We start from the raw sequence: 72,089 nt of genomic DNA on the forward strand, positions 1-72,089 counted from the left end.
TTCAAGTGGTCGTGAACAAGGATTGATTCATAAATATTATTTAATTTCGACAGAGTTATTTATTATGGTCCAATTTGACAATTTGACGAAGTAATGTGATACCTCCATAATGAATGGTAAAACATTGTAGTTTTAAATTGGTTTTAAAAAATGAAAATTGTAAAAAAAAGAAGAAGAAAATGATAGAAAAGGCAATTTACCGAAAAGAAAAAGTACAGAGCAACAAAAAATTCTGAAACGGCATCTAGCATCGCCAAAAAGGCGGCCGCTGTACGCGGCCTCTCTCTCTCTCTATAAAGGAATGCTGAAGCCGCGGGGGAGAGGTTGCTTTCTGGGATGTCACACTAAGAAACCAGAGAGAGTCCTCGTAGCTAGAAAGCAACCCCAGCTGCGCTCTAGAGAGAGAGAGAGAGAGAGAGAGAGAGAGAGAAAGAGAGAGGGAGGGAATTGTTCATCTCTGTGAATTGTGCTAATGCGGTTGCCGTTGAGGTGGATGGATTCGATTACTCATTGTTTGTTGTTTAGTTTTTATATAAATAGAAGATTGTTTATCTTTTTTGTGGCTCACGATTTAATCGTTGGAGTTTTTGATTGTTCGTGTGTATTTGATCTGGATAGCTTGTTGTGAGGATGATCTTGTGAATAGTTTCGTTTTGTGGCTACGACGTGTTTTCGTTTTTTCTTTTTTAATATTTTTTCGATCGATAGAGAATCCTGCAGATCCATGAGATATGCAATTTAATATTTTGATTTTCATTAAAGGCTTACGAGTTTGGTGTTTTTGATCAATGCAGGTACATTCTTGCTTGAATTTGATTTGAATTGGGCCCAATGCCAGGTACTTCATTTTAAAAATTTGATCTTGAATTTTTTGAATTTTGGTATAGAAATGTTGCATTTGTCTCTTATTTTGGTCTTGAATTTTGTATTTCTTAGGAGACATGCTTCTACTTCAGGAAGATGAAATGGCGAGACGATCTGATCTTGAGACATCTGAAGATGACCGACGAAGGACTCGGATAAGATCTCTCAAGAAGAAGGCGATCCACGCTTCGACAAAGTTTTCACATACTCTGAGGAAACGGGGTAACCGGGTGTGTGACATCCAATACCCAGCTATTTCAATCGAGGACGTTCGGGATGCGGAGGAAGAGAAGGCAGTGAATGCATTTCGTCAGATCTTGATCGAGAAAGATCTGCTTCCTGCTCGGCATGATGATTATCATACCTTGCTGAGGTTAGTGAACCTATGAATGATGGGTATCCTATAAAAATATGCATGTTTATTTTGGCCATTGAGACTGTATGATTATAATTATGGCTTTTAACTCATGCTCAACGTCTTGGTCTTGATTTTTTCCAGTTCAGTGAATAAACAATTAGAAAAGGTAGCGACATTTTGTGTCAAAGTAATGATGTAGAGTCTGAAGATGAATTGGTTCGTGATGCAATTGAAAATTCATTCCTGAAAATATATAGTGGCACCTAGTGCCTAAAATTTAGACTTTAATCTTTCAGGTTAGCATTATCAAATGCACTTACTAGATGGGCCACTGAATTTGTTCTGCTTTCATATCTTCAAAAAGTTTTTTTTTTTTAAACACTTGAGCTTGAATTAAAGGTGAGCTTATAGCTAGGAAAGAGGCAGAAAATATCAGATATAGAATAACGCTGTGTATGCTCAATGGAAGAATTGCTAATGAGTTTTATTTTAAAAATTGGGAGAACTATAAGTAAAATTCTGTATGCTTCTCTTGCTTTGGTTGTAAAACTGAACTGGTTTGCACTAGAAAAAATGGAAGCATTCTGAACCCTGAACCATGCTCTGAAAGCAATGCAACCAGTGTGATGGTGCTGACCGACCTTCATTCAAAATTATTTTTTGAGCTCTTTCTTTGAAAAGCACAAATGCATTCTGTTGGTGGCCTTCTAATTTGTAACACAATGTTATTGTAACCAATGTGATGGTGTTGAGCTTCCTTCTTTGAAAAGCACAAATGCATTCTGTTGGTGGCCATCAAATTTGTAACACAGTGCTTCCATTTGAAAAAATAGAAGCACTCTGAACTCTGAACCGTGCTCTGAAAGCAATGCAACCAGTGTGATGGTGTTGACCTTCCTTCTTTCAAAATTATTTTTGGGGCTCTTTCTTTCGAAAGCACAAATGCATTTTGTTGGTGGCCATCAAATTTGTAACACAATGCTATTGTAATATACATATATAGAAGATGTTATATTTGCATATCTCAAACTTAGTGTATTTTGAAATTTGAAAGGATAGGGCAAAGTCTTTTCTTGAAGCAGTTAAGACATCACCAAAGTATTCAGTTTTGCTAGTATAAGAACGGCATTGAGTGACTCAAAAGTGATGAATTATATCAGTTACTGTGACCATAGGATGCTAACAGTATAGCCTCTCTGCTTGGTGCACATGGGAAAGGTTGCTTTTAGAGACACTTTCTATATTGGTCCTGCAACCCCGTTACACAATATGATCAGTCGAGTTCTCTTTCATGCCATCCTTCCCCATGTCAAAATTGTGTTTGATGATTGCCTAAGCCAAATTCATTTTACAGTGAACTCTGATTCTGTTCTTTCTTCAGTCAGGGCTCTGATGAATGTATTGTACCCACGAGAGACTCTTTTTTGATTTCAAAATGATGAACATTCAACTATAAAAATCACTGCTATATTAGCTGTGCTAGTGTAGTATTGTTCTAACGTGAGTTATAGTTGATTGGAAAAACAAGTGGAAAGAAAAAATATAAAGAACTGAGGACAGAAGTCATTTGTTTTTTTGGCCAACTCTACAAGAAGCACACATCAGAAGGTTACAGCTGCTCTCAGTCTCTTTGGAGTTTTCAGTTTTCACTGACTGGGATGATAAAATTCTTTCTTTTGGTAATGATCCTTAAGCTGTCATCAGCACGCTAGTTGGTGCTGCCTCCATTATCATTTTTGGAAAGCTAGAAATGCAGTTTTGTTTGAGAATTATTTTTCCGTTCGTGACACTCTGTTCCATTGCATTTTATTTGATGATAGGGGGAGATGTTATGATATTAGGAGATTTAGGAACTTTAAGCTGGAAGCCTTTGTCAGGTTTCTTTCTTTGAGCTGTTATATTTTTTCTTAATTTCTTCCAAAATAAATAAATAAATAAATAAATAAAGCACATCATTTTAAGTAATATACCTCTTTGCATAAAAGTGGGGTAAGGTTGTGTACACCTTGACCACCCTCCCCTTACCCTCACACAGCAGGGAGCGTTATGGCCCGAGGATGCCTTTTTTTTTTTTTTTTTTTTTAAATCTTCATATGACACCATGACTTAGAGTCAGAGTCGCAAGATCAAGGTAGGTCATGATGGATCTTGTGCTTGTACTAAATAAAATCCTGTTGCGGTGATATGCATTCAATTTTACGTTCACAGGCATCATGGCATATAATTATTACCTGCTCAATTGAGGGACTGTAACAGAGATTTATCTCTTTTTCATAATAAAGTTTATTGCTGCTGCTTCTGCATGCTTTATTCAAGGCCTGTGCGCTCAAATGCCCCATGAATCATTAGGATGTTGCAGAAGAATGCTGGTTTGCATCTATTGAAGCTGGATTGTTTGTTTATCTGTTTTGTACTTGTCATGTGCCAGTGACATCTATTGGGTACATGTTTTATACATTTAAACAATGCATCTTCATTCCGCTTCTTGTTTTTCATTTTTTTTGGCTAAAAAATAGATTTATAGTTCTAATTAGTATGGACTGAATGTGTCACAAAAAATTAAAAGGCATCGTGCATATACTACAGGAAAATTGGTTCTTATTATTACCTCCTTAAAAATCTCTCTCTCTCTCTCTCTCTCTCTCTCTCTCTCTCTCTCTCTCTCTGTGTTTTTCATAAAATTTGGATTAATTACTGTGTATTTTCTTCTAAAAGGTTTTTATGGGTTTTCTTGCTACAGATTTTTAAAGGCAAGGAAGTTTGACCTTGATAAAACAGTTCACATGTGGGCAGAAATGCTTAACTGGAGGAAAGAGAATGCAGTCAATTCCATTTTAAAGGTGAAAAAATGAATTATATTGTTTTTTGTTTCTTTTAAAGGACAAAATTTTCTGTATAATAAATTAGTCAGAATTGGATGTTGTGATCCTAGGAGCATGAGGCTAAAATTCTAGAAAGATATCACAAACCCTTGGTTTCTAATAGATTTTAGCCCGCATTGGGTTGTAATATTTGCTAGCAATGTGGATCTGACATCAAGTTATGATTTATGGAGAGAAGGAAAATAGCAAAGATCTTTACACTGTAGCCTGGATTGAATAAATGAAAAATGAATTTTTTATACTTTATTCACAAAGAGAAGACGCATTCCTCGAGAATTCTGAGCTATTTGCATCACTCTCACAGCCATTACAAGTTCTTCTTGAGACTCCTTTGAGCTAGGCTAATCTTATATATGCAGTTGTTAGAAAAATAATATAGCCTTGAAAGGAAGGGAAGGCTATAGTCCGTTGCAAATGAAAGAAAACTTGTTTGGTTCAAGAATGCGGCATTCTTTTGGTTGCTTTATTTTGAATTTTGAGGGTTATAGCCGCTAGTATGGTTATTTGTACCTGTAATATCCAGAGCAGGAACCTTTGAGTTTCTAAAGTATTCCAACAATAATTTGTTGCAGTAGATAGTGTCCATCTTATTGCAGTGACCTACCATTCTTCTACATCTATTAGCCAACACCTTACCCCTTCTTTGCAAATTATCAGCGATCAAATCTTTTCCCGACATGTTCCATATGCAGAAAGCACAGCTCCCTGGGTGTTCATTGGCTTTTGTTTTTTTCCCTCTTCCTTTGGTTGCTCCATTTCAGCCATTGTGTTTTTGCTATGTTTGGAATTATTTGGGTGATGTTTGAATGATTTGGAATGTTCTTGGTGATGTTTGAAGAAATTAGAGTTTCTAGATCTTGTTTAAAAAAACCTTTGAGGTTTTGTTGTGATGTGGTTAACTTGATAGTCATTGCTGGTTTGAACTTGGAGTCCATTGAAAATTAAGAGAAGCATATTAATCAATCGAAAAGATGTTGCAGTCATACAAATTTTCAAATCAGAGGAGCATGCCTAATTCTAATTCCCTTCGCAACCTAAAATCAATACCCAACCATAACCCTAAAAAATTTGAATGAACTTAATGAAACCTTAGAAGAATAACCTAAAAGCCCATGCTGCTGTCCACACTAAAAACCAGCCTAACTCTTAGGACCTAAATAAACCTAAGAAAACCCTAGAAACACCACACACAGCAGCCCATGCTACTGCCTAAACAAAGACTCAGCTGAAACTCCTAAAATAAAACCTGAACAAGCCTAATAAAACCTTAGAAGCACCACACAGCAGCCCATGCTGCTGTCCAAAAAAAAAAAAAAATCCAAGCTATAACTCTCAAAATAAACCTAAGCAAGCCTAATGAAACCCTAGAAAACCTACACACAGCAGCCCATGCTGCTGCCTAAATAAAAGCCAGCTATAACCCTTCAAATAAAACACTTAAATGGACATTAGAAAAACCACACAGCAGCCTGTGCTGTTATCTAAATAAAAACTCAGCTATACTCTAAAAAAAAACCCCAAGAAAATCTAATGAAACCCTAGAAAACCAACACACGGCAGCCCATGCTGCTGCCTAAATTAAACCAGCTAAAGTTCCTAAAATAAAACCTAACGAAACCCAAGGAATCCCTCCCCCGCCTCCCCCACACAGCAGCCCATGCTGCTGCCTAAGAGACTGGTTCCTTTCTGACTCTAGGGCCTCTTCCATGGCATTCTTAATTTCATGAGACATGGTGGCAAGAGGAAAAAAAGAAAGAGCTATACCTGTACATGAATCACAAACAAACAACAAAGAAAAACGGAGAAGAGGGTTGGTTGCATTCATGACAAGGTATAGCTCTAGTGTCCTACACACTGGAGCTCTACAACGTTGGCTCTATACTATAGTATGGGTACAAGGTTCTAGTGCACAACTTTGGCTCTTATTTATGACTCTATAGGTTTTTAGACCGTCCTTGCTAACACCGTGAATGGCTAGCAAGACCCCCCATCCTTGATTCATGAAAGCCTTTGGGCGGATGATGTTTAGTTTGAGTGAGGGATTTCGTCAGACCCATGTGTAGGGCGATGCCTCACAAAGGGTATGCTACTACCCCTCCCTAATTCTAATAAGTTTGAATCTATACCCTTGTGCAGTGTTGATGCATTGTGTGTGCTGGAGGATCATGCAACAACATCATAAAGATCAAAGGAATATACAAGTATTCACAATGCAACATTCAAGGAACAAAAATTAATTTAAAAAAAAAAACAAAAATAAAGAGGAAAAAACACACACAGGATGCAGCTCAACTCTCTAAGTGTCTCCAGTGGAGTCTCCAAGCTGTCGACACCGGATTCTGGTCCGAGGATGGTTTGGGATGTGTTGACGGATGGGAAATTAGTATGCCATGGCGATCCAAAAACAAGATAGTAAAAACGCGGTGGAGTAGACTTAATAAAATACAAAGAAGAAAAATTTGGAGTCGCCACCTCTATTATTAATTTTTTTTATAGGGAAAACAAAGGAAAAAACCCTAAAAAGGTTTGTAGTTCAGAGGAAATGGGTTCGGGAGTATATTTGTGTGTAGGGAAGGTGGTAGACCAATCATTCTAAGGGGGATTAGCCATCCAGCAACCTACAACACCCATTCGAAGAATGGTTACCGCTATATGTGTGTGTTTCCTAATTAGGAAATAAAAAGAAATAGGAAGAAGGAAGAAAAGCCCCCTTTTGATCATCTTGTGAAGAATCACTGTCCAAAAGTCCAAATAAGCAGTGCTAAAAGCCTTGACATACGCTTGTTCGAAAAGGGGAAGTTGGCCTTAGAATATCCTAAGTTGTGAAAAGAAACAAAGATGATGAAAAAAGGTTTTGATTGATCGCCTTGGATTCAAAGATGACTTGTTCCTTTGGAATTATGATTTAGAAAACCTCAACATCAAAGTTTTAATTTCAATCATGGATTGGATAATGTGAATGAGGTTTCTAGTTTGAATTTTGAAGAAGTGATTGAAATTGAAGAAATTAATGTTGATGAAGTAGAGGATTCCTTGATTGACACCAAGCTTTAATAAAGAGCTGAAATAATCCATCATTATTGGAGAGTTGAAAATTTTAGATTGACTATCAAGGTTTAATTTCGAGATAGGGTTGACTCTTAATGGAAGATTTTGAAGATCCTTGATTGATTATCAGGGTTTTAATGCAAAAATGGTTCAACCCTTGATTGGACATTTAAAAAAACCCTTGATTGGGAATCAGGGCCTTAAATGCGGAGATTTAGTCAACCCTTGATTGGAGATTTGAAAATCCTGAATTGGAAATCAGGGTTTTAAAATGCTGGGATTTAATCAACCTTTAATTGAGATGTGAAAATCCTTGATTGGAGATCAGGGTTTTAATGCAGAGATTTAGTCAACTCTTTAATTGGAAGTTTGGGAATCTTGGATATTTCAATTATTTTGATTGGATTGAGTATCCTTAATTAACAATCATCATTTGTGAAAAAGATTTGAAATTTTGAAAAAGTAAGTTTTTGAAAGACTGCTAAATTTATCACTGACCATTAAAGGTAAGGATCTGAAATTTTGAAAAGGGAAAGTTCCCATTTTGATAAAAGGAAAGTTTTTGAAAAAACTACTATATTCATCATTGGCCATTCAAAAGGAAAGGATTTGAGAATATTCGAAAAAAAAAGTCTTTTTTTTTTTTGACAAAAGAGAAGTTTTAGAGAAGCTGTTAAATCTGGGAGAGTTTAAAAGGACATTTTTCTTCAAGAAGAGAATAATTCTAAATTCATTCCTAGCTTTAATCCGGTGGCGTAAATGTCGACTCCGTTCGCTCATACGGGTTTAATGGAGAGCACTTGCCGCATGCCTAGTGTTGAGAAAGGGGAGAGTACCATACGATGAGACTCCCCTTACCATCCCATTGTCAGCCAGGTTAAAGTTTTGCAACAAACTTAGAGAAAGAGAGGACATGCTAACCAAAAGGGGAATAGGACAGCACATATGCTTTAAAGAGAATCTAATAATAAGCAAGCTCAAATAAGCTAAAGCACATTGGAGGTGATTTATGATGCAAGAACAAGTGTAAACTCATGTTAGAAGCAAACTTTCAATGCCTACAATTAACTATCATTAATAAAACCAATTTCATTCATGCCATGAGACCCTTTTAAAGAACATATTTCTCCAAGTAAGAGAGTAAAGGAAATCTATTTTACCCATGTAAGCCACTAAATTGAACACAAAGGCTGCCACAAATGTGCATTTATGCATCTTTATTCCCTTCAAGAGACAAATCAAAAAAATGATTTGAGCATACAACCATGTAAAGGTTCATGTTGATCAAGATGGAGAACAAATCGCCTACATGCATCCATTCAAAATTAAGAGATGCTTACTAATCAATTGAGCAACCAATACGCCATCATATTTTATTTCATTCAAGAGCCAAGGTAAAGTATGACTCGAGCATACAAACATGTAAAGGTTCATAGTGATTGAGCAAAGACTAAATTACTATCATGTGTCCATTCAAAATTAAGAGAGGCATATTAATTAATCGAAAAGATGTTGCAATCATACAAATTTTCAAGTGAGGAGCATGCCTAATTCTAATTCCCTTTGCAACCTAAAATCAAAACCCAACCATAACCCTAAAAAACTTGAATGAACTTGATGAAACCTTAGAAAAATAACCTAACAGCCCATGCTGCTGTCCACACTAAAACCCAGCCTAACTCTTAAGATAAGACGTAAATAAACCTAAGAAAACCCTAGAAACACCACACACAGAGCAACCCATGCTACTGCCTAAACAAAGACTCAGCTGAAACTCCTAAAATAGAACCTTAACAAGCCTAATGAAACCCTTAGAAGCACCACACAGCAGCCCATGCTGCTGTCCAAAAAAAAAAAAAAAACACTCAAGCTATAACTCTCAAAATAAAACCTAAGCAAGCCTAATGAAACCCTAGAAAACCAACACACAGCAGCCCATGCTGCTGCCTAAATAAAAACAGGTTATAACCCTTAAAATAAAACACTTAAATGGAACTTAGAGAAACCTCACAGCAGCCTGTGCTGTTATCTAGATAAAAACTCAGCTATACTCTCAAAATAAAAATGTAAGCAAATCTAATAAAACCCTAGAAAACGAACACACAGCAGCTGCCTAAATAAAAACCAGCTAAAGTTCCTAAAATAAAACCTAACGAAACCTAAGTAACCCCCCCACACAGCAGCCCATGCTGCTGCCTAAATAAAAACCAGCTATAACCCTTAAAATAAAACACTGAAATGGACCTTAGAAAAACTACACGGCAGACTATGCTGTTATCTAAATAAAAACTTAGCTATACTCTCAAAATAAAAAGCTAAGCAAATCTAATAAGACCCTAGAAGCACCACATGGCCACCCACCATGGCAGCTCTGAAGCAACCATGCAACCCTTCCAAAAATGAACTGGTTTGTCCGATAATAAATATCCAAGATGCAGGGTTAGATAAAAAAGAAGAAGGGGGAAAAAAAAAAAACCCTCTTTCCCCATTTTGCAGCCACCAAGGCAGCCTCCCAACTCAGTCCTCACGGCCTCCTTGCCTGGCTTCCTATTGCTCCTTTTGCTGCTGCTGTTCGCAGCACCCTGCAGCCCCAAAAAACGGCCCTTACGTCCTTCCTTGCAGCCGGCAGTCCTCCCAGAACTGCCCTGCTACTGTCTTATTTTCACACAAGATTTTAATTAGTTCGGCCACCTAAGGCAGCCTCTAGAGACTGCTCCTGCTGCTGTGCCACCTGCTGCTGCGCCACCTGCTGCTGCTGTTTGCAGCTCTTAGCAGCTTCCAAACCACCATGAAAGCCGACCCTAGCAATCCCTAACATGGAAAAACCCTAAAAGAGAAACAAAAAATTAACATGATACAACAACACAACAAAACCAAGCCTTAGTCCCACTAGGTGGGGTCGGTTATATGAATCCTTTTCCGCCAATTTATGCGATCATGGACCATTTCTTTTGATAGATTCAAGGATATTAAATCCTTACTCACTATTTCCTCCCAAGTTATTTTAGGTTTACCCCTACCCCTTTTATTGCCCCCCACAGTAACTAAGTCACTCTTCCTCACAGGTGCACTATGTGGCCTACGTTGCAAGTTTCCATACCATCTGAGTCGTCCCTCCCTTATCTTATCTTCTATAGGAATTACACCTAACTTACCACGAATATGTTCATTCCTTAATTTATCTTTCAATGTTATACCACTCATCCATCTAAGCATTCTCATCTCAGCAACTTTTACTTTTTGGATATTATGTTTCTTCGTTGCCCAACATTTCGATCCATATAGCATAGCTGGTCTTATAGCTGTCTTATAAAACTTTCCTTTCAATTTTAAGGGTTTCTATGATCACAGAGCACACTTGAAGCACTTCTCCATTTTACTCAACCTGCTTTAACTCCATGTATTACATCATCTTCAATTTCTCCTTCGGCTTGCATAATAGATCCAAGGTATTGAAATCTACAAGTGCTATTTATTTCTTCATCATCAAGTTTAACTCTGTCTCTAATATTCCTCCTATCATTACTAAAATTACAATTCATATATTCTGTCTTATTTCTACTTATCCTAAAGCCTCTAGATTCCAAAGCTTCTCTTCATAATTCTAACTTAGCCTCTACTCCGTCCCTAGTTTCATCAATTAATACAATATCATCTACAAACAACATACACCATGGAACCTCCTTTTGAATATACTCTTAGTCAATTAGTCCATCACTAAAGCAAAAAGATAAGGACTCAAAGTAGATCCTTTTAAATATACTCTTAGTCAATTGGTCCATCACTAAAGCAAAAAGATAAGGACTCAAACAAGATCCTTGATGTACACCTATGGTGATTGGAAATTTTCTAGTTTCTCCATCTATAGTCCTTACACTAGTCATTACTCCATCGTACATATCCTTAATGACATCGGTTTACGTACTGCATACACCTTTTTTTTTTTCTAAAACCCACCATAGAACTTCCCTAGGTATTCTATCATATGCTTTCTAAAGGTCAATAAAAATCATATGCAATCCCTCTTCTTTTCCCTAAACTTTTCCATTAATCTTCTTAAAAGATAAATAGCTTTTGTGGTAGATTTCCCAGGCATAAAACCAAATTGATTTTCCGAGACCTTCGTTTCTAGCCTTAATCTTTGTTTAACCACCCTTTCCCATAGTTTCATTGTATGACTCATAAGTTTAATTCCATGATAATTATTATAATTTTTAGTATCTCTTTTATTTTTGTATATAGGTATTAAAGTGCTTTTCCTTCATTCATTTGGCATTTTCTTAGTTTTTACAACTGTATCAAATAAATTAATTAATCATATAATTCCATTATCACCTAAGCATTTCCAAACTTCAATTGGGATGTTATCTGGTCCCATAGCTTTCCCATTTTTCATCTTTTTTTAGTGCAAACTTAACTTCGTTAACTCTAATTTTGTGAATAAATCTCATATTTTTAGTCTTTTCGTCATTTGACAATTCCAAGTTTAAGCCTTCTATTTGGTTTTCATTAAACAACTTACTAAAGTATCGTCGCCATCTTTCTTTGATGTCTTCGTCCTTAACCAAGACAATATCATCCTCACTTTTTATCCAAGTGCAGGGCTGTCTCCTCCTTTCTCTTTGATGCTCCTATGGCCAATCCAAGCTCTTCTCTCTTTTCCTTGGGTGGCCGCGCTCTCCTAGGCTGCTCTCTCTTTCTTTCTTCTCAGGCTGCTGTACCTCTCTCTCTCTCTCTCTCTTTCGCTTTTTTTTTTTTTCTTCCCAATCGACACTCTCTCCTCTTTTTTAGCTAGGCAGCCATACCTTTGTCTCTCTCTACAACCCTATTCTAAACCCTACCCCCTTTTCTTTCTCTTCTATTGGGCTCCCTCTTTCCTTTGCTCTCCTCCCTCCTATTTATAAGAAAGGGGGAGGAGCTAGGGTTTTCTTGAAACAATTTAATGGATAAGAGTGTCCTTGGAGGCAAGCTTGAGCTCTAAGTTATGCTTTAAGGCTTCATGGATTTGAGTTTTTGGGCCCCTTATGGCCCAATTGGGCTCCCTTAGACTACAAGGAGCCCTTTTTTAAGCTTCAAAGAGGCCCCTTTAGACCCCAAGAAGACCCCTTGTGCCCCAATTAAACCCAATAAAATGCAAGCGGCCCTTGAAAGGCTTTCAACTGAAATAGAACCTCTTAGGCTCTCATTAAACTCAATGATTCTAAGTAATAAAACCCATGGGTCAAAATGGGCATCGACACCAACCTCTCTCTCTCTCTCTCTCTCTCTCTCTCTCTCTCCCTCTGTGTGTGTGTGTGTGTCTGTGTGCATTATTTGAATGGTTTTATGTTTATACTTCTCTTATTATTCTTTTATTGCAAGCTTCCATTATTTGTTAAAATGAAAAAAAATCTAATGTTGATTATCTTTATCATTTGTAAAAGCTTTTGCTTAATTGGAACAAAAGCCTTTCTTCATTATTGCTGGTAGTTCTTTGCCTACATTTTTTTGAGCATTCTAACTGATGTTATAATATGATTATATATCTGTAGGGCTTCACATTTGATGAATATGAATATGTCCAGCATTACTATCCTCATGGTTACCATGGTACAGACAAAGAGGGACGACCAGTTTATATTGAAAGACTAGGCAAAGTTGAACCAAGCAAGCTTATGAGTGTCACCACGGTGGACCGGTTTTTAAAGTATCATGTGCAGGGGTTTGAAAAGGCCTTTGCTGAGAAGTTTCCAGCCTGTTCTATTGCAGCCCAGAGGCATATTGATTCTACAACAACAATATTGGATGTGCAGGGGGTTGTAAGTTCTGATTCTGTGACCAATCCGTTGCAGTCTGCATAACCATTACCTTGCTTCTCATTGTTTTTTTCCTTTTCCAGAATTGGATTAGTTTCGGCAAGATTGCCCATGATATAGTTATGCGTATGCAAAAAATCGATGGTGACAATTATCCTGAGGTGCATTGATCATAATTAATTAAGAATAATTTCTGAATTTCTGTGGTATATATCCATTGATATTTTCTAATTTTTGCACTCCTTCCAGACATTACATCAGATGTTCATTGTTAATGCTGGTCACGGATTCAAACTACTATGGAACACAGCAAAAGGTTTCCTTGACCCAAAGACTACAGCAAAGATACATGTAAGAGATCTTGGTATTTTGGTTCTTTGATCTTGGAGTCGTGCATCTTTATTAAAGAAAAGTTTTTTGAGTCATGCAAGTATAGTCATAACAATTCATCATTTTCAACAGGTGTTGGGCAACAAATTCCGGAATAAATTGTTGGAAGTCATAGACTCAAAGTTGGGGTTTCTTCTTTACTATCACTGCGATATGATTAGAGGAATATTGTTACTCAGAACTTATTTTAGCATCTTTCTCTTTTGTACAGCCAATTGCCAGATTTTCTGGGTGGCACTTGCTCCTGTCCAGTTGAAGGTGGGTGCCTTAGATCTGATAAGGGACCCTGGAATGATCCAGGGATAATGAAGGTGTGATTCTTGCCAATTGGTTCCCGTGAATGATAACCCTTAATGAAATGCATTTAATTATATCACTGCATGGTCTGTATGCAGTTGGTGCATACTGGAAAACCTATGTGTTTGAGGAAAATTACAAGTTCCGCTGACACTGACAATTTAAAAGTGAAGTTACTTGCCTCTAAGGTGAATTTTTATATAAATTAAGTTCAAGTTTGTGGATATTGTAATTATTCATCTTCTTATAGGCTTGCATCTTGTTTTTGCAATAAAACTTTACTTTTTTGTACAGATTGTGAGCCGCGAAATATTGCCTGCTGAGTCAGAATCAGATGTAGGACCAAGTAATTCTGGCTTCATGCCATTAATGCCACTTTATAAAGAAGTAAGCATCTTGTGATTCTGTAGTTTCTTCATGTTTTTTGAAAATCTTGCTTCCCCTTATGTTATTGTTAATGCTTGATATAAATTGTTGGTTCACAACCTAACAGCTGAAGCTTTTTTAGGTGAAGTGGTGCTTAACAGTTACATTTGGTATGAATATGTCATCAATTAATATTTATTCCTCTAGATTTGAACACTTTGTGGCTGAAAATATGACCAATAAATACCTTTGATATTATACTTACATATATAATGGTTATTTGGACTTTTTTTTTCTCTCTCTTTTTGAGAAAAAAAAAATAAAAATTAGGGGAGCTTAGGCGCAACATTAGAGTTGTTGCCTTGTGAAGGTCATGGGTTCGTGTAGCCTCTTGAAAAAAATGCAAGGTAAGACTGCGTATTATAGACCCATCGTGGTCCACCCCTTCCCTGGACCCTCGTTTACGTGGGAGCTTTGTGCACTGGGCTGCTCTTTTTTATTTTTTGAGAAGAAAGGGTTAATATTTTAACTTGATTTTGAAAGCAATGATATATTATGGAAAGATACAAAGTCGGCGCTTATCAATGTGTCAGTCTGCTTTATGAAATCTGTTCTTTGATGTTTCAGCATCAATACTGACTCAAGGGCATTGTTGGTTTTGACCATCTATAATAAAGTTGATTTGAAATTGCTTAATATTTTTGGCAAGATTTTTTCTTTATTAATCTCTTTGTCCTTTTTCTTCTTTTTTTGAGTTTCTTGCATCTTGTTTATGATGCCTTTTCTACCCATGTTCCATTTAACCACAGCGGAGTGTTTTGTAGAGAGAGAGAGAGAAAGTAAACCATGACTTAGGGATTTTGGGAAAGAGAGAAGCTATAGACAATTAATTTTAGTTTTCACTTACACCTATCAAGTTTTCTTTCTAACATGGTTCTCTAGTCTCCACCAGCAAATTAAATTTTTTCCCTCCACCTTTATTGAGTTCCAAACACAGAATTCTTCCAAAATTTACATTCGAAATCAATTTTGCTCCCTCTTGGTCTGCATAGGCAAGAAGTTGCCTCCGATATTGTAGATAGGAGGGAATCCACTGGATTCCCTGTGTGCATAGAGGCAGGGAATTCTTTATTATCACGTTTTAAGATGCTTGAGAACTCTGTAGACATGGAGGTTCTGGAACTTGATATGATGCGGGGTTGTTGTGGATCAGAAGAGATTCAATAAGTGAGTTTAAAAAAAATCAGATAATTCAAGATGTAAGGTGTAAATTTTATATTTTGCTTACTTGAAATCTTCCATGGCCTAGTGTACTCTGATCAACTCGTAATTTAGGCCTTTTTTTCTAAAAATAAGTTTTTTTTTATGTCAGTAAATTGCCAATTTTATTTTTGTTCTTTTAAAAACAGTTCCCAATTTTATCTTAATGAGGTATTCTATCCATGAATCTTTCGTAGTGTATCTGGGCTTAGGTTATGAGGCTGCCTTTGTTGGGGTTGTGTGTATTTGTTGACAACTCAAAACATTTGTTATTTTATTTTATTATTATATGAATTTTACTTTATTGTATATGTAGATGGACTTATCTTTTACTCTTTCATTTCAATGAACATTTGGGAAAAACTTGCATAAGTTATGCTCTTGGAAATTTTTGTGATTCTACTATAACCCAATGTATGAGGTCTGGTGGAATCTAGCTTGAGGGCTGAGATTTCTTCTTTCTACCCTAATTATCTGCTCCTCCTTTCAAAGCTCAAACATCTTAAAAAAAAATCCAGTTTTACGGTTCACTCCATGCCATTGTTTCAAGGCTATGATTGTTCACAGCGCCAAGATCCATTTATTTTCCTGGTTGATTTGAACCTTCATCCATTAACAAACCCTACAACCCCTTTTCAACCTTGCAAAACTCTAAAACCACCACCTTTTGTATGGCCCTGGCTTGTCACATAGTATCTGATGCTGGAACACAAGCATTGTTCACTTTACTAGCACGTGACTGTTTAATGATATTATGCAGCTAGGATTAGACAGGTTTATGCTATATAAGAAAAAGATTAAACGGGTTTATCAGCAATTGAAGGCTAGGATTAAAGAGCTGTCGTAACAACAACAACAACAAAAAACAACAAACAACAAACCAAGCCTTAAGTCCCACTAGGTGGGGTTGGCTACATGACTCCTTTTCCGTCAATTTATGTGATCATGGACAATTTCTTTTGACAAATTCAGGGCTATTAAATCCTTACTAACTCATTCTAAGTTATTTTAGGTATACCCTTACCCCTTCTAGGCTTCTACTGTTCCTCACAGTAACTAACTCACTCTTCCTCTTTGGCATGCTATGTGGCCTACGTTGCAAGTGCTTAAACCATCTGAGTCATCCTTCCCTGATTCCTTGTTCAAGCTTTAATCTTGCTCTAGTTTATCCTCTGTTCTTTTCTTTGCTAATTTGTCCTTGCTGTTCTCCATCAATTGGTGTAGAGTAATGTGGTTCTTAAATAGTGATAGGATTTTAGTTTGGATCAATGGTTGGATTTGGATTTGGCCTACGTTGCAAGTGTGTAAACCATCTGAGTCATCCTTCCCTTATTCCTTGTTCAAGCTTTAATCTTGCTCTAGTTTATCCTCTGTTTTTTTCTTTGCTAATTTGTCCTTGCTGTTCTACATCAATTGGTGTAGAGTAACATGATTCTTAAATAGTGGTAGGATTTTAGCTTGGATCAATGGTTGGATTTGGTATTGTTGTAGAGGCTTTAGAAGAGTGGATGAGGAATCAAGCTCAGCAAACAGAAGTGGCTGAGATGCAATGAATGCTTGGAGATTTGTTGTGTGCTGATCAAGATCTACAGCGACAAGAAACTGTGGATGCTTGTTTGGAGATTCCAGAAGGTGATCACTACAATCTTCTTGAGACACTGGAAGTTGTGCTTGTGGAGGAAACTGATGATGCTGACGAAAATCCATTTCTGATGCTGGAGCCGTGAATCATGTGGTGAAGGTAGTTGTGAAAGAGGTTGGTTTATGCCCTTGATTTAAATGGTGCTGGAATTAAGGTAGAAATTACTTATTTTCTGGAATAAAGATAGAAATTGCAAAGAGGTTAGTACATGCCCTTGATTTAAAATGGTGTTGGAGTAAAGATAGAAATTGGTTATTTTTGTAGAAAAGATTCATGCTGAAGATTATTTGGATTGGGAAGCAAGCTTGGAGAATTATTTTGAATGGAAGTAATGACCAAAATTAGGAAGTTTCTGTTTGTCAGGCTTGAATTATTTTGGCTGCACCAGGCTAGCAAGAATCAGCTCTTGGGAACACATGAATGGAAGAAAATGAGGAAGCAATTTTTATTTTGCAGTGGAGTTGTAAGAGAGATTCCATTCACTGAAGCAATGCAGTATGTGAGTAGAGGAGTATTCTTCAATGCAGTATGTGAGTAGAGGAGTATACTTCTGAGTTTAGTAACCCATCTGTAAAGGTTGATTTGAATGAAACTAATGAACAGATGGCTTCTTCCATTATCTTGCTTTGTCTGGATCCATCTATTAGAGATGGGCTGGGAGTTGTTCATCTGTTTAACCTTTATGCTTGACTATATGGCTTAATAATGACTGAAAAGTGAGCATCGCACCATGGCAGATGGAGACCAATCTACTACAGGTATGAGGGCAATTCACAGGGTAATATGGCTGCTATTCGAGGTTCTTTGAATGATCAAACAGCCTAGCAGAGTGGCTGCAAGGCTTCCATTTTCAGCAAATAAAGTTGGGGTGATGCAGGACCAATCTCCAACACAAAATAATTATAATTCGACTCCAAATAGAATGATTACATGGTTGGCCTTTTATAGGCTTTATAATGCTTGGAGAACAAGAAAATAGTTTTAGGAAGCTAAATAAACTAAAACATACTTTCCTAACTAGAAACATCCTAAAATCTGTAAGACATGATCCAAATAAAAATACCCTTAATAAAGAAAAGGAAATAAAGTTAATTGCCCATGCCAATTGCATCATGGGGAGGTGCAACCCAATCTGATTTGAGTGGTAAAGGAAAATATGTAGTGCAATAGGGTGCACAAAACAGTTCCATTTCTGGTGCTTCTAATGTGGGCTGCAACTAACAGATTTGGTGTTTCACTTGTGCTGAAAGGGGACACAACTCCTATCAAGGTCTTAATTTGGGATTTCGACTGGAATTTCGAAGCTTAAAAGACATTGAAATTTTGATGTTGATGTCAATTTCAATATCATTTTTTCCCCTTAAATATAGAGATATGCAGTGAAGCGTGAAACCCTTTCATGAAATTAGAAACTATTAATGCAAGGTATAGAACTAAGATTAAAAAAAAAAAGAAAAAAAAAAAAGGGTAGCCTGGTGCACAAAGCTCCCGCGTATGCAGGGTCTGGGGAAGGGGCGGACCACAATGGGTCTATAGTATGCAGCTTTACCTTGCATTTTTTGCAAGAGGCTGTTTCCACACCTCCAACCCGTGACCTCTAGGTCACACGGCGATAACCTTACCGTTGCGCCTAAGGTATAGAAGTAAGATACAACAACAAAACCAAGCCTTCCCACTAGGTGGGGTTGGTTATATGAATCATTTTCTACCAATTTATGCGATTGTGGACCATTTTTTTTGATAGATTTAGGGATATTAAATCCTTACTATCTCCTCCCAAGTTATTTTAGGTCTACCCTTATCTCTTCTACTACCCCCCCACAGTAACTCACTCTTCCTCACTGGTGCACTATGTGGCCTACATTGCAAGTGTCCATACCATCTGAGTCGTCATTCCCTTATCTTATTTTCTATAGGTGCTACACCTAACTTACCGCGAATATGTTCATTCCTTAATTTATCTTTCAATGAAATACCACTCATCCATCTAAGCATTTTCATCTCAGCAACTTTTACTTTTTGGATATTATGTTTCTTCGTCGCCCAACATTCCGATCCATATAGCATAGCTGGTCTTATAGCTGTCCTATAAAACTTTCCTTTCAATTTTAAGGGTATTCTATGATCACAGAGCACACTTGAAGCACTTCTCCATTTTACCTAACCTGCTTTAACTCCATGCATTACGTCATCCTCAATTTCTCCTTCAGCTTGCATAATAGATCCAAGGTATCAAAATCTACAAGTGCTATTTATTTTTCATCATCAAGTTTAACTTTGTCTCCAATATTCCTCCTATCATTACTAAAATTACATTTCATATATTCTGTCTTATTTCTACTTATCCTAAAGCCTCTAGATTCCAAAGCTTCTCTCCATAATTCTAACTCAGCCTCTACTTCGTCCCTAGTTTCATCAATTAATATAATATCATTTACAAACAACATGCACCATGGAACCTCCTTTTGAATACTCTTAGTCAATTGGTCCATCATTAAAGCAAAAAGATAAGGGCTCAAAGCAGATCCTTGATGTACACCTATGGTGATTGGAAAATCTCTAACTTCTCCATCTATAGTCTTTACACTAGTCATTACTCCATCATACATATCATTAATGACATCAGTATACCTACTACATGCATGTTTTTTTTTTTTTTTTCTAAAACCCACCATAGAATTTCTCTAGGTATCATATCATATGCTTTCTCAAGGTCAATAAATATCATATGCAAATCCCTTTTCTTTTCTCTAAATTTTTCCATTAATCTTCTTAAAAGATATATAGCTTCTGTGGTAGATCTCCTAGGCATAAAACCAAATTGATTTTCTGAGACCTTCGTTTTTAACGTTAATCTTTGTTCAACTACCATTTCTTATAGTTTCATCGTATGACTCATAAATTTAATTCCACGATAGTTATTACAATTTTGAATATCTCCTTTATTTTTGTATATAGGTATTAAAGTGTTTTTCCTCTATTCATTTGACATTTTCTTAGTTTTTATAATTGTATTAAATAAATTAGTTAACCATATAATTCCGTTATCACCTAAGCATTTCCAAACTTCAATTGGGATGTTATATGGTCTCGTAGCTTTCCCATTTTTCATCTTTTTTAGTGTAAACTTAACTTCATTAACTCTAATTTTGCGAATAAATCTCATATTTTTAGTATTTTTCTCATTTGACAATTCTAAGTTTAAGCCTTCTATTTGGTTTTCAATAAACAACATACTAAAATAACTTCACCATCTTTCTTTAATGTCTTTGTCCTTAACCAAGACATATCATCCTCACTTTTTATACATTTTACATTTTGCTAAGTCCTTACTCTTCCTTTCTCTAGCTTTAGCAAGTTTAAATATGTCTCTTCCCCCTTCTTCTGTATCTAATCTATCATATAAACTATTAAATGATCTGTATTTAGCTTCACTAATGGCCTTTTTTGTATCTTTTCTTGCCTCCTTATACTTTTCAAAGTTATCACTATTTCTACATTTTTGTCACGTTTTATACCAAATTCTTTTTGTCTTTATGACTTTTTGTACATCTTTATCCCACTACTAACTTTCTTTGCTATTCGAGAATCTTCTCCTTGATTCACCTAAAATCTTTCTTACTATCTTTTTTAGTAGAGGCAGCTAATCTACTCCAAAGTGTGTTTGTATCTATCCCATCCACTATATTCCAATCCCCATTTTTGATCATTTTGTATTTAAATTTTATTATATTTTCTCCTTTTAGGTTCAACCACCTAGTTCTCTTACAATGATTTATTTATCTTTTTTCTTCCATTTTTTAATACATATATCTAACACTAAGACTCTATATTGTGTGATTAGGCTTTCACCTGGAATAACTTTACAATCCTTGCATGATAAACGATCTACCCTTCTAGTTAAAAAAAAAAACTATTTGACTTATATTTTGTCCACTTTTAAAAGTTATTAAGTGTTCTTTTCTCTTCTTAAAGCAAGTATGCATTATACTAAAATCATATGACATAGCGAAGTCTAAAATCATCTCCCTAGGCTCATTTTTGTCTCCATATCTATATCCTCTATGTATCATCTCATAATTTTTGTTATCCCTTCCAATGTGTCTATTCAAATCTCCTCCTATAAATATTTTCTCAATCCCTGGCATGTTTTGTATAATACTATCCATATCTTCCCAAAATTGTCTCTTAAGATTTTCTCCTAAGCCGACTTGAGGAGCATAAGCACTAATGATATTTATTACCTCTTGTCCTAATACCATCTTGATTTTTATAATTCTATCCCCTACTCTATTTACATCAACAACGCTATCTTTTAAGTTTTTGTCTATAATAATTCCTACTCCATTCTTATGTTTTTCTTTTCCAGTGTACCAAAGTTTAAATCCTGATTTATCAATTTTTCTAGCTTTCTCCCCCACCCATATAGTTTCTTGAAGGCAAATTATATTAATTCTTTTTCTGATCATTGTATCGACAATTTCCATGCTTTTACTCGTAAATGTCCCTATATTCCAAGTTGCTAATCTAATCCTAGTTTCCTGAATTAATGTCTTTACCTGCTCACGTCCATAATGATGTAGGAACTCTCGCATCTTTGACACTATACTCGGGCACCGACGCTTCAGGGCAACAACCTAGCCCACCCTCACCCACTTTTCGCTACACCCAAGTGGTACAAGAGCAATGCGTCGCTTGTAGGGAACGCCCTAGCAAATATTCGGTAAGGATTCATATCGTAATGATCTGAAAAATTTACGCTGGCTGTTAGCTATCTAACGCAACCCTCCTCCTTTATCCGGGCTTGGGACTGGCTGTGTGTGAAAAAATTAGGACATTAAGTGCATCACAGACGGAGTTAGGTATAGAACTAAGATATATAATATGTGAATAAAATACATCAAGGATAGTTATGTGGTGTGTATGGTGCATAAATGTTATTTATTAAATTAACATAAATGAAATTCATAGATCAGTTAATTATTATTTATTATAAAAATACATATATTTTAGAGACAAATGGTCAAATAAAACGTTGTTGCTAATATCTGAGTTTAATTTTTCATATAATTCTAAAGTCTAAAAGCTATTCATATCCTTCTTGAAATAATCATTAGTTTCAATAAGAAACAAAGATTAAGAGACAAATTTCAATTCAATATCGAATCTCAAATTTGACTTCACTTCATTCTATAGTTCAAATTTCGACAAATTTCACTGATATTTCCAGATATCTATAAATTTATGATGATTCGTGGACATTTTGGTGGAAATTGTCAATTTTGTTGAAATTTAAGATCACAACTCCTGTTCTAAGAGAAAGCTTAACCTAGCTAAGTTTGAGGAAAGATAGAGATAAAATTGTTAGGACCTGTTTATGATGCTTGCAACAATGAGATGCGGGAGTTGATATTTATCTAGTTCAAGGGTAGTCATTGGTGGTCTGAAGTGCAATGGTGGCAACAATCAAGGACAGAGAGGAAGATTGGAGGTGGCATAGCATTCTGCTGATGCATGTTCTTTGTGGCAATAAGGTGTGTGATCTTGTTATAGACAGTGGAAGCATGGAAAAACTGTTATTTCAAAAGATGCAGTGGAGAAATTAAAGTTACCTACTGAGAGGCATCCTCATCCATACAAACTTAGGTGACTTGAAAAAGGAATGAGATACTAGTCGCTTCCTGATGCTTGGTAACTCAAATTTACCATGGTCTCCTGCATGTACTATGTCATATTGTAGATAGTGTTTTAAGTTTGATATTTACTGCTATGACTTGCTGTTCAACGGTGCTGGTTCTATTTAATATCTAAAGATCTTTCCATCCACAGGCCTTCCAAATTCTTTTTGGTCTTTCAAATCACAACCTTCCCTAGGTTCCAACTTCCAACACATAGATTGTAGAGCAATATTCAACTTGATATTGTCATTGTGACATGCTTGTGAGCACAACGTGAGAGAGTAAATATTCATCTTTGTCTGCTCTGCACAGAAAAAAGCACCTCCATTGATGAGTTTTCCTGTCTTAGCATACAGTTGATCATTCATCTACCTCATATTCTAGTGCTCATTTGATAAAATGGATTCCAGTTCTCAGCTTGCACATTTTTAGCCTATACTGCAATTAGTGGGAAGTTTTAAATGCTTTGATGTGCAGGATTCTTCTCATCAATCGATTGGCAGATAGACACTTATTGACCCAGCAGATGTTATCCTTTGTCCAGAGCCTTCTAGAAATTTCTTGAAGAGTACTGCTTCATTTACCTCAGATTTCTGCATAGGGATGGGCGACTTAAGATTTCTTTTTACATAAACCTTTATCTTGCTCCCATTCAAACTGAAGTCAATTGAGTATGTGCATCTGTTCTTTAGTATAATCGCTCCATAGATATAAGTATATAGCCATGCTCTGTCATTTATACTTTTCTATTTTTCCTATTTTTAGACCAGGAATGGAATGGACAGTTAGTGGAAAGATGGCTCTTGGCCTCTTTTATGTACAAAAGAAACTAAAAACAAGTACATTTCAATTACCCATGCTCTAAATAAGGATAGATTGTCAACAACATTTACAAAATTGGATAGATTAAGACAAAAATAACCTTTTTTTCCCAAAAATAAAAAGGTTTTTGATCAGTATATCCTTGAAGGCTTGGAAGGATGATCAAAAGCTCTATAATTTTTTTCTTGGAAGAGAAGCCAAAAAACTGTATGAAAGACGAAATTTCAAAACTTGGCATTTTGGGACTTTAGACATTCTCCTGAGGACTCCTAAGGCAGTGAAGAAGATGGTTTGCCATTCCCTCACCCTCCTTGCATAAAAACAATGGTTCGCCAACTGAAGTCAAATAAGTATGTGCATCTGTTTTTAATATTGTAGCTTCCCAAATATAAGTATATAGCCGTGCCCTGTCATTTAGGCTTCTTTTCTATTTTCCTATTTTGGACCAGGAATGGAAGGACAGACCATTCGTGAAAAGATGCCTCTTTGCCTCTTTTATGTACAAAGGAAACTAAAAACAAGTATATGCCAATTACCCATGCCCTTAATAAGGATAGTCCATCAACAACATTTACAAAATTGAATAGATTGACAAAAATATCCCTTTTCCCCAAAATAAAGGGTTTTTGATCAGTATATCCTTGAAGGCTTGGAAGGATGATCAAAAGCTCTATGATTTCTTTCTTAGTAGAGAAGCCGAAAAACTGTATGAGGGATGGAATATTAGGACTATAGGTAATCTCCTGAGGACTCTAGCCAACAGGCAGTGAAGAAGATTGTTGGCAATTTCCTCATCCTCCTTGCATAAAGGCAATGGTTCACCAAATCTCCACTTTATTTGTAAATTCAATTGTTATTTGTCAAAATGCACTCCTATCATGTGGCTTCCCACATAGAAAAATTGCCATGGGATTACATCTTTTCCAAGTCAGAAAAGTGTACTATTCTCCTGATCTTCAAATCATAGTTCAAACGCCAATGTTGGGTGATGCTCTTAAGAATTGGTATATAAAAAAGAGGTAGTCTAGTGCACAAGTTTTCCACTCGGGGTACAGGGAGGGTGTTGTAACCCTCTGCAAGAATTGCTATTGTAATGGTTTGAAAAGCTTAATGATGAAAGCTTCGGCTTTGGTTGTTTTAGAAGTGTTTGTGTACTGTAGCTTTACAAGATTTAATGAACCTTGGTTGCTTATACACCAATGTTGCTGGGAAAAATATTCATTGCTTGTGATGCTTTATTCATTGTAGATGGTGCATTTTTTTTGCATTTATTAGCATGCTCATTTTCCTTTTAGTTTTGAATATGTGGAGCATGTTCATGTTCCTTGAAAAATGAACATTCATAGACTGATATCTCATAATTTGAAGTGGACATTTATTCTTTACCTTGCTTTGTGCTTGAATTATCTCAGGAAAGGATAAGCAATCCTGCTTCTATCCAGGGTGTGACAGAATTAGTTGATGTTGTTACTCAAGTTGAAGATGGAAATCTAACAGGTAGGCGATAATCAGTTGGAGGCTTGGAGCATTGCCTTTGAATATATGTTTTTTTTTTTGGGTTGATAAATGTGAATGTGTTCATTGTATTGGATCTCAAATTATACTTTTCATGACTAAAGTGTTGCAGTGGTCACATAGGCTCATGGCATATTCTCTGCTACTTCACATTTATAAGAGACTGAAAATTTAGAAGAAATTCAAATTTTGATGAACCTTTTAATAAAATTTTAGTTAACCTTTTCAAAAATCAAAAACTGACTTTGTTTTACAAGTTAATTTTTATTTTTACTTACAAGTTAATTTTTATTTTTACTTGCATGTTGCAAAAAACTGCTGATGTGGCATAGTTGTTTTTGAATCTGCAACATGAGTTATTGTGAATGAATCTTCTTAGGGCATGTTTGGTCTTTGGTGCATTGGATTGGATTATATAGGAGTAGGGGGTTTAATTGGATTGGACAAGACTAAATTAATTTTCATGATGTTTTTGGAACAACTCTTGGATTATTTGTGTAAAGATCATAATCTTCCAATACCTAAATTTCTTTTACCTTTTAAAATTTCTTAGCCTCATCAGTCCACAATCATTATCCTCTTTTATGTTGGAATAAAGTCCTCCTCAACAGTACTAATAAACTACAAATTTTTCCAAAAAAAGAAAAAATTACACAAAACAAAAATGAGCTGAGCTCATTTGTCATCTTCTCCTTCGAAAGATCATCTACCAATTAATAGGGTAGACTGCCCAATGTGATTGAAGCCTGACTTCTCATTTTTATCATTTTTAACATTAAGTTGGGTTAATGGTCAGAGCACAGTTGATGTCTGTCACCTAGTCAACAAACGTACCAACATTCTCGTTGTTTCTGCCCCCCATTGTCTCGCTCAGGCAGTTTCTGTTCCTCAATTTGTATGAGAAACTTCTTCATATTGAAAGTTCTTGTATTAGGACTTGATTAATTACAAGGTTGCATGCTGGCATCAACTTGGATTTTGCTGTTATATACGCATCTTAGCTTGCTTCTAGGAATGTCAGGAAAGAATTGCCTGTTTTTTCTAGGCAGCACTGTGGATGCATCATTCAAATTTAGTATACAAAATTTGTGTTCCTCATTCCTTGCAATAAGAAGTCATGTTACGTTTAGTTTTCAGAATGGGAGAACTATTGTATAGGGAAATAATAGTTAAATAAAAGAAAAAAGGTATTCTATTTAAGGCAAATGATCATGCAAAAATTGGTGTTATTCTAAAAAACATGGAATAACAAAGATTTGTCATTCCCAAATCTCACCATGGGAATATCTATACCTCTGCCATCCCATGTTATTTGGACAAGATCAATTTCTGTAAGGTCATTTACTTAGAACGGCACTACGTTCTTTCCTCAGGCAGTTATATCCTATACAATATATACAATTTTTATTCCATTGTCATCCTATTTCTTTCCATGAACCTAATGAAACCTTAGGGCCTATTTAGTTGTGGAAAGCAATTCAGTTTCCAAAGAATTAAAAAAAAGCGAACTTTTTATTTTGCAATATTTGTATGAAAATCTGGAAAAATAAAAATTTTAATTGTTTTTATTTATTCCAAATTTCTAGTAAGTACAAGAATGCCACCTTGTGTTCCAATTTTCCAAATTGGTATAGAAAAGTTGGAGGATCTTTATTGTTTTCTAGATTTCTTATTTCTTATATAATTTTTGGAAAATTGAAGAGCAGTGTGTTTTTTTTGGTAATTATTTGAAAATCTAGAAATGAAAAATTAAGACTGTTTTCCACAATTCAACAAACCATTTAGTTTCTACCTTTTTAATACAAATCTTGGACAACTGAAAATAAACTGACTCTTTTATAATTCTTTGGAAAACTAAAATAGAAAATGAAAACAATTTTCTACAACTTGTCTTCATTGCCAAGGTTCCCAAAATTACAAATATTTTTTTTGTCTACTGCTAAAGCTTCACTATATTCTTGAAATGACTTTGAAGATGCGTATCTATATTTGAAATTTTAATGTTCCTGCTTGATGTCTGTAACAGATGATATTACTAATGTTAGACAAAGAAGGCCGGCAGAGTTCATTTTAAATTTTACAACTTCAGTGGTGAACTCTGTTCTCAAATTATTGTTGTGCATATGTCTTCTACTTCCTGGGTTGGGGAGATTTTTTGTGGTGAAACGTGCAGTCAGGAGGAGGGAAAATCAGTGCCCCTCTGAATCGGCTGATTCAAATTCTCTGGCACATGTTTCACAGACCATTGGAAAGGACTTACTTCACCCATGCTGGCAGAGGCTGCAAAACTTAGAAGCAATGGTAGCAGACCTATCAAGAAAGCCTACGAGTATTCCTCCAGAGAAAGAGGACATTCTTCTGGACTCATTGAGCCGTATTAAATCAATAGAATTTGACTTACGGAAGACAAAGAAAGTATGATATTCTTCTTATTTGCCCATTTCTTGATATTTTGCAATTTACAATTCGAACTGACCTATCATTTTCTATAGGATCTTCTTGCAACTGCATCCAAACAAGTGGAGCTTGCAGAGTCACTGGAAACTTTAAAGGAGAACAGCGAAAATGTAAGTTCCTACTGCCTTTAGAAAACAGAAACATTGTAAACATAGGGCAATGATCTTCTCCATTTTTTTTTTTCGGTTTGCAAAGGCCCATCAAGGATGCAAACAGTATGGATCTTGCCATGTCATTAATTTTTTCTATGATGTTTATGCACTGATATTGTTGCTCGACTTGCATTGGGATCCTTTAAGTGTATGTGTTTCAGGCAAATGTCGAGGACAGTCCTGCATGTCTTGAATGATGTTAGTTTGGACCTACTTATACACTTTTTGGGAAAAAAGTACTTATCTAAAAGTAGTCTGAGTTACTTATTATAAGTAATTTTTCAGATAAGAACTATTCTTCAAAAATAATTTTTTAGAAAATACTTATTTTCCTAAAATATAGAAGATGGTTTGGAAAAGTACTTTTGAAATAAGTGCTTATTTAAAGTGTAAAACAAACACTACTAATTGACACAACTATTTAATTTAAGTGCTTTTAAAAATAAGTACAATGTTCTAAATGGGCTTCTCCTGTTCTTAGGTGCAAGCATAATAATAAAATTTTGAACAGCAAGTTCTTATGCAGACCAATTACTCTACCCAAATTATAAGTAATTTTTCATGTAAGAACTATTTATAAATTTTTTTTTCAGAAAATAATTATTTTCCTTAAAAAAAAAGTTGTTTGGAAAAGTACTTTTGAAATGAGTACTTATTTAAAGTATAAAATAAACACTACTAATTGACACAAGTACTTATACAAGTACTTTTAAGAATAAGTTCTTATTCTTTAAGACATTCCAAATGGGCTTCTCCTGTTCTTAGATGCAAGCATTATAATAAAATTTTGAACAAGTTCTTGTGCAGACCAATTAGTACACCCAAGCCTGCAGTGCATTTCATCAAGTACCATCAGCCTATGCAAAGCCCTTGGTGACCGTAGACAGGAAAGAGTTTATATTAAAATAATACAAAACAATGCTGTATCTGCAAAGCCTTGGTGACCGTTGACAAGGAAAAAGCAGGGTTAGTAGGGCTTGATTTGAGTTACCTTGATGGCCTGTTTGGTTTAAGAATTCTGTTTGAGTAAAAGAAAGGAAAGGAAAATAAAAAGAAAATAAATTTTTTATTGTATTTTCTCTCCGATAAACGAAAATTTATTCTAATATAATTAAAAATTAAGAAAAATCAAATATGAGTCATCTGTGAAGTCAATTTTATTTATTGATTTGATATATATATATGTTATTTTTCTTTTACTTTTTACAATAACCGAACATGAAAAAATGGATTCTTTAATATTTTCCTTTCCTTTTCCTTATTTTTTCCAAGTTTCAAATGGGGCCTAAAGCTTCCCGAGGGTTATTATTGGCCAATATTGCAACTTGAAGCGTGTAAAGAAAAGATCTGATTATATATAGATAAGCTGGGTTTTGTAATTTGATTGTCCTATTTAATAAATTGGAGGTGTGAGGGGTGAACCTTGACACAACGGCAAAGGGTGTTTAGATCTAAACCTAAGGTCAGAGGTTCAAATATTGGAAAGTCTGCATGGAGGCAAGACTGTGTACATGTACACCATGCCGTCTCTGATGGTGTGGGAACCTTGTGCACTAGGTCTTACATTTTTACATTGTATAATTTGGAAGTATCTTACTATTATTGTTTCCCTTTTGTTGAACCTCCTATTGAATGATTGAAGTCATAGTTGAAAGTTTTGAAAGTATCCTTCTTGTGACATTCCGAGTTTCGGAGCTAATATTGTTTTCTAGTGGGTGATGGATGTGTGTCTAATTCACTACACAACACTAACGTGGATGCTGATACTGACCTATTGCTAATAACAGGGCATGAACTCTTGCTGGTTGAGAAGTTGCAGATCTTCACAGACAGGGAGATGAGCACAGTTTGTTATGTTTGAGATGCGAGTTTCCTGAAGTGGTCGTTTGACAGTGCGTGCCTCATACCTACCTACCTACCTTTCGGCAACGAACCGCAATCGCAATCACTACCACATCACTTCCTGGATATTTTTTCCCAATTAAGAAGACTCCGGTTGTCACACTTAAAGGTAAATTCTCCCAATTGAAAAATAGTAGATGCTACTCTTTCCCCTCTTACCCACACATCTCTACCTTAACAGTTGAGAGTGCTGCTGCGGCAACAGGAAGTGGGAGCCTTTATTTCATAAAGATTTGTGGCAGCGAGTGCTGTTTGTGCTATCCTAAAATTTCCTTCATGTTTTTGTGCATAGTGTTGATAGTTCAGTTCAAATAGCATTCAGCCAAAAGTCCATTTACAGAAGCAGATGCAGTGGCTTGGATTGGATCAATCCGATATCTGACATTTTTTAGTTTATAATTTTCATATTTTGATTTATTTTTTGGTTCAATATTGAGTTTAATACAAATTTTTTTTTTTTGGTTTAAAAAAAATATATATATATATATTTTATATATTAAGGTCCTCTATTAAATGAGATTCTTTTAATCTTGCTCTCTTCCTTTGACAAAGCGAGTCAAATAGCTAGTTAATGAGTGAGATATGATTGGGTGCATGGGTAGCAAAAAGATGCACGTGGAAAATTTATAATTAATTTTTAAATATGTATTTCCTTGATAATAATTGAACATATTTAGGTGGAACACAGGATTAGTGCGCTCGTCGGTATGCCTTACCTGTTTTTTTATTATTATTATTCAAAAATCTTCATTTGGCATTGCAATTCCTTATGAAAATATTAATATGCTCTTTTCTTTTATTAATCTTAATTCATTATGTGACTTAAAATTAATATGATAAGAACAATAATTAATGGAGGGCATTATAACTATTTTGCATTGCATCTATTATTAATAATAATGATTCGATGTTAAGTGATCTTCATCTTAATTATATATATATGTATCTTCATTTGTGCTTTATTACGATACATGATAAATTCATTTACATCATCCAATTTTATGTTTGCCACTAGACGCAAGCTTATTGCTTTGAAACTTTCACTATAATCAAAATTGGATCTTTTTTATCCTGGTGTGATTTTTTGTTTCTGATTTTAGTTTTAATTTTTATATTTTTTCCAAATTAGTTTTGTTTTTATTTTTTTATTTTAGTTTTACAAAAAAATGTAAGAAATTTTAATTTATTCTAAAGGGGTACTATCCTAGTCAAGACTTTTATGGGGATCCAATTTCAATGTGCCACAAGTATGCGTAAAGGTGGCAAAATGGGTTAATAGGCCGAGTTTAAGATGGTCATGCACGGATTGATATCGATGTTAAATTGGGTTTGGGTTGATTCAATTTTTTGGTAGTGAATGACCCTCTTGCCTTGATGATCCCAGCTACTACGAGATGAAGAACATTGTTACGTGACCTAAACCTTGTATATCATCATTTAACCATGCATGAAAGAAATACATTCACAAACGACTTATATCTAAGAAATCCAATTTCCTTGACTATGTGATCTAAAAAATTATTTCTATTTGCTGTGAATATTTTGAATAAAGATCACATTCCATCGAAAAAAGTCTGTCTAGTGTCAAATTTTCAACCCTTTAAATTTAGATATTATATAATTTCAAGGAATAATATAAGAGCATGGTTGTACATCCAATAAACATTGAAAAAAACACCCATTCAAAAGTTAAATCAACCTTTCACAGGGCAAAAATACAAGAACAGAAATTTCTAACTATAAAAAAACATAGGAATTATGGCATTTTAGCTTCAAAATTAAATTAAAGTCTATACATTGGTACATATGGTAAGATTGCATACCGAAGAAGCATTTTCTAGAAAAAATTGCTGGGAATCGAGGAGCAACAATCATACCCTACGCAAGAAATCAACACCAAGATTTAAAGTGTTTCGGCCCAAACTGAATTACATCCATGGACCGCACTAATTTTTATTAAAATTGGGAGAAAATACAAGGAGGAGGAGGAGGAGGCAACTGCACTCCACTCAACTCGACTCTCTCTCTCACACCTCTCACTCTCTCACCTTTTTCAACTCAATTACACACATATATTACACACACACACACACGCGCGCGCACACATCTCCATATATAATGGATGGGGATGGATAGAAATGGAAGGTGGTAATGAGATTTAATGAAGGTGAGCTGGGATTGGAGGAAGTGGTTGGCATCGACACTACAACTCAACAATGCTAGCACTTTATAGCTTAACAATATTGACATCGTCTCTACAGCTCAACAATGGTAGCACTGTCTCCATTACAGCTCAACAATCTCCCACTTGGAGACGGAGACACTATCTCAACCAGTATATAGGTAAATGATGTGCTCAAATATATTTTCAAGCATAAAGACCAACTGAAATTGAGCACAACTTTAACTTTTCTATAGTTACCACCTTTGTCAACTTGTCTGATGGATTCCTATTACCTTGGATTTTTTCAAGTGTTAGCACTCCGTCCTCTAATAAAGATCTGACGAAGTGATAACAAAGTTCAATATGTTTGGTTCTGAAATGAAATGCAAAGTTCTTTGCCAGATGTATCGCACTCTAACTGTTGCTGTGCAAAACATTCCTCACCTGCTTTATTTCGAGCTCTGTCAACAAACCTTGAAGCCAAATCATCTCTTATCTGACTTCTGTCACTATTATGTACTCAGCTTCTATAGTGGATAAGGCAACGATATTTTGTATTCGTGACATCCAACTAACAACTATGAAAGTGCGGTATTCTCTGATACCACTTGTCGGTTAGGGAGTATATAGAGTCAGAGGGCGGTGAATGGACTCTTGCATATTATCGACTTTCTCTACAAAATAAAATTCTTGGCAAGATTCAAGTAATTATATCATAATATGTCGAATGTAAATCAAGCACAAGACATAAAATAAAGAGTATAAGGTAGAGAAACTTAACACCAAGGTTTTTATGTGGTTTGGCACCAAGCTTACGTCCACGCCTTGAGACCAACTCAAGGATTCCACTATAAACTCCTTCATCGGCGGAGAAGCCTTACACTTGGGAACAAATCCCTACTGTGCCCACGAACTACAAGGATCACTAAGATGCCTTGCAAGTCGGTTCACCAAGAACCTTCACCAAGTGGTTGACAAAGAACCTTTACAGCAAGAAAATGATTTACAAAATGATGCTCCTCAAATGAGTTGATTGAAAATACAAAACAAACCTCACACTTAATCTCTTAAGGAATAATTCACACAAGATAAGTGAGTAAGAGAGAAATGAGCACTTGAAATGATAAACTATATGCAAAGTGCTTAGGGTTGGTGTTCAAAAGATATTTTTCAATTAAATGATCAAAAACTATACTAAACAAGTCTAAGAACTTGTACTTATAGCCAAAATACCGAGCTAGTTGTTATGTAGCCGTTGGGAGTGAATCCCAAAAGAAACTAATCGTTTTCTAGTCGTTGGTGTTCAGGTCCCGCGAATCGTCGACGAGTGCCATCGATTTGTCGACAAATGACGTTGAGTTGTTGACGAGTCACCTGGGCTGAAAACTCATTTTGGTTATTGGAAAAATTCGTTGATGAGTCAAACCCATTTGTCAACGAGTCCCTGCCATTCGTCGACGGTTGACCTGGGTAGAAACTTAATTTAGGCTACTGGATTAATTAGTTGACGAATACACCACATTAGTCAACGATTTCCATGTTTTTTCATACCAAAAAGCCTTTTTATAACTTAGAACATTCTTGGACAAAAGTATATTAAAGATACTAAGTCTAATGATGTTTTATACTTGTCCAAATGAGTTTTCTCTTGAATATAAGATATCTTGTTTATGAGAACATATTGAAAGCTTATTTTGATATCTTACATGCTAATATGTCATTTATAAAAATATACTTGACTTTCTTTGAGGCTTTAGGACATAAAATATGTTTTGTCAAAACCAAGACCAAGTATATAAAAGCGTATAATACTAGGATATTAAAAACTTGTCCTTTATGAAAACATATTTTGAGTTTAGGATTCTTTTGACAAACGCTTTGATTTAATTTTGAAAATTATGAAAGTTGAGTTTGTGACTTAGGTGAAATCCTATATACTCATGTGTCATAGTATGCATGTGCAATTGCTCAACTTTTACTCAGAAATCATGCAAAAAAACTACCTGCAAGAGTTACAATGACTACTACCTCAAACACACCCCCATTACAAATAATTTTATATTAAGTCTTCCTTTGGTTGTACCTGGGTCCTTTCCGAGTGAGTGTCCATCTGATCTTTCCTACTTGACATCTACTCGGTCCGATCTTTGCCTTTTGACCAATACTTCATGTATTTATCCCTTGAACCTGTACAAAACATGATCTGCAAAGATGGAATGCACTAGGAGCAACAAATAGGTTAATATCATCAAAACACACTAAATATGATAGTGTAACCACCCAAGCTAACAATCTCCCCCTTTTTGATGATGTCTATGACAATTATGATGTGATCCCAAGAGGGGGTGAATTAAGTTTTAAAACTTTTGACTAAATTAAATTTACCCTTCACCACAAATCATATCCCGTTCAAAATATAAGCGTGTATTTAAAATGATTTAAGTAATGAGTACAGACATACACACGTATCTCATTTAAATTAAATGTGTGTATGTAAAATAATTATAACATTGAATGAACAAGCATACACTTATAGAATTTAAAGTGCGGAAATTAAATGAGATAGAGAGAGACACACATACAAAAGATTTGTTATTGAGGTTTGTCCAATCCTGCCTATGTCCCCACCTTGGGCAAACCCCCAAGGATTCATCCAACTTGCTCAATTAAACAGGCGGAGCAGAAGCCGCTTACACTTTTCCTTATGGGGCGGAGTCTCCCCAGCTCAATTACCAGGTTAAGAAAAACTGGTTCCTTCTTACGGGGCGGAGTCTCTCTAACTCAATTACTAGGCTGAGTCAAACTAGTTCCTCCTTACAGGGAGGAGTCTCCTCAGCTCAATTACCAGATTAGCCAAACAGGTTCCTCCTTATAGGGCAGAGTCTCCTCAGCACAATTACTAGGCTAACTCAAACTTGTGCCTCCTTACGGGGTGGAGTCTCCCTGGCTCACCTAACCGGGCTTGAGCCAAACCGATACTCAAATATGAGATTTTTCTTACAAATCGAATGCTTCTCAAAATAAACAAAGACAGACAAACTGAAGATCTAAATGCGCTCTCATATGATTTAAACATGAAGTTTAATAGAGTTATGATTTTTCTCTCTAAAATATTTTTCAAAAAAATGTGAAAGTATGGAAAATGATTTTCTTTTTAAAATGACCTTTAAAAATAATCAATAAGCCTTCCGAGCAAATATGTATATGATTAAATACATGGTCAATGCTTTTCTCAAGAACTTTTTCGAGCTAATATATATCAATTAAATATATGCTCAAAATTCTTGAATAACCTAAAAAGTTCTTGTCCAAAAATATTTTCAAATATAAATAAGAGAACTTGGGTTTTCTTTCTAAATGATTGACCTTAAAAATAAGAAGACTTAAGAGCAAAATATATATGAGATTTAAATATATGCTCAAGTCTTACTTCGATAAACAAAATATTTCCCTAAAAATAATTTTTACAAAGAAGAGTATGGGAGTTTGAAAACCATACAAAGGCTATCAAACAATATATATATAAATTTGAATATATATGCTCAAGCCTTTTAAAACAAAACCCCAAAATAGTTTTCTCCAAAAAGATTTTCAAGAAGTGAGTGTAGGAGAAATTAATCTTTGAAAAACACATTAATAAAAGGCCTTCAAGCAATATATTTATGAATGAAATAAAAGCTCAAGCCATTATCAAATAAAACCCCAAAAAATATTTTTCTCCTAAAATAAATTTTCAAATTAAGAGTAGAGGAGAACTTTGGTCTTTGGAAAACATGAAAATAAAAAGACTATCAAGCACAATACATATGAAAGATAATATATGCTCAAGACTTTTAAAATAAAATTATCTCAAGAAAAAGGAGCATTTGAAGCAAAAATATATGAGTGGATATATGTTCCAAGTTTCCTTCAATAACGCACAAAATTTTCTCTCAAGAAGAATTTTCAAATTGAAAGAGTAGGAGAAATATGAATTTTAAGGCATAAGAAGGGTTTAAAAATAAAGGGGAGAATCAAAAATATTTTTCTAAGCTTCCCAATAATTCTCCCAACATTTTCAAGGTGTTTAAGGCTTGTATTTATAGGATAAAATCACATATAGTCGTTATGTAGCCCTTGGGGGAGGGGGGTTTAAAATATTATTATATTTCGAAAACTAGCCATTTTCTTGTCGTTAGGACGCTTTCCCGAGAAGGTCGGTCAACTGAGGCCAAGCTTGGTCAACTGAGGCTTGAAATCCATGAGCTTTGGTCGGATGGGGCCAAGCCTTGGTCAGCTGTTCTCGGGTTTTCTATGCGGACACCCTTTAGTGTTTTGGCTATAACTTTTTCTATATGACTCCAAATTGGAAGTTCATGGTATCAACAGAAATCTAAGAGAAAATCCAACAATTTCATGTTGAACACTTTTTAAAACAAGAAGTTATGGATTGAGCAAAACACCCTTCAATGAGACGGAAGAAGCATGAAGGGAGTTTTTCTATTACAAACACTTTTTAGTGTTTTGGCCATAACGTTTTCTATATAACTCAAATTTGGACATTCTTGATATCAACAAAAAGCTAAGAAAAAATCTCACAACTTTTATGTTGAACACTTTTTAAGATAAGAACGAATTCATCGAGAAAATCGCTTATTATTATTGTTCGGTCGACTGGCCGGTTGACCGACCCTTTTGTAAAATTGGGTTTTGTCTTCTTTTAACTTAAAAAATCATTTTAAACCTTTTGGTATAAATTTAACTTTGTAAATGAAAGGGTTTTATGAAGGTTGGGGTTCCTATGTTCAATGAAAGGTCATTTTGTGAGCTTCAATTTAACCATATGATATACATGCACATAGAAGTTTAATTACTATTACAACTTGAAAAATGAATAAAATCTTCAAGTCTTTTGCTCCTTATTTCCCATGGAATATGCCGGTTGGTGTGAGCTTTAAGTATATTTATGACTTCCATTTCTCATCTGTCATTTGTGCTTAGAAAAATGAACTTCTTCATACACTTGGCACACAAATGAGACACTGTTGTTTGTCATTATCAAAACAGGGATTGGACTCAAAAAGTCAACAATCTCCCCCTTTTTTTTATGATGACAAACACATGAACAAAATTTGGCAAGCCTGAAAAAGCTCCCACTCACAATATGCATAATTTAAAAACAGTATTCAATACAGCTCATATATAAACATGAAGACTTCATAACTTTTCAAGTTTAACATTTTAAGATTAGTTTGGTTCAAATGTGCATTTTATGTTTGAAGTTTTCTTAAGATATATTCAATTAAGCATATTTATCATTTTCAATTTTGTTAAAAGCAAAAGGGCAGGGAGATATCAAATGCGAAGGAAAAAAATTTTGTTCAAAAACGTCTCCCCCTTTTGTCATTAGAAAAAGGGCTAAAAATAACTTCTTTGATAAGAAACCCATTTAAACTCCAAAGCCCTTGTTAGCTTTGGTGCAATCCCCAGGGGGGGGGGGGGGATGATTGGTATTTAAAAATTTTATTCCCTAGGACAATCCACTAACAACAGTATTACACAAGCCTAAGGTCAATCTAGTGCCTGTAAAATAAATCATTGTAAATATACAAAGGAATTTAAACTGCAATAGAAATTTAACCAAGCATGCACAATAAAGCAGTAAAGGAGATGACACCTAGAAATGTTATCAAGGTTTAGCGAACTGCACACATCCCTACCTTTGCTAACAAGCACAAGGATTACCACTATAGGCTCACTAAATGGGTGGAGCAGCACCTAAACAATTAGGTTAATTAGCACAGGGCTGACCTCAACCTTTACAACCAGGTCAATTAACACAGGGCTAACCTCAACCTACACAATCCTTCTGGGCTGGATTACCGCCCCCTCAGGCCATGCCTGGAATACAATAGCTTTCTTAATAAAATTTGTGTACAGCAAATGTGCTTCTCAACTAAGCAGATATGTATTACAATACGCACAGTATAATCAATGCACTACCAAAAGACAAGATTTGATAAGCTTAGCATAGTTTTAGTGTCTACTCTCAAATATTTATGCAAATATTGCAATCAGTGCATGAGAGTGTAAATGATATGATCTTTGTGTCAAAATGATGATTTCAATTGCAGTGTACTAACAAAGATATTAAGCATCTTCAAATATCCTCAAAAAATACTTTTCTCACAATAAATGACAAGAAATATTTGAAGTTGATTTGTAAAATAGTGTTTATCTTCAAGCACACTTTCAAATACCTTCAACAAATATTTTTCTCCAAATAAACGACACAAGATATTTGAAATTGGTTTGTAAAAATTATTTGATATTTGTGTCAAGATGATATTATTAATCAAAAGGTACAATAACAAAGATCTTCACAAGAAAAATATCCCAAAAACATTTTTCTCAAAAATAAGCATATGGGATATTTGAAAATGGTTCGTAAAAAATTATTTCACAAACAAAAAGCAATACGAACTCTTGAGTATTGCAATGATGATGCAAAACTCACAAGCTCTATAAAGTTTTTCCTACGGAAGACTTATTAATGAGGTCTCCTAGAAAAAACTCAAGCTTACTCTCGGATAAAAAATGTATCTCAATCAACTAGAACTAACAAGAGTGTAATCTTAACCAAAAACTCACAATAGCACTCTTACTTAACAAGGTTTGCAATGAGGATAAGTAAGAATGAAGAAATGAAGCTTGAATGTGAGAAATTGAGCTTTTGAAAATCAGAGAAAATTTGCTAATTGATTTTGCTAATCATACACTAATTTTTGCAAATGAGGGGGTATATATAGAGTTACTTAAAAATATAACTGTTTAGGACATGTAGGGAATTATTAGGATTGTTTTAAAACATTTTATCACAATTAACCCCGTTTAAAAACTTTAACTGCGGTAAAAAATAATGTCCAACCCGAGAGCACCAGTCGACCGGACGCGAGGTTCGGTTGACCAGGTGACCAAGTTCGGTCGATCGGGCGAAAGTTGAACTAAAAGTTTGATTGACCAGACTAACGGTTCCAAGGCAATTTTGTTTTTGCTAATCATACACTAATTTTTGCAAATGAGGGGGTATATATAGAGTTACTTAAAAATATAACTGTTTAGGACATGTAGGGAATTATTAGGATTGTTTTAAAACATTTATCACAATTAACCCCGTTTAAAAACTTTAACTGCGGTAAAAAATAATGTCCAACCCGAGAGCACCAGTCGACCGGACGCGAGGTTCGGTTGACCAGGTGACCAAGTTCGGTCGATCGGGCGAAAGTTGAACTAAAAGTTTGATTGACCAGACTAACGGTTCCAAGGCAATTTTTCCATTTTCGTGCGGTTCGGTCGACTAGGTGATTTTTGAACTATGAAGTTCGGTCGACTAGGGCGTTGGATTCTCCCATGTGTGGGTTCGGTCGACTAGGGCGTTGTCTATTTAAATTTGGTCAGTCGACCGAAGAGTCAAACGTTGACTCGGTGGGAGATCGATCGACCAAGTCATATGAACTTGGTACAGTACGGTCGACTGAGCTATGGTCAAAATGTTGACCGCTTGACCGGTTCAGCCGATCGACAAATTTACACTATGAAAGTTCGGTCGACTAAACATACATTTTTAATGCATTTCGGTTCCAACTCCCTTATACATTCACTCTATTCATATAAGCATATATGTTTATGCATGCATGTGAATCCTAGGGTCATTCTAGGTCTTTTTGAGGACACCAAAAAAATTCGGTCTTGGTTGACGGTCTTGAGCTTATTGATCCTACCATGCAGGTAAAAGATTAATTATTACAAACCATATCCTATTTACTATTATAGACCCAAAATGATATTACAAAAAATAAAAGGTCTGGGTTTTTATCTTCTTCAAGCCCATGTGCGTGCACCATATGATACTTCCGATTGGTCTTGCACACAAGCTCATCAACCATTAAATATCAAAGTATTTGTCATAATCAAAATGAGATGTGACCTATAAGGTCATCAATCTCCCTTTTTTTGATGATGACAAATACTTGCCTACTTCTCGCCCTTTTGGAAACAACAAAAAAGGCGCTTAAATAAATATTTAAGTATACAGGCAAATAATCATCTGAATACAGGATATGTTTAGAAAAAAGGTTTTTAGAAAATTCGGCAGTATGCCGTTTGAAAATAGACATTTTTCCCTAAAATACCTGTATACAAATGACCTGATTGAGTAATATATTGACAATATATCTACAACTACTTACTCAAACAGTTTAGTTTTCTCAAAACATAAATATAACTATCAATCATGCAAGAGATATGATAGTCATGCATTTTATAGCACAAACAAATTCATAGAGTATAAAGTCATGATAGATTTAATAATTAAGCACACAAACTATATAACTGATATTAAAATATTTAAATGACATGAAAAACATAGTTAAACCAGAAATATCCTCAAACCATTACGATTTAAGCATTTCATGAGACCCACAGAAAATTTGAATTTAAAGACATGCAGTATATAAAGAATAGGTTTGAGCATAAGCACAGTCTAACTAGTTCACATGCATTTTTATGTATAGTTATAGAACCAATTATGTGACTTTAAAACCATATATGTATATAACAATAATTATAATAAGGAAAGAGAGAAAAAAATTTAGTTTTGAAATTAGTTCTTGCCATAAAGTATTACAATAAGTATATATATATATACATATGTATCCCCTTTACGATGTTTGCTTAAAGTACTAGGGGCTTGCTTGCTGAAAAAGAAGCTTTAATTTAAAACAAGGAAGCACAAATTTTCTAGTTTGTCAATTAAGCACATACAAAAGTATAACCAGAAAAACACAACCATGATGATCCTAAAGATTTAATAATTACATGCAAGATCATATGGCAAAAACAACTGACTGTGGCAAAACAACAAATTTGAACTTAAAATTTTCTCAGAGATCATTTCATTTAAGCACATGCCACACTATATTTAAACCATATCTAAGCTTGAAAAGCTTGTGCGTATAATATGATATGCATTTTAATTTTAGATGCTCCCCCTATCAATTTGAACTGTTGCTTAGATACAATAAATTACTTATACTTTGCAAGGGATTGATTTCATTGAATACGCAAAAGTATAAGTGAGCACACAAACCATTCTTCAATAACTATATTGGATATTTATTAACAATATTAATCTTTAATCAGTATAGTCATCCCTATAGACAACAATTGCATCGGAAATAGATATTAAGGCATTCTATGCAATTCATGACCCAAGTATATTTCATATTAAATCATAGAACTTTACGTGCATGATATAATGTTCAGGGTATTATGAAGGGCCTCAATATTCAAAAATGTGAATTGATGCATATGAATTGTTTATGATCTTTCTATAGGAATGGAGTTGAGCTTCTCTAACTACCTGATGATTATGTTAGGATGAAACTTAATTTTCAATTAGTTTTCACTCATCCTTTAAAAAATATTTTAACATTAATTTATCATATTCATCTTTAACACAAGGTTTTATATGGAAAAATCCTGGAGAAATTTCGGCAGGATGCCGTTTGTAAATAAGACATTTTTCCATAAAACCTGTACCTGATAGGTTCAAACAAACAATTTATATTTTAGTTTAAGGCACACGAGAACCTATAATTCACTACCAGTATGCAATTCACATCAACTGCATCTGCCATGCAAAATGCATTCTAAACTAAGCATGTAATCAGGTAGTATAATCAACTGTCCATATAAAATGTAAACTATCCAACTAGATACCATGAACAATAAATAACCATGGATAGTTAGGAAATCAGTGTAGTACTCATATGGACATTCAAGCATGAAATAAAAATATGAGAGCATTTTAATGAATGTAGATATGAAAGATGAATGCTCCCCCTCAATTATGTACTCGACTCTTTTAATGTATTTTTCTTATTTTTCAAATCATTTAGCCAAGAGATCTGGATTTTTAATGATATATGCTTGGCTTTGAGTTCTTAGGCTTAACGGATCAAAAAGTCACAATGAATATTTCTTTGAGAGTTCTAAGCCTATATTTGCCTCTTTTCTTATGATTTACAATACATGAGAGGCCCCAAGTTGGAATGACTTTTGATTTAAACTGCATGTGCATAGGTCTACTTGAATTTTGATACATTCATCTAGATTGAGACCTAGGCAACAAATTTAGCCATTCAACTTAATTCATGAGGATGAAGGTCTGATGGATTTTATTTAATGTTTGAGAGCTTATGAAGCAAATTAAAATAAATACTCTTAAAGTTTTAATATCTATAATGTTCAGAAGAGTATTTTGGTAGTAGCTGGACATTGTACAAGATAAGCATACTAAAGAATATGTCCTAACTTGTTCTGGCAAAGAGTATTTTGGAGGATATGAATAATTAGTAACCGACGCTCTTTGGTGGTTGGAGTGTATCCATTAGATATGATCACAAATTTGGAGCAAGGATACAAACCAATGAGAGGATGGATCTTTACCTGATGTGATTGTGGTAAGGTAAAGATTTCCTATGGAGGAGATGAACTAAAATTAGAGGATTTTTACATTTAAAGTTCAAAGAAGATATCTTGATTTGTCAATAAAATTTGAATTCTTTAGTGAATGCCTCTAATTTTGATTTCAAGAAAAATGTCTATTAGTAAGTACCAAATAAATAAGGAGTTATGATCAAAAGTACTTAACCTAGAGTGATGACAAAATAAATTTATTAGGCATTTTAGGCATTCAATATGAGTTTAGGTTAAGATGTTAAACTGGAAGAATTCATTTCCTACAACTCAAAACTTGTGCAATGGACAGAGTATGCTTAACATAAGAATTCAAGCACAAATTAAGCATTAAGAGCAAGGATGCTTTTGTCTATTTGGAAGCAGATTTTAATTAAGCTATAGCCAATGATTTCATATTTTAACCAATGAATATATGCATTAAGTTTAGATTGGTTATTTTGCTTGAGTTTCCATATCGGCTTAACTTTTCAAGATCCTTAGTATGTAAAAATTTTAAATAGTGGATAAATACTAAGTTTTTACGGTTTCAGCCCGAACCACTTCCTAAGCTTTTAGATGACACTATCCCCTATAGCTAATCCTAAACGCTAAGGAAGAATTATGTGATCAAGTAATTCCTGTTTGAGTAAATTCTTCCTTGAATTTCAAGGGGTTTGTTTTCTTAACAACCCATGCCATTTTTCTATCTTTTATTCTTGATGGGTTAGGAGTTGGTGATTCTTTGACTTTCCATGCTCGTTTGGGTTTTACACATTTTCTTTTAAACGGGAAATCAAATTTTACGTGCCCCTTCTTTTTACATAAGACACATGTGGTGTGAGTGTATGGACTGGAAGAGGTACTAGCATAGTGTTTCAATTCTTTTACAAAGTACCCCATGTATAGGTTCTTCCTTTTCCTATTTTCAATTCCATTTAAACCTATATCCTCCTTATCTAAGGTCATCTTTTGTGAGCCTAAGAGTTTGTCAAATTTTTCTTTACCTCTAGTGAATGTATGGATGATCTTACACAAGTCTTCTATTTTCTTTTCTAGATCTTGAATTTTTGAGTTTTTCAAGTCTTTGCAAACACTTTGTAATTTTATGAATTCATTGGACATTGTGTTTGATTTACGCTCAAATTCTGAAATGAGAAGATCCTTTTTATTATCACTTGAAATTTGAGATCTTACAACATTCAAATCTTTTTCTAATTTTTCATTCTTGTTTAATAACTATTAGATTTTTAAATCATTTTCCTTTTCAACAAGAATTTTTGATTCACATTCTTTCAAAGATGTCTCATACTTGTTTTTCAAAGCAGTATATCTTTTGTTAGATTTAACAAGTGACTTACGAATTCTAATATATTCAATTTTTAGTTCTTCATAAGTAGGCATGCTTTCATTATCAGTACTATCACATGATTCACAATTAGACATATCATTCAATTTAGTGTATGAATCATTTTTAGATTTTTCTACTAACGCAAAAGGAATAGAGACAACCTCATTATCAGTTAAAGCTAAAAAACACTGGTTACCTCCCTCAAGATCAGTGGAGCTTGAGTCGCAAGGAGAGATGACTTCCTTTTACATGGACACTCCATATCTTATCTCAAGTTCATCCTAGATCTGCTTAGCATTGCTACATGCCATAACCTCATATAAAACATTAAAATCTAAAGCATGCAGTAAGGTATTCATGACATCAAAATTTACCTGCACTAAGTTCCTATCATGATCATTCAGTTCATACTCAGATTTAGGAAAATCAGTACACCCGATAGATTTCATAGGCACACAATTACCCTGATCAATGACTTTCCAAAATTTTCAATTTAAGGCTTTCACATACACAGTCATTATGAATTTCCATATAGCATAGTTTTCACCACAGAATACTGGTGGGTGTGTGACCAATATTCCCTCATATGAAGGGGATGCACTAACACAAGCCATCATGATCTTTTAACTAAATGATGTCTAAGTCTAAGTTACGAGGCTCTAATACCAATTATTAGTTTTAGTGCAATCCCAAGAGGGGGGGGGGTGAATTGGTATTTAAAAATTTTATTCCCTAAGTTAATCCACTAACAACAGTATTACACAAGCCTAAGGTCAATCTAGTACCTGTAAAATAAATCAATGTAAATATACAATGGAATTTAAACTATGATAGAAATTTAACCAAGCATGCACAATAAAGCAGTAAAAGAGATGACACTCAGAAATGTTATCGAGGTTCGACAAACTGCCTACGTCCCCGCCTTGGCTAACAAGCACAAGGATTACCATTATAGGCTCACTTAATGGGTGGAGCGGCACCTAAACAACCAGTTCAATTAGCACAGTGCTGACCTTAACCTTTACAACCAGGTCAATTAACACAGGGCTGACCTCAACCTACACAATCCTTCTGGGTTGGATTACCGCCCCCTCATACCACGCCTGGAATACAATAGATTTCTCAATAAAATTTGTGTACAACAAATGTGCTTCTCAACTAAGCAGATATGCACTACAATACGCACAATACAATCAATGCACTACCAAAAGATAGGATTTGATAAGCTCAACATAGTCTTAGTGTCTACTTTCAAATATTTATGCAAATATTGCAATTAGTGCGTGAGAGTGTAAATGATATGATCTTGGTGTCAAAATGATGATTTCAATCGCAGTGCAAAAACAAAGATCTCAAGCATGCTTCAAATATCCTCAACATATATTTTTCTCACAATAAATCACAAGAGATACTTGAAGTTGATTTGTAAAATAGTGTTTATCTTCAAGCACACTTTCAAATACCTTTAACAAATATTTTTATCCAAATAAACCATATAAGATATTTGAAATCGGTATGTAAAAATTATTTGATTTTTGTGTCAAGATGATATTATCAATCAAAAGGTATAATAACAAATATCTTCACAAGAAAAATATCCCAAAAACGTTTTTCTCAAAAATAAGCACACATGATATGTTGGCCTTACAAGGTTTAAAATCTTGTTATCTTGTTTTGATGCTAACAAACAAGTGAAATTTAAGGAATTTGTGTGAGTAATGTTATTTCAGGGCTCACATATGAAAAAGTAAGGTGAAAGTGCTCACAAGGATCAAATGAAGCTTAAATGAGTCAAAGCATGAATTTAAAATGATATATGAAACCTTGAAGAATATGAGGACATGAATGAGTTGTTGAAAGCCAAGGCATATTGAAGTCCAAAGAGCCAAAGAAAGGCAAAGTGAGAAAGCTCAAAGAATATGGAAGCTTGAAGAAAAGATGAACTCAATCCAATGACAAAGCATGAAGACTCAAGAACCTAACATGAGAAAAGTCTTAGAAGTTTTCATGTAAGTACTTTAATGTTTAAAATATCGTTTGAAATATTTTGAAACTCTTAGGTTAACTTCTTGGACCTAAAATACGTTTTAAAATATCTGAAAAATATTTTTATAAAGTCAAAAATTATTTTAAAAAGGTTAGAATCATTTTTGGAATGAAAAGCACAAAAAGAGAGTTCTTCCAAATGTTGTCAGTTTTTATACAGCCGCATTGAGGTGAATTTTTTTATATCAAAATCTCATTACTTTAAAATGTGTTCAACATGAAAATTGTAGTATTTTCTCTTATATTTCTTTTGACACCAAAAAAACCTAATTTGGAGTTATATAGAAAACGTATGGCCAAAACACTGAAACAAGGTCACTGTTGTCAAACATCTGAACACTGTTCAACGGGCAAATTTTTTAAATTCTAATATTTTAAAATATAGCCGTTTGAGCTCCAAACTTTATAAAAAATTGGGAAACTCTCTAAGGAAACTTTTTCAAAGTGGAAACAAGTTTGAAAGCCTATAAATACATGGTTTTTCAAATCAAAACTCATCCAAGAATTGAAAAATCTGCTTGTAAAACTGAAAGCACTCTTGTTCTTCCAAAGCTCTCTTGTTTACTCATTGCAAAACTATTTTGCTGAGATATTTTGAAGTGCTAATCCTTCCTCCTCTGAATTTCTACTGCTCATCCTCATTTAAGAAGGATATTGGTGAATTCTACACTTGAGGTTCATTGTATTTCATATTGATATTTTACATTTAAGTATATAGTGCTGAAATTGTACTAACTTGCTCTTTAAGAGAGTATACTTGTACGCAGATCTTATCTTGTATTTCTTATAGTTCTTTTACGTTCCAAGGATTATTTGGATCATTGGCTAAGTAAGGGGATATTGCTTAGAGAGGTGGGCTCTAGCCTAAAGGAGTGACTGAACGAGGGAATATCGTTTGAAAAAGGCGGGCTCTAGCCTTAACCAAGGAGGTTCTAAAGGTTCGTTCCACCTGTCAATGGAACAGGTTTAGTGAATCGTTTGGTGGATTGCCAAGGGCGAGGACGTAGGCTGGGTATAAGCCGAATCTCGTAAAAATCTCCATCTCATTCTCTCTTTCCCTTACTCTTTATTTTCAGCATATTTAAATTGCATGGATGGTTTATTTGATAATCATATATACTACGTAATATTTGGAAATCAAAGAAACTTAAGGTTTAATTTTGATTTGGGTTGCGGAAATCGAAAGGGAGTACGCTGGTTACACCATATCTTGCGGAAACCTTACGGGAGTACGTTACTTGGTTAACATCCTAAAGATAAATTTATCAAGAGTTTATTTGAGTTCTAAATATTTGGAAAGAGTGATTTGATTCATCTATACAGGGCTTTACATCAACAAGCATAAATTCTCATTCACTACAGGGCTTGGTTCAAATTTGGCAAATATAAACAAACAACCATCTTGAGTTGTTATATTACATAAGTGTTGTGTATTGGCTTATTTGTTTACTTTATAATTTTAGTTGATTGGTTTGGTTGAATGATTGGATGTTTGTATAGTTAAAAATTAAGTAAAGAAAGTAAGTTCTTGAGTGCTTAACAAATTAAACAAATCAGTCACGAATTGGTTAAAAGAAAAAAAAATAAATTTAAGAATTCTAAAAAAGAATTAAAAGAAATTTTAAAAGCCAATTCACCCCCCCGCTTGGGAAGCTATTCCTAATTTCAATTAGTATCAGAGCGGGGTTATAGCAACTTTTAACTAGAAGCTGCAGAAAGATCGTAATGGCTAACTTAGGCTTAGCTCCCTTTGGAGAGGGACAATCTTCACTTAGGCCACCAATCTTTTGTGGTTTGAACTACACTTTTTGGAAAAAGAGAATGCAAATATATCTTCAAACCATGAACTGGAAAGCATGGGAAGTAGTCATGGAAGGTGACCAAATTCGCACTAAGATAGTTGATGGAAAACAAGTTCCCAAAGAGAAAAATGATATGACCAACCTAGACTATAAGATACTACAAGTTAATGCTAGTGCTATGAATGCGTTATATTGTGCTTTAGATGCTAATGAATTTAATCGAGTAATGGCTTGTAAATCAACTAAGGAAATATGGGATAAGTTAGAAGTTACTTATGAAAGAACAACGGATGTTAGGGATAATAGGGTTGATATGCTCACAAGCGAGTATGAAGCCTTTAAGATGAACCCAGATGAATCAATTGCAAATATGTTTACTAGGTTCACTCATATAATAAATTCCCTAAATGCCTTAGGAAAAACTTACACTACTTATGAGATGATAAGAAAAATTCTACGAGGCCTTCCCTCCATGTGGGAACCAAAGGCTACTGCTATCACGGAAGGTAGAAATATGAAAAATACATCCTTAGATGAGCTTATAGGTTCTCTCCTCACATACGAAATGGTAATGAATGAAAAGAGTGGGAAAAACAAAGCCCAAGAAAAAATAGCCTTTAAAGCCTTAAAAGAAAACTCAAGTAGTGAAATGGATGAAGATGAAGAAGCCTTCATATCTAAAAAGCTAGCAAGGATACTAAGAAGGAGAAACAAATTCAAGAGAAGAAATCAAAAATCTAAATTAGATGAATCAGAAGAAGAAATCAGCAAAAAGAAATCTAAAAATAAAACTCCTACATGCTATAATTGCAATAAAGCTGGACATTTAAAACCGGAATGTCCACTATTAAAGAAAGGATCTAAAAATAAAAACAAGAAGGCTATGAAAGCCACTACTTGGGATAGTACAAGTAGTTCAGAGAATGAAATAAGTGATCAAGAGATTGCTTACACGTGCTTTATGGCATGGGATAACAAGGAAAACTCCTCAACTAAATCTTCAAATAACTCTGGTAGTAATGAATCAAGTGATGAGGGTATGCCATCTTATGATGAACTTCAAAATGATCTATTCAAAGTACATAAGATGCTGATGAAAGCAAATAAACAAAACACCTCATTGAAGAATAAGAATGAAAGTCTAATGAAAGAGTTAGAATTCTTAAAGAATGCTGAAAGAGATAAAGACTCAAAACTCAAGCAATTAGAACATAAGTATGAATCAGTAAAGAAAGAAATAGAATCCAAAAATCTTGCTGAAAAAGAAAACAACTTGAAAATTGAAAAACTAGAAATCAAGAATGAACAAATGATAGAAGACTTTTGATCTCTATCCTCTACCGTATATGAGAAAGATATGTATATTTCTGAATTAGAGGATAGAATAAGAAAATTATCTCTAGAGTTAGAGAAATCACAAAAGAAGGTTGATAACAAGAAAGAGATAGAAAATCTCAAGAGTCAGATTGAAGATAAAGATAAGATCATTCATAACTTCACTAAAGGAAATGAAAATCTTGATAAGATGATTGACTTACAAAGAATGTCTTTAAATAAAGAAGGCATTGGTTTCAATGGAATTGAAAATAAAAAGAAAAAGAATTCTTACATGGGATATTTCTTGAAAGAATCCAAAGATTATACTTGCACATCTTCTAATGCTTACACAAACATCATATGCTATCAATGCAAGAAAAAGGGGCATATAAAGTTTGAATGTCCGTTTAAGAGGAAAGGTGTTAAAACCAAATAAGTATGGAAAATAAAAGAAACCTCTCTTGAAAAATCCTCCGGACCCAAGAAAATATGGGTACCAAAAATGAAATAATGACTTCACACATATATAAAATAGAAAATGACATTGTTGGCCAAAATCATAGGATTACTCTTTACAAGGCTTAACTTAAGAAAATATAAAGAAAATATCAAATCTAAGCTTATTATATAAGTGCCTTGATGTTACATGCTACATGCTTACTTGCCTACATGTGATGTATTGATATGCTACATGTGTATTAATTAACTTGACTTGATTTATATTGAAAAGTATGGCTCACTATGTTGAAAATTGAGAATGAGATTATTGAGCTTAAGCATAAATTTTTGATATAAGGGTAATTCTTGAACATGCATGATTTTAAATGAATCACTTGGATAAACATACTGCTCTTTATCTATGAGCTATGAAAGATAATAGTAGTTATATTGGTATCCATGAGCTATACATTATGTGATATTAAGCTTTGGTATCTATAAAGTATTTTTGGTTTCACATGTTAAAAATTTCAATAGATATCAAATCTAAAAGCTCACTTGGTATCACAAAGTCAAATTATTTATGAGCATGATTATGTCTATGAGCATGATGTGACATTGATGATCTTAGCATGATATTGATATTTGATATATGATATGATTCAATATTTTACATGGGATGATAAAAGCAAAATTAATAACAAAACTGAATGTATTGAATTCAGGGGGAGTGTCATGAATCATTAATCAATTAATATCATGAATTAATTTTTTAAAATTTTAAATTGGTATCATAAAAACCATCAAATTAATATTAGTTGGTATCTTGAATAAATGCGGTGAGCTACACACTACACATGCTATATTGAAAAACAATAACTTGAGTGTGTACATATGTTAGGAATACATGGTTATTGATATGCTTAAAATGATTTGTATTTGAATTTAAATAATTTCTTTTCTTTTTGATTGATGGAAAAAGGGGGAGAAGTTATGAAGCAAAAATTGAGCATAATTGAGCATAAACATTATATCTATTCAAAAGAAGTATTTAAGTATTTAATATTGATTGAAAAAGCTTGTAAAACCAAAAGAAAGTGATGAGCATGATTGATGAAATTAATATTGAATTTATTAAGATCAAGCTTATTGAAAGGGGGAGCTTTTTTTTAAGGCTTACTCAAATTTTTGCTCCTTGTTTGTCATCATCAAAAAGGGGGAGATTGTTGGCCTTACAAGGCTTAAAATCTTGTTATCTTATTTTGATGCTAACAAACAAGTGAAATTTAATGTATTTGTGTGAGTAATGTTATTTCAGGGCTCACATATGAAAAAGTAAGGTGAAAGTGCTCACAAGGATCGAATGAAGCTTAAATGAGTCAAAGCATGGATTTAAAGATGATATATGAAACCTTGAAGAATATGAGAACATGAATGAGTTGTTGAAAGTCAAGGCATATTAAAGTCCAAAGAGCCAAAGAAAGGCAAAGTGAGAAAGCTCAAAGAATATGGAAGCTTGAAGAAAATATGAACTCAATCCAAGGACAAAGCATGAAGACTCAAGAACCTAAAATGAGAAAAGTCTTAGAAGTTTTCATGTAAGTACTTTAATGTTTAAAATATCGTATGAAATATTTTGAAACTCTTAGGTTAACTTCTTGGACCTAAAATACCTTTTAAAATATCTGTAAAATATTTTTATAAATTCAAAAATTATTTTAAAGAGGTTAGAATTATTTTTGGAATGAAAAGCACAAAAAAAGGGTTCTTCCAAATGTTGTCAATTTTTATACAGCCGCATTGAGGTGAATTTTTTTATATCAAAATTTTATTATTTTAAAATGTGTTCAACATGAAAGTTGTATTATTTTCTATTAGCTTTCTTTTGAAATCAAAAAAATCCTAATTTGGAGTTACAGAGAAAAAGTTATGGCCAAAACACTAAAGCAAGGTCACTGCTATCAAACATCTGAATACTGTTCAACGGGCAAATTTTTTAAATTCTAATATTTTAAAATATAACCGTTTGAGCTCCAAACTTTCTAAAAAATTGGGAAACTCTCTAAGGAAGCTTTTTTAACATGTAAACAATTTTGAAAGCCTATAAATACATAGTTTTGCAAATCAAAACTCATCCAAGAATTGAAAAATCTGCTTGTAAAGCTGAAAGCACTCTTGTTCTTCCAATGCTCTCTTGTTCACTCATTGCAAAACTATTTTGCTGAGATATTTTGAAGTGCTAATCCTTCCTCCTCTGAATTTCTACTGCTCATCCTCATCTAAGAAGGATATTGGTGAATTCTACACTTGAGCTTCATTGTATTTCATATTGCTATTTTACATTTAAGTATATAGTGCTGAAATTGTACTAGCTTGCTTTTTAAGAGAGTATACTTGTACGTAGATCTTATCTTGTATTTCTTATAGTTCTTTTACGTTCCAAGGATTGTTTGGATCGTTGGCTAAGTAAGGGGATATTGCTTAGAGAGGCGGGCTCTAGCCTAAAGGAGTGACTGAACGAGGGAATATCGTTTGGAAAAGGGGGGCTCTAGCCTTAACCAAGGAGGTTCTAAAGGTTCATTCCACCTGTCAATGGAACAGGTTTAGTGAATCGTTTGGTGGATTGCCAAGGGCAAGGACGTAGGCTGGGTATAAGCCGAACCTCGTAAAAATCTCCATCTCATTCTCTTTTTCCCTTACTCTTTATTTTCAGCATATTTAAATTGCGTGGATGGTTTATTTGATAATCATATATACTACGTAATATTTGGAAATCAAAGAAACTTAAGGTTTAATTTTGATTTGGGTTGCGGAAATCGAAAGGGAAAACGCTGGTTACACCATATCTTGTGGAAACCTTACGGGAGTACGTTACTTGGTTAACATCCCAAAGATAAATTTAACCAGAGTTTATTTGAGTTCTAAATATTTGGAAAGAGTGATTTGATTCATCTACACCGGGCTTTACATCAACAAGCATAAATTCTCATTCACTATAGGGCTTGGTTCAAATTTGGCAAATATAAACAAACAACCATCTTGAGTTGTTATATTACATAAGTGTTGTGTATTGGCTTGTTTGTTTACTTTATAATTTTAGTTGATTGGTTTGGTTGAATGATTGGATGTTTGTATGGTTAAAAATTAAGTAAAGAAAGTAAGTTCTTGAGTGCTTAACAAATTAAACAAATTAGTCACGAATTGGTTAAAAGAAAAAAAATAAGTTTAAGAATTCTAAAAAAGAATTAAAAGAAATTTTAAAAGCCAATTCACTCCCCCTCTTGGGAAGCTATTGCTAATTTCAGGATATTTGAAAATAGTTCGTAAAAATTTATTTCACAAACAAAAAACAATACGAACTCTTGAGTATTGCAATGATGATGCAAAACTCACAAGCTCTACGAAGTTTTTCCTATGGAATACTTATTAATGAAGTCTCCTAGAAAAAACTCAAGCTTACTCTTAGTTGAAAAATATATCTCAATCAACTAGAACTAACGAGAGTGTAAGTTTAACCAAAAACTCACAATAGCACTCTTACTTAGCAAAGTTTGCAATGAGGATTAGTAAGAATGAAGAAATGAAGCTTGAATGTGAGAAATATGGCTTTTGAAAATCAGATAAAATTTTCTAATTGTTTTTGCTAATTATACACTAATTTTTGCAAATGAGGGGGTATATATAGAGTTCCGCAAAAAATATAACCATTCAAGACATGTAGGGAATCATTAGGATTGTTTTAAAACGTTTTAGCACAATTAACCCCATTTAAAAATTTTAACTGCGGTAAAAAATAATTTCCGACCTGAGAGCACCGGTTGATCGGACGCGAGGTTTGGTTGACCAGGTGACCAAGTTCAGTTGACCAGGCGAAAGTTGAACTAAAAGTTTGGTTGACCAGACTAAGGGTTCCAAGGTGATTTTTTCATTTTTGCGCGGTTCGGTCGACCAGGTGATTTTTGAACTATGAAGTTCGGTCGACCAGGGCATTGCCCATTTAAATTTGGTCGGTCGACTGAGGAGTTAAACGTTGACTCAGTGGGAGTTCGGTCGACCAAGTCATATGAACTTGGTACAGTACGGTCGACTAAGCTATGGTCAAAATGTTGACCGCTTGACTGGTTTAGTCGACCGACAGATTTACACTATGAAAGTTTGGTCGGCCAAACATGCATTTTTAATGCATTTCGGTTCCAATTCCCTTATACATTCACCCTATTCATATAAGCATATATGTTTATGCATGCATGTGAATCCTAGGGTCATTCTAGGTCTTTTTGAGGACACCGAAAAAATTCAGCGTCGGTTGACGGTCTTGAGCTTATCGATCCTACCATGTAGGTAAGACATTAATTATTATAGACCATATTCTATTTACTATTACAGACCCAAAATGATATTACAACAAATAAAAGGTCTGGGTCTTTATCTTATTCAAGCCCATGTGCGTGCACCATTTGATACTTCCGATTGGTCCTGCACACAAACTCATCAACCATTAAATATCAAAGTATTTGTCATAATCAAAACGGGATATGACCTATAAGGTCAACAACCCTTAACAAAAATTTCATGACACATAAGAATATTAGATATCAAATAGTGCATGTCATTAATTCATTTAAACACACAAGTAAGAAATAAGATATAGCCTATATAAGTTTAGTTCTTGCCAAAGAAATTTTTTTTTTTAAAGAAAATATCCCCCTTTGATATTATCAATAAGTATTTGGGGATTATACTTGGTGAAAAAGAAACTTTAACATAATGGTTTTACCAAGCTCAATTTTTTTGGTAGTCATTTAAGCACAAAACAACATTTGACTAGAAAAATACAACCATATAGATCCTAAAAAATATTATAAAAATTTCAGAATAAGATCATATGGCAAATTTTAAAAGATTGTGGCAAGCAACAAGTTATCACTTAAGATTTTCATTAAAATCATCATGTTTTAAAGTATGCAAGCCACAAAAAAAATTTCAAAACAGATCTAAGCCAAAAATGTGGGTGAGCACACAAGATAGGATTTTGAGTTTGAAAGCTCCCCCTATCGATTCAAAACCTAGCTTAGATGCAATTAGCTACTTATACTAATGCTAATACTAATTGGGAAAAATTCATTATTTTAGTATAAGCAAACATTTTAGATCCTTAAAATAATTCTACTGGTTATAGATTAAACATTTTAACCAACTAGTAGGGTCTTTTCTATAGAACACACGTGCTTTAGAAAATTAACATTAAGTCATGCAAGGTGTTCATCCATATCATAAACAATCCATATCAAAATTGATTCAGTAGAGACAGGATATGATGTTCAAGGTATTCAGAAAAAGCTTCGGACTCAAAAAAAAAAAAAAAAAAAAAAAAGCCATTATGAAGCAAATGAGTCCATGGGGTAGGTGAATTTAATCCTTTTTCTTAAGGATGAGGCTTAAGCTCTTCCTATATATTTGCATACACACATACTTGCATTTAGTCCAAGGATGGTTTTCATTTAGCATGCATCATATATTCATCCTTTAAAAGATTTTAGCATGTAGCAAATATTAAGCACTCAGCACATAACATGACATATTGCATTTTAAGTTAGAATACAATAGCCAATCAGGCTATACTCCAGATTATTCAATAAGTATTCATTTGGGGTTTTAAAAGATGATAACGCAACTCAAAAGAATGTGTGTGAAGTGAGAACTACCCCAATGTCATGCATTTATCCTAGTTTATGGACCATCATCAAAATATGAGACGTCTAATTAAAAGGATGATGTTTTTCCATTTAGATCTTGAGTGAAAGTATATAACCCAAATATTTGGATCAAATGGTGTCCATGAACTAGTCCATTCTAAGATTATAAAATGCGTACATGTGATTAATTTGTATAGCATTTTGGATTCAACATGTACTAGTCTTATTAAATCAATTCAACATGCATTATAAAGATTTCCTAAAGGCTAACCAGCATGCAATAAAATTCAAACATGATCATTCAACATGAAAAGGCGTAATATTAACCATTTAGAATAGTATGCGGATGATCCTTTTTATCATGCAACAATTATAAAAGTTTGATAATGACACTGGGCATGAACTAGATTAAGTGACCGTTTAATATTAAAATACTATGTTCATCATGGTCACTACTCTGAAACTACACAAGACTTATAGAAATATTTAGAATTCAAAATCAGTCTTATGGAGGCATGGATTCAGTCAACTAACTAGCATGAAAAAAATAATCATTTGATTCATCATGCAAGACCCTAGTTAACTACTAGCATGCAATTTACAAATATTCTGCATCTACCATGTAGATGGTGTTCAATCCAAGCATGCATCCAGGATAGCTCAATATAAACTATCCACCAGAATAAATTTAAACATTTAATAAGCAGTGGATATTTGCATTCAACTCAAGCAAATCATGTCAAAACATAAGACATTCATCAAATGTTATGAGCATTAAGCACAAAATGGATAGTAGGCATCTAGTGCACACAATAAGAACAATACAGTTAAGCGCTTATTGGATGAATTTTAAATAATGCTGCTCCCCCTTGATTATGTAGCCAATGTATTATATCATGTTCTTCCTTAGAAGAACCTATTTATTCTTCAAATATTTAGCTAAACGCACCAAATTTTCACTAAATAATATTGGCTTTAATTTTTTGGGCTAAACAGACCATTTTACATAGGCCGATCAACTAGAGGGGTCGCAAAATTTTGAACTTTAAGCCTATTTTTCACCCCTTTTCCATTTAACTCATTTGCCAAAAGAGTTACATATTCAACAAGTAATATTTGGCTTTTAATACTTAAACTGGATTGATAAAAAATTTATCCTTCTAAAGATATAAACTCATTTGGCTTATTTTTGATCTTCTAGAAGCATTTAAATATGATTAAACATTTAAGAGCATTATGAGTTTAGGGTCATATGTTACCTATAGTATTATGATAAATGCCCTAAGACTCAATTCAGTGTGATGAACAAAACTATACTATATTTAAGATATATATAGAAAACTAAGGTGTAGTCCCAAGAGCCGGGGGGGGGGGGGTGAATTGGGTTTTTAAAATTTTCTTTTAATTCTTTCCGTGAATTCTTAACCTTTTTTTATTTCAGCAATCATACAACCAATCCTTAGTTCTTTATTCAATCCACAACTAATCACAATACAACTCAAGTAAATCAAAACTTAAACATTCAGCCAATCAATCAACCAAAGTGTTCAACCCACAAAATTTAATATTTAGCTTTTAGCTTTTGTTAACAGCCCTGTGTATATGAAATTTTATGCAAGCCCTGTAGAGAATGAAATTGATTCTTCAATGCAAACCACAACTCAAATTCCCAACAACTCAGAATTTAAATAAACTCTTAGTTAATTTGTCTTTAGGTGTTAACCAATCAACGTACTACCTTTGAGGTTTCCACAAAGTATTGATCAACCAACGTACTCCCTTTCGTTTTTTGCAATCTCAAAACCAAATTAAACTTAAGTTTACTTAATTTTCAAATTACGTAGTATATATGATTAAGAAATTTAAATCATCCTTGTAGTTTATATATTTGCTGAAAATTAAAGAGAGTAAGGGAAAGAGAGTGAGACCGGGTTTTTTACGATGTTCGACTTATCCCAGCATATGTCCTCACCTTTGGCAAACCACCAAAGGATTCACTAAACCAGTTCCTTTCTGGGAGGAACAAAACTGTTACACACTAATTCAATAGGCTAGAGCTGCACCTCTCCAAGCGATACCCCACGCTTGGGCACTCCTTCAATTGAGTAATCACCTCTCCAAGCAATACCCCATGCTTAGTCAATGATCCAAACACCTTGAATCATCCAAGAACTACAAGAACTATGAAATAAATGTTGCGTACAAGAACACTCTCAAACAGAGTAGATTAGTACAATATTCAACACTATGTACTTCAAGAATTTAATATCAAAGTGAAATAAGATGAAGCTCAATATTAGATTTCACCAAGGTTCCTTCTTAGATGAGGATCAGTAGTAAAGATCAGAGTAGAATGGATTCAGCAATTCAAATTTATCTCAGCAAATCATTTTTTCAATGAGTGAGCAAGAGAGATTGAATTTAGAGAGCTTGAATGTTGATATTATGCTTGGGTTAATTAATTCCTTGGGTTAAAGGAGTATTTATAGACTTTTAAGAGTGAGTTTCCTTATTTCCCAAGTTACTTGGAGTGTCCACCAAGTTTTTATGACATTCACATTTGAAAAACTAATTTTTAGAATTTTTCCATTGAAGTTCAAAATTCAAATTCCCATAGGGTCAGTCGGTTGGACAGGCGACTGGGGCCCTTTTGTTTGCCAAAAATAAATTCTAGGAAATTATCGGTCGGTTGAATGAACTTAGTTCAAAAATTTTAGTCGTCTGGACAGACCCTCATGTTAGTCGGCTGACGGATTACAGTTAAAAAGTGTCAGTTGGTAGGACAAATATTCAACCTAATGTTTTTGTCAATTGGCTGAGCAAATATAACATGTTTAGGTAAGTCGGTTGACTAGTTTCATTTTCTGAAAAAACTTTCATTTTTTATTTTTATTTTTAAACCCTTGTTATTTGAAAGACTTAAATGTAATTTTTCAAAATCAATTTTCAGGATTTTTAAAAACTGGTCTCTAAGTTTATGATGCATCCTAATGAGCTTCAAAAATATTTCAAAAGATATTTAAAATATGAAGTACTTACATAAAGACTTCTTATGACTTTAGACATTCTATGTGCTTGAGTCTTCATACTTGTTTTTCTTTGAGCTCTCTTTCTTTGCTTCAAGCTTTGATATACTTTAAACTTTTTATCATCCATGCTCTCATATTCTTCAAGCTTTAATAGATCCTCATCCTTGAATCCATGCTTTAAAATTCATATGATCATCCTTCTTTGAAGTATAAACTTGCAATGGATTCTTGTGAATACTTGACCTTGCATTTTCATAATTGAGTCCTGAAATGTCATCACTTAACCAAATATGTTAAGTTCCTCTTGTTTGTTAGCATCAAAACAGGATGTTAAGCCTTGTAAGACCAACATATATATATATATATATATATATATATATATATTAAAGCACATATAGCATTGAATATTATTCAACTAATAAAGCTCCTTTTTTCCATTTGAAGGGGATTTGTTTAAACGTGTTATAGCCAATATATTTAACTTTTAACCAATCAATGATATGTATATATTAAGCGATTAGATTGGATATTACCATTTGAGATCACATATTGGCTTGCTTGTCTATACTTCTTAGTATAACAACATTATACTAAGATTTGAAAGTTTTAAGCACAAAACACAATTTAAGCATATTATCACCATTACCCCTTTTATTTAATCAACTAATCCTAACATCTTACAAGTATTAAAAAAATTTCTTTGAACATAACCTCATATGATGACATGCTAACATTAACACATGATTCAAAAAAATATTTAACACAAAATATATCACATGAATCATGGCATGAAATATTCAAGAAAGTAGAAGGAAATAAATATACCTTTTCAATTTACTCCTTCTTAATCTTTTAAGCTTGAAGTGGCGTTCTCCTCTCTCTCGGTTTTTTTTCATTCCTCTTATGGTTCCCAAATAAAATCCTTAGCACTATGAACATGTTATAAACTTTGTTAAATCATTAGTAACTAAGGCATAATAAATAATGCATGACACTCGAAATGATATGCGTTAAAATCATGTCATGCTCATTCATTTCATTTTCAAATTTGGTGTTAGAATTGGTGTATTCCCAAGAGGGGGGGGGGGTGAATTGGAAATTTAAACTTTTCTCCTAGGTTAAGTTAGAAGTTAATATGATTTGGTAACCTAGGGTCTTCTACACAATTCCAAATGTGCCGATAAATAAAATATGCGGAATTTAAATCATGCACATCATTCATACCATAACATATACGTGCGGTAAATATAAAGTGCGGAAATGTAAACAGATACACGATATGTTATCGAGGTTTGGCCAACTGTGTCTAAGTCCCTGCCTCTAGCTCCCAAGCCTGAGGGTTCCACTAAAGGCTCACTTAAGGGTGGAGCGGCACCGATTACGATCAGGTCAATTAGCACAAGGCCGACCTTAGCCTTTACAATCAGGTCAATTAGTGGGGCTGACCTCAACCTACACGCCTTAATAGGATGGAGCGCCTAGCTTTCTTAACCGGGTTTAAGCCAATCCGGGACTATTTCAAAGGGCTAGTCTCCATCTTCAGGCTCGTGCCTGGAATACAACAATTTTGCTTAAACAAGAGAATGGTACAGTGATTGTGCTTTCATGTAAAGCAGATGTGTACCCAGATACGCTCAGTCACATACACCACAATATGATTTAATATGTAAGCTCAGTGTGGTCTAATATTTCAACTCTCAAAATATTTTCTATCAGTATAATGAGTGCGTGAGAGTGTAAACAAACAGTCTTTGTTTCTCAAGATATTCAATCAATCGTGTTCACACAAAGATGTCAAGGAAGTTTCAAGTATATTAGTCAACATGATATCTTAATCACGTGAAGATCAAATTAAGTGTTTGCTTGGTTTGCAAAAGATATATAATCTTTGTATTCAACAAATAATATGTGAGTTAATGAATATTGCAACAAAGATCAATATCATATAAACAAATATCTTTTCAAGAAAATATGTTCAAATAAATCAAACAAGATATTTAAGAATGTTTTTGAAAATATTTTTGCAACCCAAAAACAAATACAAGCTTTCTAAGATATTGCAACAAAAATGCAATACTCAGAAGCTTAGGTAAGTCTTCCTAGGATAGGCTTATGAACAAAGCCCCCTAAGAACACTTAGGTTTAGCTCTCATTAAAATCAAATCAATCAAATACAAATAGGAGAGCAAACATATAGCAATAAACACTTAATCAACTTACAAAGAGTATGAGTAATAGGAGAAGTTAAGTATGAGTGGTTTTAGTATGAAAATGAGTATTATAGGTTTTTGGATTTTCAAAGAATTTTTCCTAATCAAATCTGCTAATATACTACTAATAATCCTAAATGAGGGGGTATTTATAGACACCCCATGAAATATAATCGTTGGGGACATAGCCAAGATTATTAGAAAATATTAATGATGTTTTAAGTATTTTAACCTTGATAAAAATAAGTTAACCACGGTAAAAATGCAGGGCAACCCAAGAGACCCGGTCGACCAGAACCATTTCAATTGACCGAAGTTCATATGGGTCGGTCGACTGGGCATATTTTGAACTTGGGACTTGGTCAACCGAATGTACATGCACGGGGCGATTTTTCAGTTTTACCGAGGTTCGGTCGACTAGGTTGTTTTGAATTGGGCGATTCGGTCGACCGGACCATTGGGATTTCTCCCAAGGACCCTAGGTCAACGAGACAGTTGGAGTTCATTTTTCACTCGGTTGACTAGGAAGTCAAAATGTTGACCTCATGGGGTTTTGGTTGACCAGGGGTATTTGAAATATAATGGTTCGGTCGACCGAGCTGAGGTTAAATTGTTGACCTAGACCGGATTCAGTCGACCGGGGCAGAATAAACTGCATAGGCCGGTCAACCGAAAGTGCACAAAGTGTACATTTCGGTCTTGTTTTGATTCACAACCACCTTATTCAATGTGCCTAACATATATGAGCATGAGTGAGTGTCCTAGGGTCATTTCTGAGTCCTTTTGAAGACACCGAAAAAATCCGGTGTCGGTCGACTGAAGGGTAACCCCTAAGGTCTTTCTAAGGTCATTTGCATTATGAGCTTACACATTACATCATGCAGGTGATGCATGCAATTATTACAATCAAAGCCCTAGTTACTATTACAGACCAAATGATTGAATTGTATATTACAATAAAATGAGATATGATCTTCAATCTTCACTTGCTTTACGTGCATCTTGATCTTGATAAGTTTAGGTTCCTGCACAACGTCTCAAATACTCATTAGAAACAATGAGTATTTGTCATAATCAAAACCGGGCGTGACCTATAAGGTCAACATTTGGGAAACAATGCAATTTAAAACATTTGGGATAGAATTCACTTTGAAAGACACTTTCCAAAACCTCTAGTCGAATGGATTTTACAAAAATCATTTTCAATTTTCAAACAGTAAAATCTACACAATAAAAGCAGTGGAGGATTTGCAAAGAAATGTCCCACTCAAAGCAAGGAAGCACATATATGATCCCTTGCAATCTTTATGCAAAAACGGTTAGGCTTATTGCAATCGGGCTTTAATACCAATTGATAGTTATGGTGTGATCCCAAGAGGGGAGGGGAGTGAATTGGGTTTTAAAATTTTTTGGCTAAATTAAATTTACCATTCACCACAAATCATATCCCATTTAAAATATAAGCGTGTATGTTAAATGATTTAAATAATGAGTACAGGCATACACGTGTGGAGCATATCTCATTTAAATTAAATGTGTGTATGCAAAATAATTATAACATTGAATGAACAAGCATACACGTACAAAATTTAAAGTGCGAAAATTAAATGAGAGAGAGAGAGAGAGAGAGAGAGAGAGAGAGAGAGAGATACAAGATTTCTTATCGAGGTTCGGCCAATCCCGCCTACGTCCTTGCCTTGGGCAAAGCCCCAAGGATTCCGCTAACCTTCTCACTTAAACAGGTGGAGCAGAAGCCATTTACACTTTTCCTTATGGGGCGGAATCTCCCTAACTTAATTACCGAGCTGAGTCAAACTGGTTCCTCTTTACGGGGTGGAGTCTTCCCAGCTCAATTACCAGATTGAGCCAAACTAGTTCCTCCTTATGGGGTGGAGTCTCCCCAACTCACCTAATGGGGCTTGAGCCAAACCGGTACTCAAATATGAGAATTTTTTGTACAAAATGAATGCTTCTCAAAGTAAGCGAAGATGGACAAATTGAAGATCTAAATGTACTCTCATATGATTTAAACATGAAGCTCAATAGAGTTATGATTTTTCTCTAAAAAATATTTTTCAATAAAACATGAGAGCATGGAAAATGACATTATTTTTAAAATGACCTTTAAAAATAATCAACAAGCCTTTTGAGCAAATATGTATATGATTAAATACATGCTCAAGGCTTTTCTCAAGAACCTTTTTAGGCCAATATATATCAATTAAATATATGCTCAAAGTTCTTAAATAACCCAAGAAGTTCTTCTCCAAAAATATTTTCAAATAAAAATAAGATAACTTGGGTTTTCTTTCTAAATGATTAACCTTAAAAATAAGAATACTTAAAAGTAAAATATATATGAGATTTAAATATATGCTCAAGCCTTACTTGGATAAACAAAATATTTCTCCAAAAATAATTTTTACAAAGAAGAGTATGGGAGAAATATTATCTTTGAAAACCATACAAAGGCTATCAAGAAATATATATATATATATATATATATATATATATATATATAAAGTTGAATATATATGCTCAAGCGTTTTAAAACAAAACCCCAAAATATTTTTCTCCAAAAAGATTTTCAAGAAGTGAGTGTAGGAGAAATTAATCTTTGGAAAACACAATAATAAAAGGCCTTCAAGCAATATATTTATGAATGAAATAAAAGCTCAAGCCATTATCAAATAAAACCCCAAAAAATATTTTTCTCCTAAAATAAATTTTCAAATTAAGAGTAGAGGAGAAACTTTGGTCTTTGGAAAACATGAAAATAAAAAAGGCTATTAAGCACAATATATATGAAAGATAATATATGCTCAAGATTTTTAAAATGAAATTACCTCAAGAAAACAGAGCCTTTGAAGGAAAAATATATGAGTGGATATATGCTCCAAGCTTCCATCAATAAGCCACAAAATTTTCTCCTAAGAAGAATTTTCAAATTGAAAGAGTAGGAAAAATATGAATTTTAAGGCTCAAAAAGGGTTTAAAAGTAAAGGAGAGAATCAAAAATATTTTTCTAAGCTTCCCTGTAAAAATCTGAGCCAATAAAAGAAAAAGAAAGAAATGAGAAAGGAAAAAGAAAAGAAAAGAAAGGAAACGATTTGGGACAGGACCAAACCGTCGACGGTTTGAGGAACCTCAGGAAAAATCGTCGACGGTTTCAACAAGACAACAGTTTGGTAAGACCAAACCATCAACGGTTTTAGAAATCTCAGGAAAACTGTCGATGGTTTCAACAACCAAGAGTTTTTATATATGAACACGAGGAAAATTGGTTTGGTAAGTGACCAAATCGTCGATGGTTTCAAGAAAACTGTCAACGGGTTTCCCTAGGCAAAGCTTACTTAAGTGAGGAGTAAGCTTAATTTTTCATAAGTTTCATATTTATCTCTCTCTCTCTCTCTCTCTCTCTCTCTCTCTCTCTCTCTCTACAAATTAGGATTTAACTCTCTTACTCTCTCTCTAGCCCAGGATCTTTCCATACGTACTCTCTGGTTCTCTCTCTCTCCTCCTAGCTAATCGGTCCTCGCTCCTCAGCCAGTTGAGAAGCTAGGGTTTTGTTCTCCAAAGCCGTAGGTAGTTTTTTAGGAATAGGTAAAGGGATTAGATTATGTCAGTTATTTTTGAAATGTGAACTGATTAAACTAAAGTATATATATATAGGAATACTATGTGTGATTTTTAAATGAATCAGGCGTATGAAAATGAGGGTTTTGGTATTATATACGTAGTTGGGGAAAACTAAAGTGAGTGGGGTGATCGCCTCCTTTTTTTTTTGAAAAGCATATGTATTGAGTTAAACTAAACCCTAGGGATGATCATACCTTTATTTTTAGCAAAATATATTTTCCCCGAACAGTTTATAATATTATGAAATATCACTCCAAATGTGTGGCATGAGAATGTTTATGGTTATTGCATATTAAACCTGATGTTGTTATGATATGACAAGTTTTGATACAGAATTATGAATATGATGGTTTTATACCGAGATATGACAGACCAATTTTATACCAAGATACGACAGGTTGGTTTTATACCGGGATACGATAGGATGACTGTATGCTGAGTTATGATATGATGACTGTATGCCAAGTTATGATATGATGGCTATATGTCGAGTTATGATATAACAGTTGTATACCGAGTCATGATATGATAGCTGTATACCGAGTTATAATATGGCAACTTTATGTCGAGATACGATATGGGGGGTTTTATATGGAATTGTGAATATGACAGGCTTTATACAGATTTGTGAAAATGAGTTCATGTTACTATTTTTATTACGTAAATTATATATATGGTATATGAACCTTGAGAGACTAGATCTTACGGAAGCTCAGTATCGTAGTTGGTGAAAGTATTATTGCAGTCACACGGTAATGGACGTGTAGGCCTTAGACGGTCGATTTGGCTTGCGAAGAGTTGTGGACCGCCCCTGAAGTCCGAACCAGGTTGCGGTAGGAAAATCGTACTTTAGAGCATGTTATGTTGACCTAGTAGTGGTCTGCCGACCAAATTGCTAGGTTTAGTCTTTAGACCGCACAACCCGATCATGGGGGTTATTCATGATGTTATGTAATGGCCCAATAAGGAAGGTTCTCTATCCATATATTTTATTTATGAAAAATAGGCTACATGAGCCGGCAATATGTTATCAAGGAAAAATATATGTATTTTCAGTTATAAAGGTGTGAGTACAGGCTTAATAATGCTTTTCACGTATAATTAAATATATGAATGTATTATATTCATACTAAAACTCATGTTAGCCACACACTGATGATAATCTAATCTGTCTTACTGAGAAGTGTCTCACCTCAATATCCATTTCATATTTCAGGTCTTATAGGGAATCGAGCCTAGTGTGCTACGGGGCTGGGAATTAGTTTTTGGTAGTTATCGTAAGTGTAGTGAGACACTGGATTTGTTATGTTTAGTTTATTTTGGCATGTAATATATAGAACATGGAGATACATATGTGTAAGTGGGATAGTTTAGAACTCTAGTAATGTAGTTGAGGTTTATTTATCTTTCACTGCCTGCATGTTTAAATTGAGTTTATGGACAGGGACACTCAAGACCCCCTATTTGGGTTTGGGCAATTATACTTATGGTATCAGAGATATATGTATAGGAAACAGTAGCACTCTGGGCCCCACCGGGTTTGGGGCGCTACATTCCCAATGATTCTCCTAACATTTTCAAGGTGTTTAAGGCTTGAATTTATAGGCAAAAATCACATATAGTCATTATGAAGCCGTTTGGGGGGAGGGGGGGTTAAAATATTATTATATTTCAAAAACTAGCCATTTTCTGGCCATTAGGATGCTTTCCCGAGAGGGTTGATCGACCGAGGCCAAGCTTGGTCAACTAAGGCCTGAAATCCATGAGCTTTGGTCAGCTGGGGCCAAGCCCCAGTCGGCTGTCATCAGGTTTTCTGTACGAACACCCTTCAGTGTTTTGGCCATAACTTTTTCTTTATAACTCCAAATTGGACATTCCTCGTACTAATAGAAATCTAAGAGAAAATCCCACAATTTCATGTTGAACACTTTTTAAAATAAGAAGTTATGGATTGAGAAAAACGCCTATCAATGAGATGGAAGAAACATGAAGGGAGTTTTTCTGTTATAGACATTTTTTTGTGTTTTGGCCATAACTTTTTCTATATAACTCCAATTTGGACGTTCTTGGTATCAACAGAAAGTTAAGTAAAAATCCCACAACTTTCATGTTGAACACTTGTTAAGATAAGGACGAATTTATCAAGAAAATTTCTCATCACTACTATTTGGTCAACTTGCTGGTTGACTGATCCCTTTGTAAAATTGGTTTTTGCCTTTTTTTAACTTAAAAAACCATTTTAAACCTTTTGGTATAAGTTTAACTTTGTAAATGAAAGGTTTTTATAAAGGTTGGGATTCCTATGGTCAATCCTAGGTCATTTTGTGAGCTTCAATTTAGTCATATGATATGTTTGTTGTAGAGACCCAAAGAATTATAATAATTAAATAATAAAAGAAACGAGAGATAAGGAATTTTAAAAAGAGAATTTATCAGGGTCTCATTGACGAGTGAAGAAGTGCTCGTCGACGAGTAGGGCCTTTGGCTTGTCAATGGGAACTCATGCCTCATCGATGAGAAATTACCAAGAGAACTTCTTCCAGAGCTTGAAACTCGTCAACAAGAAGAAGGAGTTCATCGACGAGACTATCGCTTGGACTCGTCAACGAGGAGATGTGACTTGTAGACGAGGCCACGTAGACAACAATAAAAGGCCAAGAATTTATTTTTCCTGAGAGAAAACTTTCAGAAAGCCCCTCTCTCTCTCTCTCTCTCTCTCTCTCTCTCTCTCTCTCTCTCTCCTACGACTCTCTTACCTTCTCTCTTCAATTTCGGCTCCGTTCTTTGCCGGTTTGACAATTCGAAGCTGCCACGTTACTCCTGGGAAGATTTTCTACAAATCTGCTGGAGTGGTTTGTTGGTTAGGCCAACTTGGACACCATCCCAAAATTTGGGTAAGTTGATTATTTAAATATTTATTAAGGTATTTGGTATTTATAGGCTGGGGAAAGGTATTAGATGAGTTTATACTAAAGCTTTGTTGGGGGAAAATGTAAAGTTCAAGGTGTTGAGTTGGGAACACCATGGGTGTAATTTTGGAGTAAATTGTGGGCTTTTCAGTAAGCCAGGTAAGGGGATAAACTATGTCAGAATTTTTCATGAAATTATTTTTATTCTACAGTATTTAATTTCAGAAAAATATGTATAAGATAGAATTATGTTTGGGAAATATTGCTATGAACAAGGATATAATTTAATCGTGTTTTATCAGAAATTATGATTTTAGAATAGATTTTATATTCAGAATGTTACCCATTTCAGTGTGGCATGAGTAGAAATTTCTATGTAATTATGTATACTAGAATAATATGTTTTTCTAGATCAAGCATGATATGATAGTGTTTAGGGCAATTATAAAACAATAGAGGAACCATGATTTTATGAATATAATGTTTAATAGTATAGAGAAATCATATTTAGTATATTATGATATACCGGTGTAGATGTCGTGATTAAATGTTATGTTATGCTGGCGCATATGCTGTGATTCATGTTGGCGCAGATGCCATAATCATATATGATAAGATAGAATTAATGAAATATTATCATGTCAGATATTATTATGAAATACAAAACAGTTATGTTCAGTATATAAAACCTATTATATGTTATCAGAACCCGGATGGTATGGTTTAGTTCAATTTTTAGGAGCACGGTACCGTAGCTATATGCTCAGAATTATGATAGTACTACCACAGGACCAGTAGTGTGGGAGATGGCAGTAGATGTGGCAGATGGCAGTAGATGTGGCTTCAGTGTAAAGTGGAGTTGTTCCCCCGGCAGTCCGAGACCAAGTGGGGCAGGCCCATCATACTTACAGACTCATGATTGATCTAGCATGGTTGGCCAGGCATTGCTAGGTCCCGCCTTTGGGCTGCATAACCAAGTCATGTGGGGGTAAGACATGACATCAACTAGCTATCTATCCTGGGCGTTATTTCAGTATTGTATAGTTATATTAGATGATTTTCATGTATAGGAATCTAGTATGCCTATTTATGATATGACAAATCATATTTTACTCAGTTTTGCTACCGATAGATTTTACCGAACATGCTTATTATACTGTTATATATGTGCAACACGAAAATGCTTATAATGTCACACATTGATGTTAGTTTATTTCCCTTACTGAGAGGTCTCACCCCAGCATTTCAAACATTTGAGGAAATACAGGTAGAGGAGCAGATAGAGCTCCGTGATGGTAGAGTCTGATGGAGCAACCCTGTTAGAAGGGTGAGTTGTTGAACTAGGGTCAGATTTATTTTCAGGAAGTGACCCTAGGTTACTTTTTGGTCTTCTGATGGATGATTGCATATATAATAGTTTTAGTAGGACTCGGGTATTGTGGTTGGTTGGATAACATGTTTGTAAATTACGTTTCCTGCTGCTTAGGAATCAGAGTTACACGATAGGTTTATCCTTGGCACCCACGGGTCCAGATAGATCATGTTTTATCAAGATTATTATATTCTATGAGAAAAAATTTTTATGGTAAAATAGGCAGGTTGTTATAGTTTGGTATCAGAGCCTAAGTTGTTAGGTTTTGTAGACTTTAGAATGCAGCGGAAACAATACCAGAGTATAGGAAAATGATTTGAGGTTTTGTTCTGTAGTCTAAAGGCATGATTTCCGTGATGGTTTCTGTGCCTTTCTTGGGGTGACGATTTCAAGAAAGTCATAGTAAATGATTACGCACTTAAACTACGTAATTAGGTGCTTTAATTCATGCATTGAGGCTTATATTTTTAGTTAAATACCTAATTACTCTCAATATTTTAGCACGGTGGCCTATTTATAATATTTGGGTTTTGTTGAATAATTTAGGAATTTTGACATTTTTTTTTCGCAGGGCAATTATTGGGAGCTAAAACCGGCATTGCTTCGTAATTCACGCATAATTTTTTCGTCCGAGCTCTGATCGAGAAAATTCAAAATTTTGGAGAAAGATAAGAAGATTATCTACAAATTTTATGTTTAAAGCTTTGAGCGTTACAAGCTCTAGAATGGTCGAAAGTGGGCTTAATCGCTAGGAAACAGAAAAGAAGAAAAGAAGAAAAGAAGAAACAAGGAAAAAGAAAAAGAAAAAATTAATAATAATAATGACTCAGCCATGCAGCCGGGTCTGGACTCCTCCATCAAGTCAGGCGTTGGGTAGGTATTGGGGGTCTCTTTATATATAGATATATATATATATATATATATATATATATATATATATATATATTTTCCTTTCTTCCATAGATAGCACCCCACCCTCTTCTCCTTTTCTCTCCTCTCTCGGCTCCCCTTCCCTTTTTCTCCTTCCTCTTTCCCTTTCTCCTCTCATGGCCACGCACAACATCCGACCCTCTCCAACTTTCTTCCCTTCTCTCCTCCATCACTTTAACTCTCTTCTCCCTTTTGTTCTCTTCTCAGTCTCAGTCTTCTTTTTTTCCTTCCTCTGTTTTGCCTCTTGCCCTGTTGTGCTACCTGTGAACTCCCTTAGACCTGAAGCCCTTGCTGTCAAGCTGCTACCACTGCGTGCTACTGCTAAAACCTCCCTGCTGAGCTCTCTATTGCGGCTGCCAACCAAGCCACCATTGTTGCTGCTGTGTTGCCCATGATTTTTGCTGTTGTTGCTGCTGCTGGAGAAGCTTTTGCTGCTGCGGCTGCCACCACAAGGACCCAAGAACCACCACCAGCCGTGAGGACCTTGCTATGTAGCCTTTCCACCAGAGAACCCTTGCTGTTCCACGACCAACTGCTGCCTCTTCTTCATGCTACCTGCTGTGTGCTGTATGGAGGAACACTTGACGACCCAAGATTGAAGCTCTTTAATCTCCATGACCTGCTCTCTCCCATCTCTCCCTCTCTTATTTTTATTTAGTTACTTTAATTTATTTTAATGTACTAGGTTGGAAATTTATTTGGATTTGAGTTTAGTTACTTTTAATTTAAGATTTTGTTTAAGTTATTCATATTGTTGATTTTAATTTCATTTTTATTTAAGGTTTCATTGTTGGAATTTAAATGCTTGTTTTATTTAAGTTTAGTTGTTCAAGTGTGGTTTATTTTCTTTTAAATCTTTCTAGAGAATTTAAATAATTGTTGGGGTCCAATTTGTGTTCTAGTTTATCGCTTAAGTTGTTAAAAAATCAATTTTGATTTTGGTGAAATTATTGTCAGGTTGAGTTTAGTTTTTTATTTACGTGGGTTCAATTGTCTAGTTGATGCTTAATTTTAAGGTTGAACGCTTTAGTTAATTAATAAAGTTTTGATCTTTAGGCTTTTGTTCAGTTCTTAAACATAGGATTTTAGTTTCTCAGTGTTAATTTAGTGCGCGTTAGGATTTAGGATTTAAATTACATGTTCTTTTAATCATCAAAAGAAAATCTCAACATTTAGAAAAACCCGAATCTGAACTGTGTTTAGTGCCATTTTGTTTCCTATTTTTTGATTGGAATTACGTAAAATTTGAGATTAAACTATATTCTTTGAGGAGATGATCTGGCCTTTGGGCTAAATATTACATGATAGAACTCCTATACTTGGGATAACTTCCAAACTCCTCATTTTTTAAGTGAGTCATGTTTTTGGTGCCGTTGCTGGGGAGTGCTAGTTTTAATTTCAAAATTTGCTTTTTTTTCAATTATTTTTTATTTTTGATTTTAAAAAATAAAATAAAATAAAATAAAAATAAAAAATTAGAAAAAAATAAAATTATCATGCTTGTTTGTTGCTATGTTGGTGAATTTCTACTGTTTGCATTGATGTTTGATGCCCTAGGTCTGAGATAAATCGAATAGACTGTCCAAAATTTCACTTATCACCAGTAGTGATACACAAAGCACAAAATCTGACTGTTCTTCTGTTACTTTTACGAGTGATTTTTAAATTGATCTATGCAATTCGTTTGAACAATTCTTTGAGGAAGTCATGGCTGCACCTACACCATTTACACTTCAATATTTTTTGCAACCCACACACACTTGTACACCTTCCTGCATTGTGTTACCACAAGATGTACTGAACTTCACAATTAAGCATGGTATGTTATCTATGATACCCCAATTTCACGAGATGGATTATGAGAGTCCATACCATCATTTAATAGATTTTGAGATGGTTCACACCACTTTCATTAATAGGGTTGGAATCGATGAGTATATCAAACTTCGTTTGTTTCCCTTTTCTTTGAAAGATAAGGAAAAATCTGGTTTAATTCTCTGTGACCTAACTCTATTACTAGCTGGGCTAAAATGTAGCGTGAGTTTTTACATAATTTCTTTCCTTTTCAGAGAACTCAATAGCCACAGGAGTAGATCAGCCAGTTCATATAGAGAGGTGACGAGACATTCCAAGCTTATTGGGAGAGATTCAAGGACCCGATGAATATATGTCCACACCATGGATTTGAATCTTAGAGGTTAGTAAATTATTTTTATACTGCTTTAACCCCTGAATGTAAACAGTTTGTCCAAACTATGTGCAATGATGAGTTCTTCAATAAGGAACCAGATGGGGCTCTATCATTCTTCGATTATTTAGCTGAGAGTGCCCAACAATGGAACACATGTCATGGACGAGCACCAATGGCAACATAACCTTTTAGAGTGATCAGTGGTGGAGGCAGACACAAGGTCAAAGAGGAAACTAGTTTACAGGCTCTTATTGCTGCATTGTCTAAGAAACTAAAGGTTATGGAATCAGAAAAAGTGAAAGCTGAGGATTGCTCTATCTGTGACACCTTAGACCATAGAATTTAGGATTGCCATTTACTACCAATTTCGTAGGAGAGTAGATCTGATCGGCTACAATCAACAAATTGGGTTAACAAATCCCAGAATCAGCTGTTCTCAAACACTTATAATCCGTGATGGAGGAATCACCCAAAATTATCATGGAGAAACGATTAGGCCCTTGTTATTCTTGGGCGACCATTCCTTGCTACTTCTAATGCCTTGATTAATTGTCGAAGCAGAGTACTTAAGCTCACGTTTGGAAACATGACATTGGAAATGAACGTGTTCAATTCTCAAAAATGTCAAGTGGGTGCGATGACGCAGAAACACATGCAGTTGATGTAATAGATGATTTTGATATTTCAGAGCAAGTGTCAGTACTTGATGTTGATGGTGCGTTTGAAAATGACTCTTCTGAAAAGCTTGAGGAATTTGATGAAAAATTTCCTGGATCAGAGGGGCAGTTTCCAGAGATAGATGGTTCCCCTCACTTGTTGGATGCAAGTTACACAAGTATTTGGCATAAGCCAATGTTTGAGGCTATTGACCTGCCTGAAATTATGAAGTCATCATAAGAAGAAATTTTGACACTTGAGCTAAAACCATTGCCCGAAGAGCTGAAATATGTTCTCCTAGGTCCAGCAGAAGGAACATTCTATAGTGACCTAGAGAAATTATAGTATTTAAATAATAAAATAAGAGAAAAAGAAGGAGAATGCATTAGGGTCTCATCGACGAGTACAAGGGG

The 72,089-nt window shown here is 34.4% G+C and overlaps 1 protein-coding gene across 6 annotated transcripts; it reads left to right on the forward strand.

Moving 5' to 3' along the window:
- Positions 1-230: 230 nt before the first annotated feature.
- Positions 231-29,922, forward strand: LOC131155622 (phosphatidylinositol/phosphatidylcholine transfer protein SFH9). Of its 6 annotated transcripts, none has more exons than XR_009136864.1 (17): positions 231-489; positions 795-838; positions 937-1,237; positions 3,963-4,062; positions 12,684-12,950; positions 13,031-13,108; positions 13,197-13,298; positions 13,410-13,459; positions 13,549-13,648; positions 13,733-13,822; positions 13,929-14,021; positions 24,815-24,899; positions 26,944-27,008; positions 27,159-27,332; positions 27,410-27,484; positions 29,314-29,537; positions 29,610-29,922. XR_009136864.1 is itself a non-coding variant. In XM_058108874.1 (16 exons), exons 2-16 carry the CDS (start codon positions 832-834, stop codon positions 29,365-29,367), a joined length of 1,641 nt encoding a protein of 546 aa, XP_057964857.1. In that variant the 5' UTR covers positions 231-489; positions 795-831; the 3' UTR covers positions 29,368-29,922. The 6 variants fall into 6 exon arrangements, 2 of the variants coding, with proteins under 2 accessions (XP_057964857.1, XP_057964856.1); XR_009136865.1 differs by having other exon boundaries at positions 29,721-29,922; XR_009136862.1 differs by having other exon boundaries at positions 26,944-27,332.
- The last annotated feature ends 42,167 nt before the right edge of the window (positions 29,923-72,089 follow it).

This window comes from Malania oleifera, chromosome 5 (genome assembly GCF_029873635.1).
Source record: "Malania oleifera isolate guangnan ecotype guangnan chromosome 5, ASM2987363v1, whole genome shotgun sequence".
Lineage (NCBI taxonomy): Eukaryota > Viridiplantae > Streptophyta > Magnoliopsida > Santalales > Ximeniaceae > Malania > Malania oleifera.

Coding starts and splice junctions, on each gene's coding strand:
- LOC131155622 (XM_058108873.1), top strand. Junction 13,460..13,548: donor TTGGAAGTCATAGACTCAAA/GTTGGGGTTTCT, acceptor TCTTTTGTACAG/CCAATTGCCAGATTTTCTGG. Junction 13,649..13,732: donor ATGATCCAGGGATAATGAAG/GTGTGATTCTTG, acceptor GTCTGTATGCAG/TTGGTGCATACTGGAAAACC.